The sequence below is a fragment of the Silene latifolia genome, chromosome 1 (genome assembly GCF_048544455.1).
Source record: "Silene latifolia isolate original U9 population chromosome 1, ASM4854445v1, whole genome shotgun sequence".
NCBI lineage: Eukaryota > Viridiplantae > Streptophyta > Magnoliopsida > Caryophyllales > Caryophyllaceae > Silene > Silene latifolia.
Window position 1 is genome coordinate 147,473,962 of NC_133526.1, and position 72,089 is coordinate 147,546,050.

At 35.8% G+C, this 72,089-nt stretch overlaps 2 protein-coding genes across 12 annotated transcripts; one reads left to right on the forward strand and one right to left on the reverse strand.

Moving 5' to 3' along the window:
* The first annotated feature begins 28,846 nt into the window (after window positions 1-28,846).
* On the forward strand, window positions 28,847-40,753 carry LOC141610330 (DNA ligase 6). Of its 11 annotated transcripts, none has more exons than XR_012528271.1 (20): window positions 28,847-31,163; window positions 31,270-31,399; window positions 31,517-31,598; window positions 32,820-32,922; window positions 33,000-33,096; window positions 33,602-33,704; window positions 34,564-34,689; window positions 34,799-34,846; window positions 35,126-35,223; window positions 35,343-35,408; window positions 36,076-36,235; window positions 36,332-36,439; window positions 37,250-37,299; window positions 37,988-38,007; window positions 38,224-38,258; window positions 38,366-38,427; window positions 38,510-38,671; window positions 38,888-38,976; window positions 39,408-39,507; window positions 40,162-40,753. XR_012528271.1 is itself a non-coding variant. In XM_074428610.1 (19 exons), the coding sequence occupies exons 1-19, from the start codon at window positions 28,940-28,942 to the stop codon at window positions 40,468-40,470; spliced, it is 4,152 nt and encodes a 1,383-aa protein (XP_074284711.1). In that variant the 5' UTR covers window positions 28,848-28,939; the 3' UTR covers window positions 40,471-40,753. The 11 variants fall into 11 exon arrangements, 2 of the variants coding, with proteins under 2 accessions (XP_074284711.1, XP_074284712.1); XR_012528283.1 differs by having other exon boundaries at window positions 31,270-31,387; XR_012528289.1 differs by having other exon boundaries at window positions 31,270-31,387; window positions 38,514-38,671.
* A 925-nt stretch (window positions 40,754-41,678) lies between these two features.
* LOC141610401 (uncharacterized) lies at window positions 41,679-44,716 on the reverse strand. Its single transcript, XM_074428612.1, has 6 exons — window positions 44,480-44,716; window positions 44,237-44,287; window positions 42,909-43,165; window positions 42,593-42,736; window positions 42,073-42,132; window positions 41,679-41,990 (listed from the first exon to the last, which is right to left on the reverse strand). Exons 1-6 carry the CDS (start codon window positions 44,637-44,639, stop codon window positions 41,910-41,912), a joined length of 753 nt encoding a protein of 250 aa, XP_074284713.1. The 5' UTR covers window positions 44,640-44,716; the 3' UTR covers window positions 41,679-41,909.
* Between the last annotated feature and the right edge of the window lie 27,373 nt (window positions 44,717-72,089).

A 72,089-nucleotide genomic window follows, 5' to 3' on the forward strand; every position in this document is an offset into this window, starting at 1 on the left:
GACCCGTTTTTTTTTTCATTTGCGTTTTTTTTTTTTTCAATTTTGATGTTTTGGTCTTTTTTTTTTATATTTGTTTGATTTTAGTACTAAATCTATTAATTATGAAATCTCATTGTTTACTTTTTTTTCACTAGATCTTTGATTTGTTTTACCATTTTTTAGATTTGATTTTTTAAATCTCATTTTTTTACTTTTTTCCTGTTGATATCACTTTTTACCGTTAAAATTACACTTTTTTCGGTTAAAATCACAGTTTTTTTCCTGTTAAAATTACACTTTTTAACGTTAAAATTACACTTTTTTCCGTTAAAATTACACTTTTTTTCCTGTTAAAATTACACTTTTTAACGTTAAAATTACACTTTTTTCCGTTAAAATTACACTTTCTTCATTGACCCATTTTTTTCATTGATCTACTAAAATAGATCAAAAATTATTTTCATTGGCCCCTTTTTTTTTTTCATTTGCGTTTTTTTTATTATTATTTTTTTTTTCAATTTTGATGTTTTGGTCTTTTTTTTATATTTGTTATTTTTCAAATTTTCATATAAAAATGACTTAAAATGATTATAGTTACATCGTCATGGACTAAAATTACAACCACAATAAACTAAAGTTACACTTTTATGGACTGAAATTACACTTTTGTGGACTAAAATTACACTTTTGTATACTAAAGTTACACATAAGAGGAATAAAGTTACGTATTTGTGGACTAACATTACACTTTTATGGACTAAAATTATACTTCTGTGGACTAAAATTACACTTTTATGGACAAAAATTACACATTTGTGGACTAACATTACACTTTTATAGACTAAAATTACACTTCAATGGACTAAAATTACACTTTTGTGGACTACAATTACTCTTTTGTGGACTAAAATTACACTTTTATGGACTAAAATTACACCCTCAATGAACTAAAGTTACACTTTTATGAACTAAAATTACACTTCCGTGGACTAAAATTACTCTTTTGTAGACTAAAATTACACATTTGTGAACTAAATTACACTCATAAAATGATAAAAGATATACACTATCAATTTACTAAAGTTACATTTTAGTGGACAATGATTGAAATTGCACAATATTAATGACTCAAAATAAATAAATTGTGTAACTAGTGTATTAGACCAAAATTCTATAAATAGTGTATAAATAGTGTAATTTCAGACCAAAATTGTATTTTTAGTCCAAATTTAGTCGTAAATAATGTATTTTTAGTCCAAATTTAGTCGTAAATAGTGTATTTATAGTCCAAATTTTAAATTTTCAGTCCAAAATTGTTTAATTTTAGTCCAAATTGTATAACTTTAGTCCAAATTTGTGTAACTTTAATCCAAATTGTGTAAATTATTAATAACTCTATTAGTCAGTCCAAATTGTCCAAATTGTGCAACTTTAGTCCAATAAAAATATAACTTTAGTCCATTGAGAATGTAATTTTAGTCCGTTGAGAGTGGAACTTTAGTAATTGAGAGGGTAACCTTAGTAGAGATAAGTGTAATTTTAGCTAACAAAAGTGTAATTGTAACAGACAAAAGTGTAATTTTAATAGACAAAAGTGTAATTTTAGCTAACAAAAGTGTAATTGTATTGTAACAGACAAAAGTGTAATTTTAACAGACAAAAGTGTAATTTTAAGCGACAAAAGTGTCATTTTAGCTAACAAAAGTGTAATTGTAACAGACAAAAGTGTAATTTTAGCTAAAAAAAGTATAATTTTAACAGACAAAAGTATAATTTTAACAGAAAAAACAATAACTTTAATAATCTAGAGAAGTGTAATTTTAACAGGAAAAAGTGTAATTTTAATAGGAAAAAGTGTAACTTTAATAGATCCTAAAATCACACAATACCAAGACAAAATTTTAAATACGAAAATTGAAAAATATATATAACAAGACGGATATTAACAAAGCGATTTTTGTAAAATATAAAACAAGACAATATAATAATAAGACGAGATTTAAAATACCAAATCTGAAAAAAACCGAAATAAGAAGTACAAGAAAATAAATGAAAAAACCAACTACCGAAATCTTAAATATAAAAAAATCTGAAAAAAATAAACAAAAAAATCAAGAACCCTCATTCCCAAATCTGAAAAAAAAAAAAAAGAAACAAAAACAACCAACAACTAAAAAAAATACTCAAAATTTGTAAATAAAAAAAAACCAAGAACCCCATCCCGAATCTGAAAAAAAAACAAAAAAAACCAACAACTAAAAAAAATACGAAATTTGTGAATAAAAAAAACCAAGAACAACATCCCCAAATCTGAAAAAGTAAATAAAAAAATACGAAATAAAAAAAAACTGAAAAAAATATGAATTTAAAAAAGAAATCGAGTTCAAAAAAATAAACTGAAAAAAAAATAACACCGCCGCACCCACCACCACGCACCATCATTTTCTCCTTTCTTCCTCCTTTTCTCCCTTCTTCTTACTAATCTCATTTTTTTTGTTTTTGTGATGAGTAAAAAAATACGAAATAAAAAACGAATTCAAAAACAAAAAACCGAGATCTAAACAATAAACTGAAAAAAAAAAAAAAAAAAAAAAAAAAAAAAAGAGCCGCACCCACCACCACGCATCATCATTTTCTCCTTTCTTCCTCCTTTTCTCCCTTCTTCTTACCAATCTCGTTTTTTTTGTTTTTTATGATGAGTGATGGTGGGGTTTTTTTATAGATCTAGGTTTTTTTGTGGTGGTGGAGGTCGTGGTTGGGTGGGTTGTGCGTGGTGGAGGTCGTGGTTGGGTCGAGTGGGTGGGGTTGTGCGTGGGGTGGTTGGGTCGGGTGGGTTGTGTGTCGGGTGGGGGGGTGGTGGGTGGTGTCGGTTGGGTGGGTTGTGGGTGGTGGGTGAGGATCTTTTTTATTTATTTATTTGATGTTTTGGATTTTGGATTTTTTGGTTTTGTTTTTTTTGTTTTGGTTTGATGAGAGAATGTGAGATAGCGAGAGAGATAATGATTGAATGAGGGAAATGAGAGAAAGGGGAGTGTTTAATTAGATAGGTTAGTGATTATTAGGTAAAGTCTGAGAGAAGGTGTAATTAATCACAATTTTGGCCTTTCAATCTCAACCCCTTATTTTCGAGATCTAATGGTACAAAATAGGACTTATGGACTCACATGTAAGAAGGGGACTCATATGATCCTACTATATATATATATATATATATATATATATATATATATATATATATATATATATATATATATATATATATATATATATATATATATATATATATATATATATAGAGAGAGAGAGAGAGAGAGAGAGAGATCAAGTAAGTCCCTTATATCTTATAAGTCCATAAGTCTTAATGTGGGCTGTTGGATGGAGGGGATGGAGGGATGAGATTTCATCTCAATGAATGGCCACAAATGAATCTCCTCTAAATTCCTCCTTAACTTAATCATCCCATTCACTAATCATTCATTCATCTTTCATTAATTCATTATCACAATCATCTCCTCCTCTCTCTACATCTCACTTTTCTCTCCTCTCTAAAAAAACCTCAAAAAAACCAAATCCCAAAAAACCAAAACCCAAATAAATCACCCAACTCCTCTCTTCCTCATTCACCACCACCCACCACCACCCAACCCGACACCACCCCCACGACCCACAACCACCGCCGCCGCCAACCTCATCGCCGCCGCCGATTTTTTTTTTTTCGTTTTGATGTTTATTTTTTATGTTTTGAGTTGTTTTTTTCATTCGTTATTTTTTTTGTGTTTTATTTTATTTATTTATTTTCTTTTAGTTGTCTTTTATTTTGTTTATTCTTGTCTTTTTATCTATTTTCTCAATTCTCGCTTTTTTTTACATTTTTTTTTCTTAAGATTTTGGGTTTTCAAATCTCGTTTTTATTTTGTAAAATTCTTTTATTTTGATCTTAGATCTACAAAAATAAATCTCATATAATAAGTTAATTTTAATCTTTTGAAAAAATAACTTTATTATCTCGTTTTATGGTGGTAGTTTGGTGGTGATTGTTAAAGTTATACAAAAATGGACTAAAGTTATACAAAAATGGACTAAAGTTATACAAAAATAGATTAAAGTTATACAAATATGGACTAAATTCATACAAACAGTACTTATATAAATTCCAATTAATTTATCGAAAATGATTAAAGTTATACAAAAATGGACTAAAGTTATACAAAAATGGACTAAAGTTATATAAAAATGGACTAAAGTTATACAAATATGGACTAAACGTATAACTCCACTCAGTAAATGTATAACTTCTACTCAGTAAATGTATAACTCTAGTAACGATATGAGTAACTTCTACTCAACGAATGTATAACTCTAGTAGGAATGTGTGTAACTTCAATGAAAGTATAACTTTTGTTTTCTCATTTCTCTTTGTTGACAAAAGAAAAAAATATAAGTATAACAACAACAAAATAACAAATAAAAATCAACACTACAAATTTGAATTTATATAAGTACTGTTTGTATGAATTTAGTCCATTTTTGTATAACTTTAGTCCATTTTTGTATATAACTTTAGTCCATTTTTGTATAACTTTAGTCCATTTTTGTATAACTCTAGTCCATTTTTGTATAACTTTAGTCCATAATGATATAACTTTTATCCTAAATATTGTAACTTTTAATATTATAAATTTATGACTTTAATCCATAATGATATAACTTTTATCCTAAATATTGTAACTTTAATATTTAAAGGGTACAACTTTAGTCCATAGTAGTATAATTTCAGTCATTTTTTGTATAACTTTAGTCCAAATTTGTGTAACTTTAGTCCAAAATTATATAACTTTAGTCCATAATAGTATAACTTCACTTTAGTACAAATTTGTATAACTTTAGTCCAAAATTGTATAAATTACACAAATTTGTCAGTTTAAAGAGTATAACTTTAATCGTAAATGGTATAACTTTAATGTGTAAAGAGTACAACTTTAGTCGGAAATAGTACAACTTTAATTCCAACAAAGTTCTAAAATAAAAAAAAATTAACAAATTAATATATAGGAAGACTAAAATCTAAAATAAAGTTACACTAATTCATATTTTTATATAAAAATATATAGCAAGACTAAAATCAAAAATCGACGACAATAACTATATTAAATCTACGACAACTACACATAATGAGAGAATATAAAATAAGACGATATTTAACATAAGAGAGATGAAAAAAATATACTAGATCTGAAAATACGATATTTTAAAAAAGAAAAAAAAATGTAAAAAACCGGTTCTGAAAATAATAACAATGAAAACAACAACCCCGGCAACAATAACAATAACAACACTAACACCATAAAATATGAAAAATGAACAAATAACAAAAACAAAACAATAACAAAACAAAACAAACAAAACAAAACAAAAAATAAACTGAAGAAAAACAAAGAAATTGAGGAGGTAACAAAATATCAGATCTGAGACGGAAGTGACGCGTGAATGGTGGCGGCGGAAATCTGGTGTGGTGGTGCGAGGCAGTGGTGGTGCGGTGTGGTGATGCGGTCAGTGGTGGTGCGGGTTATGGTGGGTTCGGTGTGGTGGTGCGGTGATGCGTGTGTGCGGGGTGGTTGAGGAAGGGTGGTCAGCCGAGGGTAGTGGTGGTTGCGGGTTATGGTGGGTTCGGTGTGGTAGTGTGGTGATGCTTGTGTGCGGGGTGGTTGAGGGGGGGTGGCACGGGCAGATCTGGTGTGGGGATCTGTGGTGATGAAGGCGGCGGTTTGGAGGTGATGAAGGCTACGGTTTGGAGGTCGGAAATGGTGGCTGTCGGTGGGGTGGTGGCTGTCGGGATTGGGAAATGGTGGCTGTCGGTGGGGTGGTGGTGTGGGGATCTGTTTTGTTTTGGGTTTGGTTTTTTTTTTTTAGTTTTTTTTGAATTGGTTTTTTTTTTAGAGAGGATGGGAGGAAAATGAGAGAGAATGAGTGAATGAGAGAGTGGATTATGAGGAAGTGAGAAGGGAGATTAGAATGGTGAAGGAGTTATACAGGATTAGAATAAGTTGTACAAGATTAGGGAGGGAGATTAGGTAGGGAGATTTATGGCCATCCATTGAGATGCAATCTCATCCATCCATTCCCTTCATCCAAAGGCTCTTATATGGATTTAGGGACTCATATGATATGAGGGACTCATGAGAACCCCTCTCTCTCTCTCTCTCTCTCTCTCTCTCTCTCTCTCTCTCTCTCTCTCTCTCTCTCTCTCTCTCTCTCTCTCTCTCTCTATATATATATATATATATATATATATAGAAATTGCATCAAGTGAGTCTAGGTATCTTAGGTGAGTCTAGCATTTTAATCTCAACCATTAGATCTAACATAAATCAGCGGCTGGGATTAATCCTCACAAATCATAACCTACCTATATAAACCTAATTATACGCTTCCCTCCTCATAATTCACAATCGCTTTCTCTCTAAACCAGATCTCTTCTATCTCGCCTTTTTCCTCTTTTTACGATTTCGCATAATTTAATCAAAAATCAACAATCGCAAATTCAATCTAACATTCACAATCGATTTTGCTAGAAACCTTCAATGATATTACACGAATTGCTCGCGAATTTAATGAACACGCTCAATTGAATCAATTGAATTCAATTAATTATATGTAATCGTGTATGTAATTCATTACTCCTTTACTTTTGAGATTTTTTTTTCGTTTGACGATTTTATGTTTATTAGTCCTGCGATGTTAATATCTTCAATTGATTTCAGATCTTGCAATTTGTAGTCGCATCTTCCAGTTTATTAGTCGTGTGATGTTAATTAATTGCATTATTATGCGATTCCTTTGCGATCTTTTTTTGCAATTTGTAATTTTGTCTCTTATTCGCATTAAGCGATCAGATCAGTTGACTTGTTTGTTATTATCTACTGTGTATTATATGTGTTCTTAGTGTTTGTCAAAAAAATTAGGGTTATGATATTGTGAAATTCATACCTGGACTTTATTCATGAAAATTGGGGTAATTAATTGTGACGATTGAATTAGCGTTTGCGAAATACTGACACATAGCGTTATCAGAACATGGTTATCGTAACACTCTTACAAGAATAACGCGTTATCAGAATGTGATGTTCTTGTAACACTATTACGATAATAGGAAACCGTATTCTAATATCTTTATAATTGTATTATGTTAATTTAGCACCTTCTTTTGATGAAATTGTTTCATTATAATGTTATCATTTATTATCGACAAACATTAGAGATGTATGTTTTGTCGGTTCAATCTTTGCATCTACGCCATCTGAAAAAGAGTTTAACTCCGTATGAATAATGAGTATTATTATATCATTGTAAAGTTTAAGCTTGTAGGAAGAGGATACCTTTATTGTTATTCATTTGATTTGAAAGTTTGAGTCGTTAGTTTAAAGGCTATTAGCTCAAATGGGAGAGCAATGTGCAAAGCTTGTACAAAGGTATGGGTTCGAATCCCATATAGCCTATTTAGTTATTTTAAGAATGTATTGTCAACTTTTCAAACAGACCATGCATATAGTCTAATGTTGTTTATTGTATGCGTTCCTCATATTTTTGATACAACTAATCCTTGTTCTTTCGCGTTATAGTAATAGTGTTCTTCTTGTAACATCATCATTCATCGAGTAATACAGATTATTCTTTGTAATATAAAGTTACTGTAACATCATCGTTTCATTAATTGATTTATCAAAGGCGGATCAATATTAATGTAACAATGTTACTATAACAAGTGATTCATTAAAATAACCTGGCAACAATGTTACAAAGATTAATTTAGTTTGTTTACAATATAAGACGGTGTATAAAGTAGTTCTAAAATGTAAATGTAGGGATTATTTCGTTTTTTAGTTTTAAAGTAACGGTATTATTTAGTAACGTCATTACTCAAAAAGTAACAATGATACTTTGTAATGATGTTATCAGAACAACATTGATTCATCAAAGTAGCACGAAAACAATGTTAAAAGTTCCAACTTTAATTATTTCAACAATAAAAAATCAAGTGAATGCGGACTACCATATGCTTAAATGATTTGTAATACCACACAAAGAGCAATGTGAAATATTTACAAGATGTATACATCATATTCACACATCAAAATCGACTACAATGTTATTAACGATCTCAAGTAGCATTTCAACTTCAATAATCTTTGCCTTCTTCATGCCTATCTTCATGACTGATTAGGGAGTGGCTCCCTTCTTTTTGTATGTACTATCTCCTTGCGCGCCTTTTTTATCTTACTTGATTTCCCAAACCTTCTTCTTCAAATATTCTAACATTCAAGACAAAACATTCACCATTACTAACTAAAACATATGCGAAAGGCGTGGTCAATCATTGGTTATAATTTACAAGAACAATTTTACAAAGATAATCATTTGTGAGTTTTTGAAAATGTTAAAACCATCAAATTTAATTGGAAAAACTACACAACATCAAATATACGATGTTGTAACAAAGATATCAACTTCGGTTCTATCATGTAGTAATAATGTACTTTTAACGACATTACGATGAATCGGTGTCGAGTATTTTACTTAAAGCTAATTTAATCCTCGAGTTACTCGGTTTTAACAAATCAAGAACCTAATTTTTTCAAACAGGCCATATAGTCTAATGTGGATCAATATTATCTTTAATGATGTAGCATAATAACAATACAATCTTAAGGTAACTAGATAACAAAACATTGTAGCATTAATAATTAAAATATATGTGAAAACTGATGGTCGATGATTAATGATCAACATCTCTTGTGAGTTAATAACAATGTTATACGAACAAATTTAATTAATTGGGTTAAATCACACAATATCAAATTTAAAATGTTGTAATAATATTTCAAGTTCAGTTCAACAGTAACTGACGATTCCTCAATAATAACTACATTATAGCATGCAATATTAATGTAACAAGAATAATGTTACAAAGAATAGTTTTACAAATGTTACAATAACAATGTTACGAATAGTTTTATCGTGTTACAAGAATAATGTTACGATAAAAGATGTCGAGTATTTTACGAAAGTTAATTTAATCGTCACAATTTTTCCCCAATTTTCATGAAAACAAATCCAATTATGAATTTCACACATCACGACTCTAACTTTTTAACAAACACTATGAATACATAGAATCAATACTATGCAAAACAAAAACGAACATTAATTACTCAGTTTCTACAAATTATTAACCCTAATTTTTAGGCGAAAAGTAGAATATATATGAAATAACACAAAATTTAATAGCTACGAAAACAAAAACGAGAATTAATTTCTCAATTTAAAATCGAAAAGGAAAACATACAATTAATTGACAATTTAGTTATATAATTCAAGATCAACAACTCCAGGATGCAAACTAAACCTAATATTTTGCCAAAAATCAATTAATCGATTCGAACAAAACATTAGCCCTAAATCAATTAATATAATCATCATCAACAACAACAACAACAACAACAACAACAACAACAACAACAACAACATGCAAAGAAACATATAAATCGCGACAATTTTTTATAAGAAATAACGAATTAGAGAGCGATCTATACCTCTTCATTAGATGAGAAACGGTTGTTTTCTGAATGTTTTTGAAGATCTTGATTAATTTTTTGTAGATATATGCTCGATTTTAGAGAAAATTAACTAGATTAGGGAAGATTTTTTTTTGAAAAGAATGGCGATTGAAGAAACTTTGAATCACTACTTTCAAAAATAATTGATGCGCGTTGTTTTTAGAGGGAGAGACAGGCGTTTTAGAGAGAGAAAAGGAAGTGAAAATTTATGAGGATTAATGAATGTGTCGTTCTTAATATATCGTCGCGCCTTTTTTTTTTTTTTTTTTTTTTTTTTTTTTTTAAATTAAGACACGTGTCATAATCGGGACGGTTGGATCAATAAGATCCAACTGTTCTTATTGATATCTTTAGACTATCTAAGATCTTTGAGACTAAGATCTTCACTTTATATATATATATATATATATATATATATATATATATATATATAGTCAAGATCCGGTGAGAACGATCACTCGGTGAGAACGCATATTGACCATAGGATTAAAAGAATTAACGGCCCACACTCTACCTCACACAAACCCAATCATTGATAACCTTAATCAAAACTTCCCAGTCATTCTTCTCCCCTAACAATCTAACATCAGCCACCGTCCTAAATTGTCGGCTTGATAACGACGAAGGTTGGACCACTAATATTTCTCCGGCGACATTGTCGGCGACGTCTTTTGCGTTGTATGTTTAACCTTTATACGAGTCTATTTCTCCCTCACTTTTATTTCCCTTTTCCATTTCTCTTCTCCGAACACCGTGTGCGACCTTCATGACGACTTTAGATGTGTTTGTTTCAATGGTGCGCTGTCGAATAGTGGTTCTTGGTGTGCGGCGTCGGGTGGGGCAAGGCCAGAGATGAAAGACGATGTGGAGAAGAGTTGTCGAATGTGAAATAAGGACTGACGATGGTGGCCTACTATTCGTCAACGTCGGCACCGGAGACGGTCTTCTCCTTCGATGGACACGCAAATCACGCCAGAGACAAACCTTTGTTGCTCTGTTTGCCAGCAAAAACTAAGTTGTACATCAATTTTCACGTCTGCGATTTGATTTTCATTTCATATATGATCTTCCGTTGGATTAAATTTCTGTCGTAGTGATTAATTTATACTCGTATGTTTGTAAGTATTGTATGTAATTCTGCATTTTTTTGTCATCATCACTTCAGGTATTGTTTTTATTTGTTCAATTTATATGGTACTGATGTTTGAATGATGTAGTTGATGATGTTGGACATATTATTGATTTCTTATTGGATGAAATTTGATGTATGCAGTATTTCTAAAGTGGGTTTAAGGGTGTCTACTAGATATTAGGGGGCGTTTGTTTCGTGCACGGGTATGGGGTTGGAATCAGGAATCATACCGGGTGGTATGGGTTTGGAACTTGATTCCTCATACCTTGTGTTTGGTTCATTTTTGAGTGGTATGGGTTTGAACATCAATTAAGGTTAAAATGCGTAAATTAAAGTATTATAAATAATAATTTTCAATATTATAAAATTATGAAAATGATTAGTTAATCAAATAAGTATATAAAAAATTGGATTTACAATATGCTATAATTTGTTTTTTCATATTTTTGATCAATTTAGTTTGATACCCATGGGTTTCAAACTCATACCCACCCCCTCCTTGGGTATGAGAAACCCATACCTCATGGGTTTGAGGTATGGGTATGAAACCCTTGTATTTGCCAAACAAACACTTGGTATGGGTTTGGCTCATTCCAAACCCATACCTCATACCTTTTTTGGGTGAACCAAACACCCCCTTAGTGATTAGTGATGGTTTACACAACATTTTTGTTCCAAATAATTGATTAGTGTGTTTTTGATTGTATCTACGATAAGATACAAAAATATTGCTAGATACATTAATTATACTATCAGATACACTAATCGTAATTAAGAAAAAAGTGTACCTGGGATATATTTTAATGTATCTAGTAGCGGTAAGTGTACAAAAAAGATGATAAAAAATGTATCTAGACAGTAAAAAAAATGTATCTAGGATTCTTGAAAAAGTGTGATGATCAAAAGTGTATCTGAAATTTGGTTAAAAAAAACGTGTATCTAACATATATTTTAATGTATCTACTTCGTTCTCACCGAATGATCGTTCTATATATAGAGGTAGGATCCGGCGAGAACGATCACTCAGTGAGAACGCTCTTTAATCATATGATTAAAATTCAATAATAACAAAATTAATATAAATCCTAACATATTCCCCTGCCTCCCTCACATTTCCCCACACAGTACGATCTAACCTAACACCTTCAACATCCATATCGACCACCCAACCCATCGCCGAACACCTTGCCGGAGCACGTCGCCACCTCGCCTTAACTCAGCACAGCCGTCGCGGCATCCTCGAGCACATTGTGTGTATTTACTTCGTCATCATCCAACATATCTCTTCTCCATCCTACACCTTCACCACCGCCAGCAGATTCCACCGCCCACCGCACCTTCCCCGACCACCCAGACGCCGGCGCACCACCATGACGCCACCAAAAAGCTGTACATTAACCGCTAGGAAGGGACGCATTTTGTGTTCTTCATAAGTGCTCGTTGGTGGACCCATTCATCCTCTTCGGAAAAGATAATAAAAACCGTAAAACTAAAGCTTTATAATTATACACCAATCAATACTTTCCTCGTAACAATTTTCAACTAATGTTCCCTCAAAAGCTTTCGTTACCAAATTAGCTAGCACAACATCATATGCATTAAGCACATCACAGTTTAAAATACCAAATCAATACATTCATCTTACACAATCTTTCTTCAAAAAATCCTTCATCAAGCACGTCACAGTATTAATCTTTCATCTGGTGGACTCAACCCCATTGTCGCCCTCCTGAAACACGAAATTAATGTATGGTTTCTATATTGATGTATCTCAAACCATGTTTAATGAACCTAGTAATTAATTTTGTGTATCTATGTTAGATACATTAAAATAGTCATAAAATATATTAAAAATTGGTTTAGATACATTGAAATAGACGGGAAACTACAAAGGGAACGAGGTGAGGTAGTTGTCGCTGGTAACTTACCGTCTGCCGTTCACCAGTTCGACCAAAGATTCGATAAAGCCGTGGTTTGGCGCCGTCATCTGGATTGACGGCAGAAATGGAGCACCATCGCCGGTATATGGCATGGAGGAGGGATAACCGTCGTCGTCTGGGCCGGAGGGAAGGGAATCGAGATCTGAGGTTCACGAATTAGGAAATGTCGGGGGTTGGTGGTACTCAATGGTGTCGTCGTAGTTGCGCCAGTTTTAGGGGATGCTCGCCGGTGGTTCGTCGTTTCTGTGGTGATTGCCGGAGGTGACGACGATGGCGATGGGTGGTGGTAGATGGAGATGATACATGGTGTGTTTGTGCTGAGTGGAAATGAGAGGAGAAAGACTGGTTGGGCTTTTTCTATTGAAATTTGTGCCTTCCATCTTGTATAATCCTATTGTTCTCACCGTTCTCACCGAATAATCGTTCTCACCGGATCCTATATATATATATATATATATATATATATATATATATATATATATATATATATATATATATATATATATATATAGAGGCCGGATCCGGTGAGGTTAAATTATGGCGAGGCAACCGGCCTCACCAAATTCCTTTAGTAAACTTGGGGTGGACTAATTCTTCCTAACTTAGGCGAACATATCAACAGCCCAATACTTACCCCCCTCTCTCTCTATCAAAATATAACAACAAACACAACATCACGGTATCTCGTTTTCCTAGAAAATTGTTCCTAGATTTCGTCGATTTCCTGGAAAATTTGAATCAACAACAACAATTGCAACGATTTCCTGGAAAATTATTCATTTACCCCCCACTCTCTCTATCAAAATATAACTTAGGCGATGGTGAATGTGTACGTCTTCTCTTTCGAAACGTTTTATTTCCTTCATTTCTTGTCTTGGAGTGTTTGTAATTGTTTTTTATTGATTATTGTCTAATTTGTTTTCGTGTTAATTTTGTTCTTAATTGTTCCTTTTTAGTTCATTTGCGAAGTAATTTGAATTTTGTAATTGAATGGTTAGAACTTCATTATTCCATTAACTATTTTGTGTGATTAAGTTTTATAATAATGTTACGATATTGAATCATTATGATATTGAATCTATTTTGATGTTGATTATGTCGATTGTGTTTGCATCTATTTTGATCTACTTATTTGTTTGCATCTATTTTGATGTTGATTATGTTGTTTAATTACCCCGTGCTTAATTTCATTGGTACAAACATGTTGATCCGTTGTTATATATATATAATGAGCTATCCAAATTGCATTATATGAAAGAATTTTGGCGTGGAGGGTTGAAGATTACTAATTCAATTTTGTTGTTGTTTGCTATAGTTTGTCATCTATTGTATAATTAATTACGTCCCATTTGTTTCAATATAGACCATTGTTCTTTCTTATATTGATGCAATTTTTAATTGTGTAGCTTTCTTGTTTCTTCTATTTGGATTAGTCTTATCCTGGTACACAAACAAAATTGGTCTTTCTCTCACAAGACCATAGAGTAGTTCAGATGGAATATAAGATAAGATTGAGTGAGTAGAAAGTCAGGTAATGATGATAATGATGCTTAGAAACCCAGGTTCAGGTACCATCCTTCCCCTTTCACCTTTAATTGTTTGGTCGTCACCCCAATATGCATTCCATTGGTATTCTCGCAAGTGTTACTCTATAGATTAAATAGTGTTACTCTAACGACTAATTAGTGTTACTCTAACGACTGACATGTAGAGTCCTTGTTGTTTTCTACTTGAACAACCTTGACAAAAATCTCACATTTCTAAGAGCCCGAATAAGGGCGGGTCTATTTAATAACAGATGTAACAAGGGACTTGAAAATTCGAACAACTTTTTTGACGAATACATAATAGTTAATGAAATCTGACCAACTTCAAAAGGAGACCATATAAATTAGACGAAGGTTGTGCTTCTTTTGTTACGTTCTCTAGTTTTCGTTGAGACTTTCGTAATCAAATGCATCCTCAACTTGCTTGTTATTATGGCAATCATGTTGCACTTTAAATAAGAAACTGCCCAAGTCAGCTTGTAGAACACCCCGTACTCTGTCTCTATCTACAACGGCAAATACGACCTGTGAGAATTTTACTTTCCCTTTACCATGTTTCTAATCATGAGTTTGTAAACCACTCGATGCGGTAATTTGGAATCCTGGGCAGCTTCAAGGGTCCTCTCGGAAGTCAAATTTAGGTGTTCTGTTTTGTTGCTTTGCTTGTACCTATTTTTCTCCTTTTCTTATTTTGTGAATCTTATGCCCTATTTTGTGAATCCTAAAGCTTGTTTTGTGAAATTAGAAGACAATATTTTGAAACTTGGTTATAAATGATCAAAATCACCTATTTTTCTCCTTGTCTTATTTTATGAATCTTATACCTTATTTTGTGAATCCTAGAGCTTGTTTTGTAAAATTAAAAGGTAATATTGTGAAATTGGGTCATAAAATGGTCGAAATCACCTATTTTGCTCTTTTTCTTATTTTGTGAATCCTAAACCTTATTTTGTGAATCTTAAAGCTTATATTGTGAAACTAGAAGGTAATATTGTGAAACTTGGTTATAAATGGTCGAAATCACCTATTTTCCTCCTTTTCTTATTTTGTGAATCTTATGCCCTATTTTGTGAATCCTAAACCTTGTTTTGTGAAACTAGAAGACAATATTTTGAAACTTGGTTATAAATGATCAAAATCACCTATTTTTCTCCTTGCCTTATTTTGTGAATCTTATATCTTATTTTGTGAATCCTAGAGCTTGTTTTGTGAAGCTAAAAGGTAATATTGTGAAATTGGGTCATAAAATGGTCGAAATCACCTATTTTGTTCTTTTTTTTTTATTTTGTGAATCCTAAACCTTATTTTGTGAATCTTAAAGCTTATATTGTGAAACTAGAAGGTAATATTGTGAAACTTGGTCATAAATGGTCGAAATCACCTATTTTCCCCCTTTTCTTATTTTGTGAATCTTATGCCCTATTTTGTGAATCCTAAAGCTTGTTTTGTCAAATTAGAAGACAATATTTTGAAACTTGGTTATAAATGATCAAAATCACCTATTTTTCTCCTTTTCTTATTTTGTGAATCTTATACCTTATTTTGTGAATTCCTAGAGCTTGTTTTGTGAAACTAAAAGGCAATATTGTGAAATTAGGTCATAAAATGGTCGAAATCACCTATTTTGCTCTTTTTCTTATTTTGTGAATCCTAAACCTTATTTTGTGAATCTTAGAACTTATATTGTGAATGTTAGAAGACAATGTTGTGAAACTTGGTCATAAATGATCAAAATCACCTATTTTTCTCCTTTTCTTATTTTGTGAATCTTATACCTTATTTTGTGAATCCTAGAGCTTGTTTTGTGAAACTAAAAGGCAATATTGTGAAATTGGGTCATAAAATGGTCGAAATCACCTATTTTGTTCTTTTTCTTATTTTGTGAATCCTAGAGCTTATTTTGTGAATGTTAGAGCTTATATTGTGAATGTTAGAAGACAATGTTGTGAAACTTGGTCATAAATGGTCGAAATCACCTATTTTCCTCCTTTTCTTATAACGGTTTATTGCGGCAGATTAACGTCTATTAGCTCAAAAGGTAGAGCATTGTGCCATTGCACAAGATGTAGGTTCAATTACTACATAGACGAGTAAAAGTGATCGAGTAGGTTAATCTCCCATTGTGATTAAGTTCATTTCACAATTAGGTATGGTTATTTAGTAGCATTACATACATCAATTGATTGATCATTAGCTAAGCTAGTAGCATTATTTAATACGTCAACTACATAATCGAGGTTTCCCAGTTCCCGAATTATTCATTTTTAGGAGTGTCATTATAATGACGCAAGTGTGTTGTTCTACTCATTTAACTATTTAAGTGTGTTATACTAATATATCGTTCAATCAACCATGTACACAACAAGCTCTTTGATTCACGAAAGCGCCTTGTTATAAACATGTGAGTGTGCAATTCTAATCATACAAGTGAAATAGTGAATTATATTATCAAATTTGAATATACGACACAATTATTCGTTAAAATATATATTGATGATAGTAAGCCCATGTAGGAATTGAACCTACATCCTTTGTGCAATTGCACAAATGCTCTACCAATTGAGCTAATGGGCTAATTTAGTAGAAATTTGTTAGTCTAGCAACACACTAGAATTGATATAGTCGCCATATTGTAAGTTTATAACTCACCAGCTGATACATTGACTTGTTTGTTACTATAATATCTATCAGAAGTAGTGGCATAGGAGAAGCATTTCCGACTGGCGTATCCAGAAATATAATGCTAGCGACCTAAAAATTGGGTGAAGACCATTAAACAGATAGCCTATGCGAATCCAGAAATTAATCCATAAATGAATTTTTCGTTGATTTTCAGCACATTGCTCAGAATTCCAGCGTAAACATCTACCAGGTCAAGGTTCGGTTTGAACAATCAAACTTCCAACAAAAGACAACCTCGCCACATATGTCAAACATATGAATGCAAATTAGAAAAAACAACATACAACCTACCTAATAACTGTAAATGCAGCACCAAACTTGAAATAAATAATCACAAATCATGAACCAACACTTACTATAAGTCTATAACCAAGCCAAATTCAGAGACATTACACATGAAAAAAAAAAGAACATTCTGTTAAATTAGACTACGTCGGATTCGAACCCACATCGTTGCACAAACTTGTACATCGCTCTACCCTTGAGGTAATAGCCTTTATGAAAGATCTTGGAAGACCATTATGCAGAGAGCATAAACATACTCAACAACAAATTATTAACATGAAGTATATATTACATTAAAAGTAAATACGTATTATTACAATAACAAACACGCCGGGAAGATGAATCTGCTTGAGGTTTCATTTGAAACTTTAAATTCTAAAGTTAAATTTGACTAAATAGCATGGAAAAAAATAGGGAAAATTATCGACTGGAAGAAAAATAAAATAAAATAGATAACCTAATTAATTCTCAAAAATCAAATTAATTCTGCAAATCTAAACTAAAAATTAACAATTAAGCACAAAATACAATAACAAGCTAAATAATTACAACTACCAAGACAAGTGTGTTTACCATCAATGAGATTGTGAAAGTTGATGACCAAACGGAAGATAAAAGTTGAATTTGAGCGAAAAATCAGAACGATTGCAATCATTTGAATCAGAATCAGAGTAAAAAGATGATGAAGAATCGCAATCGTAAATTTTCTCAACAATTTTGCTTGCTTATGATCAATGATGATTAAAAACTGCATTGAAACAAATTAATAAGTAATGAAAGTACATTGATAATGGCGAAAATGAGATGAATCGGAGAAGACGGAATAAAATTTACGAAAAAATTGAAATGAAAACTATTGAATCGAAAGTACCTAAGTTGAGGAGGATAATGGTGGATGAAAAACTCAGTAGTAATGGCGGTCGAAAGCTCGGTATTAATGGCGAGTGACGAGATGAAGATGATGGAGCTGAAGACGAGTTGAAGAGAGAGAAGGAGACGCAGTAAATGAGTTGAGTAAATGAGATGTTAGCTGTGCATATGGTGAATAATAAAGGGGAATACGTGTCATCATCTGGTGAGTCTATAGTTATTAGATCCGACGGTTTAGGATGGGTACAGCTGCCTCACCCTAAGAAGGGTGCCTCACATGATTCAATCTCTCTCTCTCTCTCTCTCTCTCTGATTGGCATTTTGGGTGTTTGGAGTGGTCATTGAGTATATGATAATCTTCCTGTTTTGTAAAATCTATCTGGCTGGATGAACAGTGTATGAACAGTACCGTCGTATCTTGTGTCACCGTCCCTTGTGGTATCAGAGCCATGGAAGTAAGATTAATTAAGGAATTTAGAGAGTTATAGTTCAACATAACTTTTATCCTTATGAGCTTGATAAAACACGTTCTTGGTAACAAGAAAACTGTTAAAAACAGTGCAACTTATGAAGTAGATTTACCTAAAAATTTAGATCTACTTAATAAATGGACTATTCCAGAAATTGAAGTAAATAAGATTTATGAACTAGGCTTTTTTGAGAGTCTAGGATTAAAACAAGTAGTAAAAACTACAGAAGAATCAGTTTCTTTAGATAATGAAGAAATGTTTTTACAATTGCTAAATGATAAAGATCTAGAACCTTATAGGAAAAAGGATTATAGATTCCTCCATATAGGGCTAGTTCAAATAGCTTTTAAGCCTTTGACATTAGAAGGATTACCAAAAGCTTTATAGCGACTTTAAGAGATGGAAGAAATTTAGATTTTAAATCATCTATAATGGGAATAATAAAATCTAGTCTGGCACATGGACCAGTATATTTTGATGTTTATCCAAACTTGACAGTTTCTTTAACAGATAGTAATATTTTAGATACTTTAACTTTAAATGTTAAAACCCATGGTTATCATTATGCTCCGGGTCGGAAGTTATTTGTATCTCATTACAGGGATATATTATAAGCCATTATATACAATGAATCCTCATTGCAAGTTAGGCGATAAGGATTTAAATGAGACTATAATTATTGAATCTAATTTTTCTAAATCAAATATAACTACGAGGAGAAAAATTAAATGGGAAGAAATAACTTTTCCGGAAAATTGGAAAATAGAAAGGGCTATGAAGCCAAGACCAATAATTGATACAAATTTGTTAAATGTCTCACAAACGGGTGATGCATCTGTTAATTTGATTTTTGAAAATCAAATACCTTTATTAAAGGATAGAGCTTCTAGAATTTCTAGATCCAGCTCTGTAAGATCATTTATTTCTCCTTTAGAATATGAAATAGAAAGACCTATACCTTCTAGAGCTTCTACTTCTCAAATAAGAGAAGAAGATAATGAAAGTCTTCAAGAAGTTCGAATAAATGAATTTAAGAAATATAATGATAATATTCTAAGAGGTCATACTAATGAACCTCAGTTCGAGACCTTGTCTCAAATGAGTTATAACGGTCTTAATGGATAAAAACGGAAAGGTAGATTTTAGCTTTGGGAGCAAAGCTAGATGTTTAATTAAAAAGGAATTTAGTTTGCCTAAATGGGAAAAATTTAGAACTTGGTTTTTTAAGAATTTTGATAAAGATCAACAAAGAAAACTCCAAGATGAGTTTTATGAATACTGTTCTTCTCATAATCAAATTATGTACTTTGGAACTTGGTTCTATTCTATGTTCATAGAACCTCATATTTCTGTTCTGAAAAGAGCATATGAATTACCTAATAAAGAAGTGGTAAAAAGAGTCTATCCCCCATTGGAACAATTTCGTTATAGTACATGCGGTTTTACTGCTATATCAAAGCTGTTTACAGCCAAAGATGATGAATCTCCATTTAAAGCAACAAACTTAAATACAGTAATAGAACAAAATAATTACGCTAATCTAGTGCTATATATCGTTGGAGAACATTTAAGCTCCTTGCATAAAAAGATTGATGAATTAACTCAGTTACAGAATAATAAACAAGATAATATTAACAAAGATAGGATAATTTCAAAACCAAAATTTTCAGGGGTGAATATTCAAAGTCCTCCTGAAATTTCCAATTTTATTACAAAGGCTCCACTTAACTGGGAGAAAGCTTTTAAAGAGCAAGAAGAAATAAGTAAACAGATTGAGTTACAGCTTAGGAAAAAGCTTGAAAAGTTATCTTTAACAACTCTTAGTAATGGTTTTGTACAAAGTCTGTCAGATAATGAAAGTAACCGAAGGCAGGTTATGAAAGATGAATTAAATAGAATGGATAAAAGATGGGCAGAAAAACCGGCTCAAAGGTTATTCTATTACAATAGGCCTTCGCCTATAGATGTTCTTCATGAGGAACAAGAATACCAATTGAATAATAGTTATAGTGGAAAATGCATCTATGAATGGAACATAGATGGTTTTACAGATAAACAAATTTATAATCAGATCCATAGGATGATGATGTATGGTACTGTTTGTAAGAGTGTTGGTAATAGTGATGTCAACGTTGCTAGAATGATTACTGCAGGATTTACTGGCCAATTAAAAGGTTGGTGGGACAATTTTTTGAATCAAGAAGCTAGGACTACGGTTCTTGACACTAAAATAGATATGCCTGATGGTACACAAAAAGAGAATGCGGTGTATACTCTGGTAGTTAACATCGTTGAACATTTTACAGGAAGATATTCTGATAACAGTGAGAATATTAGAACCCTTTTACAGAACTTAAGGTGTAAAACTCTTACAGATTTTAGGTGGTATAAAGACACTTTTCTTAGTAGAGTTATGGAACTACCGGAAGCCTCCAGTGACCACTGGAAGTCTAAATTTGTGGATGGTTTACCCCATCTTTTTGCTGAGAGGGTTAGAAATAATCTTAGAAATGGATATACCTCTATTCCTTACAATAAATATACATATGGTAGTATTATAGGAACTTGTATTCAAGAAGGTTTAAATCTATGTAATGAGCTTAAACTAAATCAGCAGTTAAAAAGGCAAAATCTTCTTGAGAAGGATCAATTAGGAGAATTTTGCAATCAGTTTGGTATGGATGTATCCTATCCTAAAAAGAAAAAATATAATAAAAAGAATTTTAATGAACATCCTTTTTATAGAAAAAGAAGGAAAAAACATCATTATTCACAGGCAAAATTAGATAAAAAAGCTGAGAGAAAGACCTTAAGAAAATCATATAAGAAAGCTAAAAAATGGGAAACCCCAATTGTATGTTATAAATGCAATAAGGTGGGTCACATAGCAAAAAATTGTTGGGTTAAGAAAAAGATTTCTACCCTTAATATTGATGATAAAACCAAAGATGAGCTATATAAAATACTTCTTACAGATAATAAATCAGATAGCTCTAGTTCATCTTCTGAGGATGAAGTAAAAATAATGGATGAAGATTCATATTTATCTGAGTCTTCTGATACTTCTAGTTCAGAATGTGAACCATGTTCCCAGAATAAACCATGTTTAAAAGAAGAAAATGATCTTTACAATTTAATATCCCAATTTGAAGATCATAAGATTAATATGTTAGAATCTCATCACTGGGTTGAAATTTTACAAAAAATTAAAGATCCAGAAGTTAGGTCAAAAATTCTTGATCTTATGGGTGAAGCACCTAGTAGTTCTAATAGTTCATTTAAACCCCAAAATGATGACAAGGAACCTTATACTATGAATGAACTTTTTAAAGCAATAAAACAAAAGAAATTAGGTTCTAAACCTACATCTTTGCAAGATGTTCTTAAAGAAATAGAAAACCTTAAATCAGAAATAAAAAATATTCGTGGAGAAACGAAAAGCCAGGATATAAGAATATCTAATCTTGAAATGTTACAAGTCCTTAATCAAGATAAAGATTTAAGAAATGATTTAGAAAATATTGTGGAAAATAATGAAGTTATAGAAAAAGGAGAAGAATCTCCAAAAAATTACCAACTAATCTCTACAAAAACTAATTCAGAGTTTTTACAGACAATTGAATCTGTTATTCACCAAAAATGGTATATAAAGATTAATTTAAAAATTAACAATCATTTTGAAAATAATTTAATTGCTCTTGTAGACAGCGGAGCTGATTTAAATGTTATTCAAGAAGGATTAATACCTACCAAATATTTTGAAAAAACCTCTCATACTCTATCTCATGCGGGAGGGGAAAAGTTAAATATTGAATTTAAAATCCCTAAGGCATACATTTGTGTGGATAAAAAATGCATTGCTTCATCTTTTCTATTAGTAAAAGATAAATTAACCACTCCAGTTATATTAGGAACTCCTTTTATTAATCAACTTTATCCCATAACTCATGTGGATAATGAAAAAATTATTGCTACTTACAAAGGAGATTCTATTACTTTTAAATTTATTACCAAACCTATTACTAAGGTTTTACATCAAATTTATGACCATTTAATAAATAAGGAAAAGCAATTAAACTTTCTAAAACAAGAAGTTACAATGTTAACTCTTGATGAAAAATTACAAAATCCTAAATTACAAAGTAAAATTACTTTAATAAATAATACTTTTGCTAATACAATATGTGGGGATCATCCCTCTGTATTTTGGGACAGGAAGAAGTATGTAGTAACTCTTCCCTATGAAACAGACTTTGATGAGAAAAACATTCCAACTAAGGCAAGGCCCTGTCAAATGAATTCGGAATATTTGGCCTTATGCCAAAAAGAAATAGCTTCTTTATTAGATAAAAAATTAATTACAGCATCTAAGTCACCATGGTCGTGTACGGCTTTTTATGTTAATAAACATACAGAGCAAGAAAGGGGTGTCCCTAGACTTGTAATTAATTATAAACCTTTAAACAAGGTGTTAAAATGGATTAGGTATCCAATACCTAATAAAAAAGATTTATTGGACAGACTATATGATTCTGTGGTATTTTCCAAATTTGATTTAAAATCTGGGTATTGGCAAATACAAATACATCCAGATGATAGGTATAAAACAGCTTTTAATGTCCCATTTGGACAATACGAATGGAATGTCATGCCATTTGGCCTGAAAAATGCTCCTTCTGAATTTCAGAAGATTATGAATGAAATCTTTAATGATTATGTAGACTTTATTATTGTTTACATTGATGATATACTAGTTTTTTCCAAAACTATTGAAATGCATTTTAAGCATTTAGATACTTTCCAAAAAATTATTATTAGAAATGGATTAGTAATTTCTAAACCAAAAATGTCACTTTTCCAAACTAAGATAAGATTTCTTGGTCATAACATAGAAAAAGGAAGTATAATTCCTATTAACAGAAGTATTGAATTCGGATCAAAATTTCCAGATGAAATATTAGATAAGACTCAGTTACAAAGATTTCTAGGGAGTCTTAATTATATATCTCCTTATTATAAAAATATTGCTGAAGACACAGCTATTTTATATGATAGATTAAAAAAGAATGCAACTCCTTGGACAGAGGACCATACAAATAACTGTTAGAAAAATCAAAGCTAAAGTTATATCTTTACCTTGTTTATCTTTAGCCAATCCTCATTGGGAAAAAATCGTGGAAACAGATGCCTCAGATAAGGGGTATGGTGGTATATTAAAACAAATAGAACCAGTTACGAAAAAAAGAACTCCTTGTGCGATTTTATTCAGGTAAATGGAATAAAGCTCAAGGTAATTATGCTACCATAGCTAAGGAGGTATTAGCTATTGTTAAATGTATCTTAAAATTTCAAGATGATCTATATAATAAATCTTTTATAGTAAAGACTGACTGCAAAGCAGCTAAATATATGTTTACAAAAGATTTTAAACATGATGTGTCAAAACAAATGTTTGCAAGATGGCAATCTCATTTGGCACCTTTTGATTTTCAAATTATTTATAAAAAAGGTGAAGATAATCACCTTCCTGATTTTTTAACAAGAGAATATTTATGATCAAGATATATCAACATTATTTACAAAAAGTAAGACCTATGATCAACATTACATATCAGCATTATTTACAAAGAATAAAACGACATAGGGAGATAAAATACCAATATGACTATTTAAGGCCAAGATCTAGCTTTAAGCAACCCTTAAGAAAAAGGCTTTCAGCCTATTATATAGACTGTAAATATAGAACTTTAGAATTATATCGTTTACAAACTCATGAATGTATTGAAGGATTTATATACAATTAAAAATTGTCATATGCTTTTAATTAGGGTTGTTCCTTATGCAGATATATTTCAAATGGAACTATCCTCTTATAGAGGACGAGGAACCTCTTCTAGAGGAAGGGGCAGAGGAACCTCTGTTAGAGGTAGAGGACGGGGACAAGGACCTAACATCCTTGTTCAATATGGTAATCAAAGGTTGGTTGCAATGGAAACCAACAGATCAGAAGTAATAAGGAGACCGGATATACCCTAAGTTCTTCCTCGTACTCATCGTGATACAAACTATTATTAAAAAAGAGGATGATATGATCCTCAATGATAAAGAAGAAAGAGTTATACTCCTTCTGAATGAATCTGATAAAGAATGGGAAACAAATCCCTGGTATCTGCGAAAGAGATATCTTGGTAAACTGGGTTATACCTAGGAAACATACAAGTACAGACTCTTCTATGAAGAGATTCTTAAGAATAATGACTGTACTTTTAAACATTTTTATGCAGGAGAATCGATTAAGTTCTCAAAAATTATTATTGGGAAAATACATCCCATAAATGAATGGGGAATATCCCCCATGGAAGAAAAATCGATTATGATTAATAATACTCAAATGAAATATAATTACTGGGATTATATCCAGGCCTTTGATAAGGCATTATTATATGAAAATGAGTTTCAAACTCATACATGGTTTATTAAAATCAATGTGGACAATATGAATGTCCCTTCATGGTTTATTAAATGGTGGAATTTTTATGGCACCACCCCTGCAATTCTTCCAGAACTCTTTAAAGAGTATTTTGAACAATGGCAAGGGCTTAAGCCCTCTGGTCAGGACTATATTCCTGAGGATTTAAAGTTTTTTATGGAGTTTTCCATTCCATGGATATGGGGAGCAGTTCCTATAACTGGTTATACCCAGGATCTATTCTGTCTTAAAAATAGGTCTTATTCCAAATTTTGGAAGACAATGATGGAGGTTGATGCAAAAGGTGAACTTAACTCTATCATTACAATTAATTTGTTAAAAAGTAAGTTAACCTCTTACTTAGAAGATAAAGAAAAGGCTGATAAAAGCCGAAGAGGAAAGGAAATTGATGCTGTCATCAATTTATGGGCGGAAGAAGATTCCTTAGATATTGAGGATATGAGTGAAGAAGAAATTGAGGCGGCTTACCAAAAAGCCTACCAGAAAGCTCTGGCAAAAACTCTTAAAAAGAAAAGAGATGGTGAAGTCTCTACTTCTGATCTATCAATGGCTTCACTACACAGCCAAACATCATACAGCAATCTGATGCAGGATGCTCAGGATCCGGATGATGACATCCCACTCAGCAATGAGGATAAGAAAGCAGCAGAGTGGTTGAAAAATAGGATAAACTAAGGATAAATCTAGAAGAAGGACAGATGTCCAATACTATTTAAATCATTCAGTCTTATCTTTTATAAAGATAAAGTTGCTTTTATAAAAGCAGCAATTATGCTGTCGGTCATGACGTAAGTGCTTACGCACTCTTAGTTGTCTTTTGTTTTTCCCTCTGCTTATATAAAGAGGATTTGTATCATAGTTGAAGGCATCAGGTTTACTACTGCCTTCTCTCTCTCTCTCTCTCTCCCTTGTAAAAATTCTCTCAAGTAATTAAATAAACTTTCTTCTACTGAGCACAACCTTAAGTTTGTAAGTATTTCCTTTTATCTTTTTATTTTTCTATTTTTAATTAAAATTTTGAATTTAAGGATGAGCCTTATAGGCTAAATCCTTTATGTTGAACTATGACTAGCTAAAAGAATTAATTAATGTTCTTCCTGGTAATTATACTTTTGGTGATGATAATACTTGAAACAATATTACTCTTCATACCCTTTTAAGATCTGGCTGATAGTTTAAACTCTTTTTGGTTATTGTAAGCTCATAGGACCGTCCTGTTTACCCGTGTAGCCTGGGATTGGCGTTTTGGGTGTTTGGAGTGGTCATTGAGTATATGATAATCTTCCTGTTTTGTAAAATCTATCTGGCTGGATGAACAGTGTATGAACAGTACCGTCGTATCTTGTGTCACCGTCCCTTGTATATATATATATATATATGATAAGATTTGTATACATCAAGTTGTTTTAGAGTTTATTCGTAGTATTGTTCATCTTAGCTGGTTTTAATAATTTTGTATCAATATACAATATGCAATTTATATCTTTTCATAATAATATAGTTTATTAATCTTATAATATTGGTTGTTTGAAGACATGATTTTATTGCGGGAGTTAATTCAAGTTCACTAATGATCATATATTTCTTTAATGTAATAGTCAATCTTGCTGACATGCCATCTCACATTTTAATCTTAATATGATGTGTCAGCATATTAGAATAACTACAAAATAATTTTCTAAATTTGATTTAATAGAAAAGAAAAAAAGGCAAAATATGCTATATGAATATATAGAATATTCCATTTTCATTTCTCATATTATTCTCTAATACTAAAAGGGCTTTTCTAGAATGTGCCCAATAGGCACATGATAATAAATAATTTAGGCATAGGTTAATCTAAATTGTTTCATTAAATTTTTCAAATTTTCTAAATTGTCCTAATTACAATCACCCCTTCCTTATTTTTCTCCACACATGATTGGGTGAGAAGTATTCTAGGAGAGAGAATAGATTAATTAGGTTAATTATTTTAGATTTAGATAAGTCTTATCATGTGTCCTTTGGGCACATTTTAGAAAAACTCATACTAAAATTATGGAGGTTCTTTCCAAAATACAAAACGAATCCTAGATTCCACTGTTTTTTTTCCAGGAAAATGCTAAAATCATGGAGATATAAAAGAGTTTTTCATTTTCATATTATAAATTAGTAAATTTACTAACACAAATTCTTAAAAGAGACGGTCTCTCATTAATATAGTGAGAGACCATTCTCATAATAGGTAGCTATAAATTTTGTTTTTTATCTTTTTAATTAATTTCTAAGGGATATGGCAATACAATTTCCTTTTTTCATTTCCATATCATATAATAATTTACCCCGTAATAATAAGCGAAATTTCCGCTCGAAAATACAGCTCAATTAGTTCTCAATAAATCGCCTACAAAAAGAACAATAAATTTCTTATATCACATACAACTTCAATCATGTCTGTCGTTCATAATTAACAAAAAAAAAAAAAAAAAAAAACAAACTAAACTTATAGTATGGAGTCTCTGATATAATATTCATTGATTAAGTCCGGATCATGCTAGTTGGCAAAATATTTAATAGCTCATATTATGGTTAATAATTCAAACTTAATTAAAAATTATTATATTTTAATTATAATTAGCTACATTGATTTAAATTTTAAAAACAGACCCGTGAATTTCACGGGTTTAAAACTAGTGATGATTATAAAGACAATTACAGGCTAATGTTTGATACCTATATAAATCTGCTCCATAATTATTTGAGGTACATGCATTTTTGCAAATATATTCATGTTTTTTTTTCGGGATTACTTTTTCACATACGAACTTTACTCTTTCACATACGTTTTTTCATTAATTTTTCATATAATACCCTTTTACTAAACCTAAACAAATTAAGTCTTATACATATTTTTTTCCCTAAAATCGAATCTAATTGATCTAAAAACTTGAATAATGGATGAAAATTCTTCAATTAGTGAAATAATTTGTTGTTTCACAATATTAAAATGTTTGTTGAAATTATTAGGGTTTATTAATTAGTGAAATTAATTGTTTACTTGATTATCAATTTTTATCAATGAAGGCATGGTAGTTGGTGGACGGTCGTTCTGGGTGGTGCGCGACGATTAGGGTGGTTCATGAGGATTGTTCCTGGGATATTAATGATGGTGAACAACTGAATATACTACAAAAAAACTAAAATCTGTAAAACTAGCCGACTTAAAAATCCAATTCAATATTTCATTGATGGAAATTTTTCATAACCCAGAGGCAGCACCACAGTCCACAACATTTTCTTCTGAATAATTTGCTTAGGATTGCTGACTCCTTGGTATCGTTGTACGTGCTTTGAATGCGTCTTCAGATAAACCGATGCTGATTCCGAGGTCGGCCGGAATGAGGTCGCCGGTGTTGGTGATGGAGGGAGGTAAGGGAAGGGGGAAAAAATCAATTGGGCAAGGGAATGGAAAAAATTACAAGGATAAAATTGTAAAAGACGTATGTGAAAGAGTAAAATCCGTATGTTAAAAAGTAGTTTTTTTTTTTTTTTTTTTTGAATAGGAGTATCCCAAAGTTGAGACAATCTCCTAAAAACAATTTAATTGACCCCTATAAATTTGTCTTTTTTTATTCGCAAGAGATGAAAATCCTTAGCACTTACAGAGACCAACTGGTTGTATATACAACTTATTTAATGTAGTTGAACTTTGTTATAAAGTTATCGAGCTCTACTAACAAAATTATCGAGTTATGATACAAAGTTATTGAGCTTAACAGAATAATTATTAAGCTCAATAACAACAACTTTGAGGTGTTGTACAATGCTACTATACAACTGGTTATATGATACTATTTGTGCTTCCGTACGTTGGCAAATGTGAAACTGAAGTATAAACCCAACCGCCATTCTCCACCAAACATGATCAGATGACCCACCGTGTAAACCACCATGTCTCCCCAAACCCTAACTCTTAACACCGCCGACCTCTATCTCCGATCTCAAAAATCCCCAATTCAATTTCAATCTCCTCTTCCCCAAATTCCTTCTGATTTCCCCATTTCCAAGCTAATACCCAAAACTCGCTTCATAATTGATGGCTTCCGAAACGCCGGCGACTTTTCTCTCTCTTATTTCCTCTCTCACTTTCACTCCGATCACTACACCGGTCTCACCTCTACGTGGCACCACGGCATCGTGTTTTGCTCCGAGATTACAGGAAACCTTGTATCCGACGTCCTCGGCGTTTCATCGGACTTTATCGTGAAATTGCCGGTTAATGTTACGGTAATTATCGATGATTGCGAGGTAACTTTAATTGATGCTAATCATTGTCCTGGTGCTGTACAGTTCTTGTTTAAGGTTCCTGTTAATGGCGGGAAATTTGAAAAGTTTGTTCATACTGGTGATTTTAGGTTTTGTGATGATATGAAGTTACTGCCTGTTTTGAATGATTTTATTGGTTGTGATTCCGTTTTCCTTGATACAACCTATTGTAATCCGAAATTTGTCTTTCCGTTGCAAAACGAGTCGATTGATTACGCTGTTAGTGTGATAGAGAGGATTAATGGTGAGGATAGGGATTGTAGGATGAGTGTGTTGTTTTTAGTTGCTACTTATGTTATTGGAAAAGAAAAGATTTTGGTGGAGATTTCGCGGAGATGTGGCTGTAAGGTGTATGTAGATAGTAGGAAGATGAAGGTTTTGAGGGCGTTAGGGTATGGAGATGAGAGTGTGTTTACGGAAGATGAGTCCGCTACTAATGTTCATGTTGTTGGGTGGAATGTGTTGGGTGAGACTTGGCCATATTTTCGTCCTAATTTTGTGAAAATGAAGGAGATTATGATTGAGAAGGGGTATAGGAGGGTTGTGGGATTCGTTCCTACTGGATGGACTTACGAAGTAAAGAAAAACAAGTTTGCTGTTAGGACTAAGGATTCATTTGAGATTCATCTCGTACCTTATAGTGAGCATTCAAACTATAATGAGCTTAGAGAATATGTGAAGTTTTTAAAGCCGAAGCGTGTGATTCCTACAGTTGACTCGGATGTTGAAAGCATGGACAGTAAACATGCGTCAAAGATGCAGAAGCATTTTGCAGGGTTAGTTGATGAAATGGCCAATAAACAAGAGTTTTTAATGGGGTTCCTTCGCATGTCTAAGGGGAAAGAAGGGTGTGAGGGAGGTGATTCCGCTATTGGGGCAGGCAAGTTTGTGGAATCTGATCGTGAAATTGGCATTAAGCCAGTTTTATGTACCTCGGGTGCTGTGCATTTACAAAATTTAGCCATGTTGAATGAGAATGACAAAAAGGAGATTATACAGGAGCTTCGTGATTTTTTACCGGTCTGGGTCTCTGATGATCAGAGGTCAGAGCTTCTTAATATCTATGGTCGAAACATTGTTGATGCCGTGTCTCATTTTTATGAACATGAAACTGAATTTCATCAGCAAAGTGGGACGTCTTTTTTTGAATTTCATGAGAAAAGTGGGATGTCTTTTTCTTCATGCCAACCAAATTCTGTTGTTGACTCTCCAGCAGTTGAAAGTCCTAGCTTTGATAAGTGCAGCCATACTGAAGTGAAGTTACCTTTGAAAAATCTCAAATTTCCCCACTCTAAACATCCAGTTGTCGGCAGCGTTTCACCTGGGAAAAGGAAAATAAATGCTGAGAAAAATACTAAAAAGAAACGCAAAGTTACTTCAAATGTTGAAACAAGTGGCATAAAGCAATCAACAATAACAAAGTTCTTCAGCAAAAGCAACCCTGCCTCTTTATCTGAAAAATTCTCCTCAGACAATAATTCATCTGATATCAATTCTGGTAAGCCTTATACAGAGGAAGTAGACCAGTTTATCCAGATAATCAATGGCAAGAGCTCAGAGAGAGGGTATGCTGCCAAGCTCATCAAAGCGTCAAAAGGAAATATGGACTTGGCACTTGATATGTATTATAGCAACTCTAAAGTGGACCTTCCAAGTCATGAGGTGGGAAAAGATGCCATTATCGGGTCACTAGCAGCGGAAGATTTGGACCCCAGCCACTCTAGTCAAGGGAAAGATGGGCTTGAAGCATCTGACAGAGTTCATGAATCAGCAAAGGAATCATCGGAGAAGAACTTTATGGTCAACTATATTACGCTACCACCAGAGCAGTATTCTCCTGTTGAACATGGTATATGTCTGTTTTTCTCAAAGTTTAAGTCTTTGTTATGTTTCATTTCTCTCTGTCGCTGCTTTTAATGTGATAATTCATTTATGTTGCTGATGCCCATGTGCAGCTTGCTGGAAGCAGGGTCGACCTGCTCCATATTTACACCTCTCAAGGACTTTTGAACTCGTTGAAGGCGAAAAAGGCAAAATAAAAGCTACGGCTATGCTTTGCAATATGTTTAGAAGGTTTTCCGCTATGTACCAATTCCATCATTCCTTTTATTGGTGGCTCCATCTAGTGTGTATATACTTTTACTAGCGTTGGATTTATAAACAGACCCATTCTTCTCAACCTTTTAAATATATCGCTGGCAGTTTGTTGGCTTTGTCTCCTGAGGATGTTCTACCTGCTGTCTATCTCTGCACAAACAAGATCGCTGCTGACCATGAAAACGTGGTTGGTGAATTATATTGCTTTTTACTCCTGTAATTGTTTTTATTTTCGATGATTTCACATTTCTCGGGAAATCTTTTGTTTCTGTATGTGTGAGTGTGAGATACTTGTTGGCTGTTCAAGAAAGGATATATCAGTCTATAAGTGAAGTTTGCTTGTGCGACAAGCTAGGTGTGTTTTTTATTGCTTTGTAGTCACGGTGGATGGCATTTGCTGCTTCTTCTGATTTAAACTGCTGTACTACTTTGCAGTCGCCTGTCTAGTATCTTATACCAGGCAATTTTCTTCCTTATATGTTTAAAACCTTACTTTGAGCTTGATATTGAGTAACTTTCATGAGTGAGTAGTAGTAGTACTAGGGATGGCAATGGGTAGGGTTTGGGTAGGGTCCTATAGAATCCTTATCCATATCCATATTATATATGTTGGATCCATATCCGACAGGATCCAAAATTTTCAGACCAAGATCCAGATCCTGCTGAATTTGGGGCTTAAATGGGTCCGATCTTTTTCAAATTTTTTCGTTAATTTCTTCATCTTCTAAATGTACTTTCCTATTAAAATTACATAAAATACATTAGAATGTTTAATAGAAATAGAAATATAGATACAAAATATGTCGATATTTATCATGATAAAGTAACAAATTACCTCGTAAGTTATTATTTGTGTGATGAAAAAGTTATATGTTGTTTCTTGAATATTTAAATTAGGTTGTAAATTCGTTAATGACTACTGTATGAAATAAGAAAACTGACATAAGAGAGAAAAAGTTATTTGTTTTTTCTCGAATATTTAAATTAGGTTGTAAATTCGTTAATGACTATGAAATAAGAAAACTGACATAAGAGAGTTGAATTAAAGATAAGAAAACACGACTTTTATAAACGTTTGTTATTCTTATATATCTAAAAAACTAAAATAAAATAAAAAATATGGATCTGGGTAGGGTCTGGATCTTAGCGACAAGATCCATATCCATATCCATGTAAATTTTTCTAGATCCATATCCGATTCATATCCATTGGATCCATAAAAACGAGATCCATATCCGCCCCATAAGGGTCCGATCCAGCGGATATGGGTAGGGTCATGGATCCACTGCCAAGTTTCATCTCAATTTATTCTTGAAAGCAATTGGCTCAATATAATAATGATTTTATGAGAGGGGAATTGGTAAAGGTTATTTCAAGTGATTTGATGTGATTTTTAATGTTCTTCTAGGAACTTAACATTGGTGGGAGTCTAATTTCATCAGCTATTGAAGAAGCATGTGGAACAAATAGAGTTAAGATAAGAGAGATGTACAACACTTATGGTGATCTTGGTAGGGGCTTCCTCTAATTTTTCTCACTGTTACATCCATTGTGAACATTAATTTGTTCCATATGCTGATTATACTAGGCGATGTTGCACAAGAGTGCCGTCAAACACAGTCACTACTTCTTCCTCCTCCTCCACTTTTGATCCGGGATGTGTACTTGGTGCTTCGAAAAATTAGGTGAGTTTTTATATTCTCGTTCATTCCATATTTGAACTAGTCGATTGTTTTGTCTTCTGACCGTAACTGATAATATTTAGTACTATATGGTAATTGGTAATTGAATTTTACGTTTTATGAATATAAGGAAAGAGCATGCAGTTGGTGACATAGATTTGGTGAATTCATTCTGTTAAGGTGAACTTCCACATATTATTATGGTAACCTAAGTACCTAACAGTGTAACAGAAACCTATGCTTTTGATCAATATAATTGTCGCTGCGTCTTCATGGACAACGTAGATTTCCTTCTATATGGTTATCTGGAAATCTTATAGAAATGAGTAGGAAGAATTCCATACTCCCATCACAACGCGACTTTTTTTTGGTTGTTAGACTCAGAGTCTTCCCTTACTATGTGAATGCTTATAGAAATGAGTAGGAAGAATTCCATACTCCCATCACAATGTGACTTTTTTTTTGGGTTGTTAGACGCAGTATCTTCCCTTACTACGTGAATGCTCAGTGTACAGACAGGAAGTGGTAGCACTAATCGGAGGAAAAGCCTAATTCTGGGACTCATGCGATCTTGCAGAGAGAAGGAGATGAAATTTCTCGTCAGGACCTTGGTGAGTTAATCCTGGAATGTGTTGTAAGATCAAATCATACGAGAAATGGTTGTTTCTACTTTCTATGGTGTCTAGATTCTGGAATCTGAGTTAATCCTGGAATGTGTTGTAACATGAAATCATGCGAGAAATGGTTGTTTCTATGGTGTCTAGATTCTGGGATCTAGGCATGCTCCTAATAAATTGTATTTGCTGTGTGAGTGATACTTGAAAGAGATGCTTTTGTTCTCACTTATGGCTCCCTTCATATTTCAAATTTGATAGTCTTTTGATACATAGAAACTAGTCAACTAGGCACATGTAGAATTTAATTTCATGGGAATTACAATGAGCGATTATGTGTCATAGCTATAGAGTAAATGATTTGTCTTGGGACTTAATCCTCACTTATGCTTCTCTTATGGAACCTTCTCTGCTCCATTATCAAGGCATTAGGTTGTTATTTTATTTCTATAGGTGTGGAAAGTGGTGCAATCACAGAGGTTCTAGACACTTACGCGTCATCCGACATATTAAACTGATCATTTACGAACTCCCAGAAAATTAAAATCCGCATATGCATTGGTGAGGTGTAGACAGTACGCCTGCTAGAATATCGAGAAAACCCTAGTAGGCTTCTCACTCGTTTTCAATCAGATTATGTATCCCTTCCCGGGCTCTAGTGATTGAGGAACTTCTAGATGAGAACCTATTTAATAATGTTGTTTCTTGATGTAATGAGATTGGGATAAGGTAGTTCATGTGCACCAATGGTTTATGCCAGCATAAATATGCAGCTGAGTCAATTGAGTGTGTCTGAGATGTTGCTATTGTGCAGTCTAGAGAGTCTCTTTGACTTCTCAAAAATATTTGTTTGTAGGCAAGGAACTTGAGAATTGGTGCCACAATGAGGACCATTCTTCCGGCTTTGGCTCAAGCAGTTGCTTTGAACTCCCTTTCAAGTTTTGCTAAAGGACCTGTCAAAAACTCCAAGGAATTACTCCAGGTTTGACGCTCGCGTTTGCTGATGTACCCCTTTTCTAAAATTTAACTCTTGTCGTTTAATAATGCTGCTGCTTCCGTTTCTTTATATTTGCTATTACTTTTGCTTGAAGGGTCTCTCTGCCGTTGTTGTTGACGCTTATAATGTTCTTCCTGATTTGGTAAGTTGTGCACTTTCTGTTCTCCTTCTCTCTCTCTCTCTCTGTGTGTTAAATGTCTATGCTGTGGTGAACCATTTTGATGGTAGTTAGGCAACTTGAATTGGTACATGCAATGAGAGACTACAAAGACCAAGATATAGTTGGTGCTACGCATAGAAATAGGCATAGATTTGTCAACCAACTTCCTTTTCATATTAGCATAGTTAATTTTTTTTTAAACTATTCAAAATTTTTGGCTTCGGTATCTTACATATATACCATGCTTGTTTTGTTATGAAGGGTATTTTGGTGCCTTCTCTTATGACTAGAGGCATAGAATTTTCAGCGACTACATTGACGATGCTACCTGGTATTCCAATCAAGCCTATGCTTGCTAAGTAAGTTCTTCTCTTGGTTAATTACTTTCTGTTTTCCGAAAGTTCTATTGACTTCACATTTGTTTTATGTTATTGTGTCTTTCCGCTCTAGAATAATTAATTGTTTCTTTCTGTGGTAGAATAACTAATGGGGTTGCAAAAGTGTTGAAGCTGTTTCAGAATAGAGCGTTTACCTGTGAGTATAAGTAAGTCCCATCTTTAATGTGTTGCATGTATATTTCAGATCTTCTGATCTAACTTCTGCCTGGCAGGAATATTCTTAACTTTTAAGTGGCACAAATAGTTTTTTTTTTTTTTTTTTTTTTTGCTTTTTCTCAAACCAGCTGTTAGATGGTAACAATATGTTAATGTCAAGGTGAACAAGAAATTATGTTTGACTTTCTTGATTGCATCACAATGATCCCCCTTTGCACCTGTCTTCTGGCTGAAATTTACTGCGGATTTGAGTTGAAGGGTGAAGTAAGTTTTGTTAGATGTGAGAAAGGGTTAATAGCTGGGGCGGGGGAGAATATTTGTGACTTCTTAATTCTATGAATGGGTGCACCTCCTCCAATTCATAAATTGGTCGTTCAAACATAATATAACGTTCGGTTTGGTTTGTGGGTTTCCTGTATGGTATGGATGTTAGTTGATGAGTCCATGTATTTTTTAGCGTTTTGAAAAGTCACAAGTGATCGCTTTTCTTGAGTTACTTTCCCTTCATGATTGTTGATGCCCAATAAATAATCAATAAAGTCAGTTTGTAGTCTTTTAAATTAATTCTCGACTTAATTATCCATAAAAAATGCCTTCGCTGAGGAATTTCCCTGGATAAACTTTTTTAATACTTGGTGGATTTTCCCACATCTGTAGATATGATGGCCAACGTGCCCAAATTCACAAACTTGATGATGGTTCTGTGCGCATCTTTTCAAGAAATGGGGACGAAACATCTAAAAGGTTCCCAGATGTGGTACATATTATCCAGGAATTATGTAAACTGTCTGCAGTATCTTTTATCTTAGATACGGAGGTAGCTTCTGTGTTCTGATTTGTTTACTTTATTTTTCCTGTATGTGGTCAATTTTCTTCTGTCTTTTTAGTGGATGAGGTAAATTTCTGGTTTTAGGTTGTTGGAATTGATCGCATGAACGGGCACAAATTCTTATCTTTCCAAGAATTATCTACTCGAGAGAGAGGCAGTAAAGTATCGTTGGCGACAGTGGATAAAATAAAGGTTGCATCCATCATGTTAATGCATGCCATCAATTTAAGACATTTCTATTATTTGGCTGTATCTCAGAATCTGCTCCTTCCTTGTCTTTTTACTGCCAGTCTGCTGCTTAAACAATTAATAGAAAGTGATTCACGTAGCATTTTAACAATCTGATGTACCAACAAACATCGCTTTACTTGTCTTCCTTTAGAATCGAGACTCTGAAAGATTTTTGTTTTGCTCTTTCACAATGATGTATCTGAAAGTTCGCATGATGCCTTGTTTCATTAGCAGGCATAAGACGTAGGTTTTGGTGCAAAAGACAATTGGTTCACTATTTTTAAAATCTTATCATAGTGTGGTTCAATTCTTGTGAAAAAAGATATCTTATTATTAGACAGGTAGGACTTGCTTGCCAGTGGTAAAATGTACTTTTCATGATGATGTCTTTAGAATGTACAGCATAAGCAGTTGCTTGAAAAACATGACCTTTGTATATGAATGAGATATCAACTTTTCATCACTTAGTTATTTCTGCTTCCGAAGAATATATTTCTGTTGAAAATATTTACGTTGGGCCTGTGAGTATACTTGTGTGTGTCTGATGTATTAGAGAAGAATCCCTTGTTTATTTTATGATTGTACCTCTACCCCACATTCTGAAGCATAAGCTGTTAACTTGTAATTCTCTGTGTCTTGACTTACGCCAGTCTCACACCTAAAATCTATTTTAGCGCACGACTCCTTTTCGACGTGTTCTTACTTCTGCTAGTTATTTTACGCTTTTCTCCGTTTTATTGATTCTTGTCCGCATTGAATTCTGGTTTGCAGGTTGATATTTGTGTCATTGTGTTTGATGTCATGTTTGTCAACGGAGAAAAGTAATCATCTGGACTTATCTTCCTAAATTATTGCTTCGTGAAGTCTTTCATTTTGTAATGTTTTTTATGTTGGTGTGTTTTCTGTGGTATATTTTTTTTTTCTGTCTGTATAGTAGATTAGTAGTCTCTTTCAATCTGTGAAAGCATGTGCACGTCAAACACTGATGCTTATGTCAGAGACCATAAAGAGTGTATTTTTGGTGCCATTACAAGTACAGAAGGTGAATAATAGGAAACTGCGGTTGCTCATTACAACAGAGAGTATCTCCTACATTCATCAATTGAACCAGAGGATCCTCGATCAAAAGCATTGTGCTATTTGTTTCTTTTATCGATTGGACTACATTACCTGGCCTCTATAGTTTCCACGTGACAGCTTTTGTTGGATATAGCACCCACCTGAAGTCTTGGTCACTTGTGTGTGTCGTAATGTGTGAATATATCCCCAGCCCCTAAAAACCATAATTACTTTCTAAGTTTGGTTGAGGTTCCATTACGGTAAGACATGTTCTTGGCTTCATTCACAAACTTTCTAGTTCGGTAGTTTGATGTGTGATAACTACCGAGTAATGAACCTCCACTTTCAAATTCACACCTAGACTAGATTATTTAGTTCTAAATGGATTTTTCTCCATGGTCTTGCCATGAACCAAATAAATGACTTGATGTATCTCTTCAATGATTGCAGGTCTTGCCATGAATTTTGGGGTCTCACTTTATTCGAATCCATTTATGGCTTTTCCTAATTTTATGTGGGCTTCTGCATGCATCTGAGCTCCTCCTTAAATGGCTGCGATGATGCACAGAATCTTTCTGTTTCTTAACTTCGTTTGCATGATATATCTATGAATAGTTAATTTAACTCGTGCTGACTTAAATTTTCCATTATCCTTATGCTCAATCAAACATATTATGTTGATCCAGGCTGCTGGCTTGCCCTCTCCGGAAACGACGGCAATGTATGAATGACACCTCACTTTTTTTTGCCATTGGAATAAATTTACTGGTGCTGAACTTAGTTTCTATTTTCTAAGATAAATTCTTTTTATTCTTGGTGTACTCATAGGTATGAGAGAGCTCTTTCAAGGTGAAAAACCAGGTTTCTTTGAGTACGCACAGGAAATGACGGTAAGTCTTATCTATGTTTGATAAGTTCATCGAATTTGGCCTTTTAACTGCTATTATTATGACAATTGCCCTTGTCATGAAGGTAGAAGCAGAAGATGCTCGTCCAGATTGTGAAGCGACTGTAACAAAGATTAATACTTTTCTTGAAGATTCATTTCAATCCTCCTGTGAAGGAATTATGGTTAAATCATTGGATGTTGATGCTGCCTATATTGCTTCAAAACGTGCTGACACGTGGCTAAAGGTGCAGCATTACATTGTATATCTAATTTCTGTCTACCTTTTGAACAACATTACCCCAGTGGCCCAGTGCCTCAACTGTTTCTGCCTTATAGTGAGGGGGAAGATTACCTGTGTAAATATTGTGTCGTAAAATTTGTGAATACTCTGCTCGCTATTCTCTTATTACCATTTTTCTTTAATAAAAATTGTATTTCTTAGTGGAAATCTCCCTGTTCAGGTGAAGCGAGATTATCTTGATGGCCTAGGCGACTCCTTTGATTTAGTTCCTATTGGTGCTTGGCATGGCAATGGGAGAAAAGCCGGATGGTAATTTTCAGTAAATCCAAATTTTCATTTTGCTCCTTCCACAGCATAAATAAATTTCTATGTTGTGCTCTTGTAGTCTTATGATAGTGTATTGAGAGGTTTCCTGTAACCTTGATCCCAAAATGAAAATATACTCCCTTCATCCTATTTATATTGTCATCAGTTGACTTTGATAATCAATTGTTATCAACTTTGGTCATTACTTTCATTAAGCATATGAAAAGAAAACAGGTAAATTTGCTACATTTGGTTTACAAAACAAATATTTTCATAATTTTCATTTTCAAAAAGTTGTAGCTATTGTAGATTGTTAAAATACTTGGCCAAAGTAGACTCCGGTAATCATCATAGTCAAATAGGGACCACATAAATGGGATAGAGAGATTACTTACAGAGATGTGATTAATTTACCTTGTTTGCTACCATTTTAGGTATAGCCCTTTCCTTGTGGCATGTTATAATCCTGATACAGAGGAGTTTGAAAGTGTGTGCCGTGTTATGTCAGGGTTCTCCGATTCTTTTTACACAGAGGTAACTTTCAACTGTATAATGCATCAGTATCATCATTGGCAATTACTTTTACATCCTTTTTTTGTAATTTTTAATTTTTAGGGTTTGTTTGGATGGGGGGATTTGAAGAGAACGGGAAGGAAAGGACATGATTTATAGTAAATCCTTTATTCGGTTAGCCAACTGGGTTGGAGCGGTGGAGGGAGGGGGAAATTGAAGGATCCAATTTCCTAACCTCCAACGGGCTACAAGCCTAATTAATATTTTTTCAACCCAGGAAAGATTTGGAGCAAGAACTCCCTTTCAGCCTTACTCCATTCTCCCTCCCTCCCCATTCCCACTTTTCCTATTTGAACAAAGGCTTATTTAAGTTATGTATCAGAAAATTTAATTAGGCGAAGAACTATGTTCCTGTCTCTTTGTAATTTTGTAATACCTCGAGTACCCATGTCCATCATCTGGCTCCTGACTCTCGAATAGTTGTGCGACATTTGGACACTCCATTTCTTCGTAAAACAAGTTCAATCATCGGACAGACACCCATGGGCCATTTCAAACACTTCTAAGAGTCCTAACAGTGTCTGACGAACATTGGTGAAGGAGTTGTCATGACCTATCAGGTTTTTTGCATCATGTGAATCTTTACTTTTCTCTAATTTTGATTAAATCAAGCAGATGAAAGACTTCTTCTCTGAAGACAAGATCTTATACAAGAGGCCTGTGTATTATAGAACAGATGAAACTCCTGATATGTGGTTTCCAGCTGAAATAGTGTGGGAGATAAGAGGTGCAGACCTGACGGTGTCACCTGTTCACAAAGCTGCTGTTGGAATTGTTCATCCTTCCCGAGGCATATCTATGCGGTTCCCGAGATTTGTCCGTTCTCTCTCAGACAGACGACCGGAAGACTGCAGTACATCTACAGATATTGCTGATATGTTTAATTCTCAAACTCGGAAAATGGATCTAACTAGCAGTCATTAACCTTGCACACTATCAAATTGTACAGTACTTGATTAGATTCATGAACCATAATGTATAGTGCTCCGTGGGTTTTGTTTGTAAAGCTTAAGCCCTAAAGTGTTCCTGTAAATGAAAAAGCTTAAGCCCTAGGCAGGAGATGACCCCAATATGAAAACTAGGTAGCCCCATTTTGTTCAATCAAGGTGTTTATGTTAAATGAAGGCACTATCTGGTTTCAGCCTGCAACGTGTAATTTGTATATTATGTATAAGAAAATTTTAGTTGTCTTCATTCATGTTCAAAATGGAGTTAAGATATTGGCTTAGAGTTTTTGGGGAAAACAAAACATTTTCCACACATATTTGGTGATTGTATACTTAAAACAAAAGTCGCGCATTTCTGAAGACTAAATATAGGTGATATTTCTTTTGAATTTAGCAACATTTGTTTGCAAATGCTGTACAGAGATCTTTTTAATTAGAGGTGGCAAATGGGACGATGGTTCTTTCGGATCGGGTTATTTCGGTTTATCTTTTTTTTCGATTTCAGTTCGGTTCAACTCAAGTTGGATTCAGTTTTCACTTTTAATCGGTTGCAGATATTTCGGGTCGATTTAGGTTCGAGTTGGGTTAATATCGGAGCAAATAAGGTTCGAGTCGGGTCAATATCAGAGCAAATGAGATTCGAGTCAAGTTATAATCGGATCGGATGTCAAGGATTAGATTTTTATTCAAAACATTGGATATAATACAAATAATTATTTTTAAAAAAGTTATATAATGTTTTTTTGTTTAACTATGATATAATATTAATTCATTTACGTCAAATGGGTGACACTCATGTACAAAAAGACAACCTAAGATGTGACGCCTAGGTAAATTCGGGTTATTTCGGGTTTCAATGTGGGTTTCAGTCATCAATGTATGAGTTGAAATCAGTCCAGGTATATATCGGTTCGTTTTAAAACAATTCAGGTTCATTCGATCTTAGGTCTATTTCGGATATTACAATACAAATTCGGTTCGATTTCGAATCAATTCAGCTCGATTCAGGTTTTGGGGTGAAGCTCAGTTATACCTTTCAAATGTACGGTCAAGTGTCGATTCAAGTATTTTCGATCTGTTTTTTTGGGTTCGGTATACTTTTGCCATGTCTACTTTTTATTAACTAATTCTCATTTAACTGATCGATCCGTATATCACAACTTTTGTGCAAAGCGGCCTTTAGTCTTTGTTTGAGTGCAACGATCACACTTCATATAATTAAGGGAAATTAATCTGCCATTCAGGTTACATGCGGCACCAGCTGGATGCACAAAAACAATGTGCTTTCTTACATATAAGCCCGAGGCTTACAAAAGATACTCATAATAATTAAACTGACAATACAAATAATAGAAATAACAAGAAAACGTTCTTTGTTTGGATGAGTTTGCTAAGTGTGGCCTTGCAACAAAAGGTTCAGTTCACATTTTTCTTCCTCCTCTTGGCGCGGTTATCTCTCAGCTTTGCAGAGCTCGATACCTCAGAGGTATCCTTTTTCTGCAATATGGACCAAGATTGCTTAAAATACAACAAAATGCACATCACAAGACCATTTTGGAAAACATATTGACGTTTTTACCTTTTTCTTCAACCGTTGCCTTTGTCGTTGCCTTCCTCGGCTTTTCTTTGTGGAAGAGTCCTGAGATAGCACAAACGAAAGAAAGAAAAAACATCAGGGTGAATTACTGAAACCACATTGTCTTCCCGAAAGAAAGATCCACGTATCCAACTGAATATGTTTCAATAAACCTATTTAGTACAGAACTGAGGGGGCGTTTGGTTGGCATTATTGAAATGGATTTTGATCCATTCCAATGTTTGGTTGGAGCATTTTGGAATGGAGTTAGATACCTAATGGATTCTAACTCCATTCCAACCCCTTGAAATCCCATACCCACCTCCTTCCCGTGGATTCAAAATCCATTTCTTTATGTTTATTTTTCCAATGAACCAAACAAGTTTTGAAAGGTATGGAATTGAACCCCATACTTCTGTGGTTTCTCATTCCATTCCATTCCTAAGCAGTGAACCAAAAACAATACCTGAATGTAATCTTCAACTAAACAAAAAAAAAAGCATTTTACATTGATTTGACAAACCTGAGCCAAGGCAAGAATTCTTGCATGTCTTTCTGCATGAGTCTCACCATCTTCATCATCAGTGACTTCTTCTTCCTCACCATCACTATTTAGAAAACGCTTCAGTCTTCCATCATTTAGTAACTTCTCAGACCTAACATGTCTCTAGTAAATAAGCAACAACATAAGGTCAAGATAAGCATTTTGAAATACATGACTACGGAGTATTAATTAATTCATGCAGAATGTAAATTTATGGGAAATTCTACTTCCTATTCATTTGAAATTCATAAAGTGAACTAGACAACCACTGGTGGAGAGGCAAGACATGGCAAACCTTTGACTTCAGATGAGTTGTCAAACTCTCTTCATTCAGGCAAACAATTTTTGGACAAAGCCTGCACTTAAAAACTGATTTGGATTTGAGAACACAGTTTGGAATATTGCCATCAACTGGAAGAACTTCCTGCTTTGTCATCTGTTCTTCCTGCTTTGTCTTCACAGTTAAATTATTCTTTTTCCTTGTGGAAGAAATCATATTAAGTTGGTCTTTGTCACTCTCAGATTCACTGTCATCATCTTTTGTAATTAAACCTGCCAATCACGTTGCCAGACATCGACAATTATTTCACAATATAAAACTATACATATAGTTATACGATTACATCAAGCAAAGATGACCAAGGATTACAGAAAGACTAGTTACTAGACATAAGATCCATTAAAACATATTGAAAAGTTGGACAAACGGCACTACCACCTGTTTGCCTATTTTTCCAGCTTCAAAGAGAACATAGCTATAAGCCTACAAGAAATGCCCTCCCATTAAAAAAAAAAAAGCTCCTAAATAAACCAGCCGTGGGGCATATAAAAAAAAATTGTATTGCATACCAAACTGCCAGGATAAAAATAAAGTCCATGACTCCCATCACAACCCAAATAATATAGCTTCCAAGATGCCTCCCTCACATGCTTACCATGTTTCCAATCTGATTGCCATCTAAGAGGTGAATGGGGGTGGAAGCTGGATTGAAGTTGATAGCTTGTTATTAGGGGCGTGGTATTAATCTTTTAGTGTAAAGTCTTGATCTCATAATCGGTCAGATTGAATCATTGTGCCTTAATGTGGTTGAAATGTCACGCATCATGGTAACACTAAAACGCAATGTAGTATCAAGACACAGGTTTAAAACCATGAATGGCCAAATGGGGTAAGAATACAAATATTTATAAAGAGCAATGAGAAAGTATAACACAATTTTCAATCCTAAGCCTTAAAGGAGAATGTGTAAATCATAATCATGCTCAGCTGTTATTTCAACAATAATAAACCAAATACGAAGCAATTTTCTTCACAGTCGATGGAAATGAGGATCCGCCAATCAAAAGCGACCCTCATGATTAATTGGCCATATATAGGGAAGGTGAGGTACTACAAGATGACAATAAAGAGTCAATACTCCATGAAATCACAAAACACTATCTCTGATCAGAGAAAGTATCAAGATCCTTAATCTAACAAACAGATTTCTTACAATCTGCAATCCCATGCAATAAACACAGCCATCAATTAAATAGGAATATAAGTTAAGACTGAATATTCAAATCGCGACTTAAATACTACTACAAAATCAATTAAAACACAATAAAATCAAAATAAAATACCTGATGTATCAGCATCAATTTCATTTCCAGAGCTATCTTCACTCTCATATCCTATCAAAATCAAACCAAAACAAAAAAGAAATTAAAACCAGAGTAAATTCATACTCATATAAATAAGCTTTCTAAACATTTTTTTAAAACGAAACAAAAACAGCAAAGATATACAGTAGAAATGAAAGAAACAAAAGAATTAAAAGGCAAAAAAAAATAAAGAATGAAAATATTGTAGAATAGAAAAAAAACCAGAAGAAGAGATTGAAGGGTGTAGAGGTGGATGATGAACGTCATGATGGTCAGATAACTGAGCTTCAACATCAGAGTCATCGTCTGAGGAAGAAGAAGAAGATGAAGATGCGCCGTCTCTTTCGGCATGTTCAGCTCTGTAATATCTTCTCTTTATCATTTTTGTTGTGCGAAATCCAACAAATTATCGGAAATTAGATAGCAGTACTAGATTAGGGTTTATGTGAGATTTTAGGGGGAAATTATTAAAGGGAGATTTCAGATAGTAAGCTTGGGGGGATTTTGGGCCGGGTTAATCCGGGTTTCGTTTCGAATTAAAATGATCAAACTAAGGCCCAACAACATGTAAACTATGAGGGTCTCTATAAACCGTCCTATAGCATCTTCTCCACTATCAGCAAAATTCTCCACAGTATAACCGTAACTAAATCCTCATCACGGCCACCCCCTCTACAGTAAATGTCCTCATCCTCGCCAACTCGCGATTGTCGTTCTCATTTGCATTCTTCCGTCCTTTATCTTATTCCACCAATAAGTATATATACAGATGAAGAATGATGATAATCCAATTATCTAGGTTTGGATAAGATCTTGAAAGTTTCAGATTTCATAATTGAATTTCCAAACTTTTGATTAATTGTTATAACTTGAATTGAAATTCCATACTTCTCTTTGATTAATTGTTTTAACTTAAATACTCGTGTTTTTATATTGAAAACGTACCTCTAAGCCTTGATTAATTGTTTTAACTTAAATACCCATGTTTTTATATTGAAAACATTGAGTTTTAAGTTGATAATTATGGTGTTCAAATTAACTAAAAGTTGTAACTTCCAAACTCAAGTTTTAGTTTTGGAAACTCAAGGTTTGTTATAAGTTCCTTTCAATACACCAGGAGTATTACATGCTTAATTTGTTTTTTGTCAAATAGTATGGTTTTAGATGACTACCAAATTTATTTTGATATTGAATGTTTCAAACAACAAATAAATGGCCTCAAGTTGAATATTTGTGTGGAGGAGTTGCGTGAGGTGTGTAGTCGACGTCTAGGGCTGCAGTTGAGGTCTTCTTTTGTAGGCGACGGGCTTATGGGCGAGTCTAAGTCTACTTAGAGAGGGCGTATATAGATGTAACACCCCCATTTATTCGGGAGCCTTTAGCTAGACATTCCCAAATAAATAGGACTGTTACCATCTCGGTTTCCCGAGGTAGTAGATAACAAAGTCCAACTCACCAAAGTACTTTAAACAAAAACTTTAATGATTACATATGTTTTACAATTTTAATCAACTACAACTTAATATAAAAATAAATACAACTCGCATCGGAAAGTAAATAAGTGATATAACTATATATGTGATCTAGACTTCATCTAAGGTTCCAAGTTTGGCTCTCATCCCAATGCTCCCAAGTCAGCTAATCTTTAGTACCTGTCAAATCTGCTCCCCATTATGGTTCATCACAAGTGTTCACGAATACACTGTCAACCACGAGGTTGAGTAGAAATAACCAACAACAAGTCAATGTGAAATGATATGATACATAATACGAATATAACTGAGCTCATCACCCGAAACACCCATTCATCCCGCCAATCCCTGGCCCGGGGTATTCATCATTCCAACCGAAGTTGAGGTATTCACCATCCCAACCGAAGTTGAGGTATTCACCATCCCAACCGAAGTTGAGGTATTCAATTATACGCCATGCCAATTATAAAAATCATCTCAGACACGAGCTGAGGTATCCAATCCACACGAAATTCCAATATAAATAGTTAAACGATAAACAATCCAACAACCTATAACCCACATCCATTAATTCACCTGAATTTCACAATACTTTTATAATTTCCACAAACCAACAAAGATAAGACGAGTTGAGTAGTTATCCTACCTGACAAGCGATTCCAATCAAGCAGATCAAGTAATCCAAATTAATTAAAGCAATCAGACCCGATTATAATTTCTTCACAAATCGTCACCTAACAAGATATTATAATATTTATAATTACTTAATTATTTAATTTATTCAAATAATACCATCAATTATTTACTACTTTATAAATTATACTCATTAATCAAACTAATTACTCATTATTATAATTAAAGGTCTAAGATGTTAAAACCCGATTCAAGTACACCCGAGTCATCCAACTTAATCAATTAAAACCCGTCTTATAATTATTTAAAGGGTGAATTGATAAAAACACCCCTTTAAGTATCAAAACTTCAAAATTACACCCCTTTATGTTTTTTTTTTACAAAATTACACCCATAAACTTCCATTTCCATAAAATTTGATACCCGTCTAATTATCCGGTCAAACAAAATTATAAACTGACTATTTTGCCCCTGGCTTATATACTACTTATCATTTACCCCCTTCATTTTTACCCAGTCATTTCTCCATCCCCAAATTAAAATTTAAAATTAGGTTTAATCCTAAATTTTCCCCAAAATTAATCCAATGTCTTCCATCTCAACCTTTTCTCATCCAAAATCAAATTAAATCTACCAAAATCAACAACGAGCTCTGATTGTGCATAATCTCAGTTTTCGACGGAAGAAATTGAGGTATTTTTCTTTATCTTCTTAATTGTATCATGCTCTTGATACGTGCCTAATGTATAGTCTTTTTAGCCTATTTCAGCACGTATTTACTGTTTTTATGGTATTTTGCCCCAAATTGGCTACTTTGGTTCGTTTTGTCCATTTTGTAGAAATGAACGCGAAAGTAGTGGAATCGTACCCTTTTTCGTCCTTTTTGCATGCATTTAGAGGAGACGGGATTGTTCCAGAGTGAGATACTGCATTTGGAAGCGTCGTGGCACGCATTATGAGGCATTTAGGCGCGGACTTGAGCTGAAATGAAGTTAAAGTATTCGATCGAGCTGTTTTACCAGTCGATCGAATGGTTTCTACGTCCCAGAAGTGGTCGATCGAGCACTTTATACTCGATCCTTAACTTGCAGAAAGACCAACTACTCGATCGAGTAGTTTTGGCTGAGGATTTGCTCGATCGAGCGGTTTTAATCCACTCGATCGAGTGGTTTTGGTGGTTATGGGCTTTTATCAGCCCGCGTGAGTGTTTATTTCGCTAAACTTAATTATTTTGCTATTTAAGCAGGCTTTACTAGGTTAATTGGGATATCTTTTGATCTTATCAAACTCTCTACTGTTAAACTTTGCTACGTACATTATTCCTCTTCACTGTAACCTTGCTTGGGGATTATTTCCGCTCGGATTTTGTGTTCTTTACGCCGGATTCGCTTGGATTGTAATTCCTTTCTCCTTCTTAATAATAATTAATCATTTGTTTGCTTTTAATTGCTTGTTTACTTCGATTATCCTTCTGCCCTAATTTTCTTTTATGCAATTTATTGTTTATTTCATAATGTCTACTGTTGGGAATTTAACTGCTGTTAGTTTAATTAACGACATGAGTAGCTAAACCCCTTTCATGTTGGGATTAGGGGATCTGCGGTAGAAATGTGACGATGTAGTAAATGAATTAGATGAGTTAATTGTGAGATCCTGTCACCATAGCAATTTAATTGTATTTATTCGACTTAGTTGAGTGCACGCTTCTATGTCACCCTTTAATCTGGCTAAAATTAATCCTGGATCGAAAGATTGGACTAAATAGGCCTGCTATGAACAGTAGACTACCCTAATGAGGATCAAAGTTAAGTTTGTGGTAATTTAGGATAGAAAGTGGACCGAAAGGACCTTTCAACATCCGTCTCACAATAGTTCGTCTGAATCATTTACAGCTGAGTTACTGGACTACCGTAGTGAACCGAATTCCCGACATGTCTTTCTCTTATGATAGTTTAAACCTTTATCTTGTCTTACTGCTCTTGCCTTTATTTCTCTTTCCCTTAAATCTCGTAGTTTAGAAACCAATTCAACCAAAACTCCTCATTGTTACTTTAGGACTAGGATTAGGCAACCGATAATTACATTACCTCCCTGTGGATTCGATACTCGACTGCCTCTACTACATTTTAGTTGGGACCGTTTGGTTTTATCTTTGATAGGGTTGCGATAGCCGTGTCAAATTTTGGCGCCGTTGTCGGGGAGGCAATTGTTTAAATTATTAGTTGTTTTATTTTTAGTCTTTCTTTTAGTTTAAGGGGCATCCGTTCCTTAAACTATTCTTATATTCTATTTGTAGTTTCTTCTTATGCGCAGGTCACAGGGTGGTGAACTACCACCGATCAATCCTGAGATTGAGAAGACTTTGCGTGAGTTGAGGCGATCATCTAGGATATTGCCGACAGAGGAAGAGCTGGGTACTCTGTCTAGTTATTACGAGAACGCTCTGTTTGAGGAGGATCCACCTTCATCTTCTATTTCTAATTCATCAGCTGAGACCGTCACTTCTCCGGACTTTCTAGAAATGGCCGAAGAAGCAACTATTGCCAGTCACTCTGAGCCGACAGCTGCGAATCTCTATAAGGGATTTGTATTACCAGGGGAGGCAAGAAAATTCGAACCAAAGCCGTCCTATATCAATTTGGTTGAGAGAAACCAATTTGGGGGAGCTGCAAATGAAGATGCAGCCAAGCATATGGAGACTTTCATTGATTATTGTTGTTCCATACCCCCACCAACTGGCGTGACCCCGGATCAGATAAAAGAAACCATGTTTATTTTCTCACTCCGCGATCTTTGCAAGGGAGTGGTATAGGGATCTGGACCGGCCGCTCATGGGATAACTGACTGGAATTTGCTGGCTTTAGCATTTTACAAGAAGTACTTCTCTGCCTCGAAGACTAATGCCATTAGAGCTCAGATCACGAGCTTTAAATAGGGGCCTGACGAGAACTTTCATGAGGCATGGGTCCGTTTCAAGAAGTTGGTGCGAACCATTCTGCACCATGGTTTCGAAAAGTGGAGTCTGTGCAATCAGTTTTATAACGGGCTGTATGACGATCGAGGGCTATCTTGGATCTTTGCAGCTAGTGGCCGATTTGCTTTGAGAATATGGGAGAGACTAAGGGGTGGAAGATCATTGATGACTTAGCCACCCATAAAGTCGAGTATGGGAATTCCGGAGGGAATCAAAGGAGGAGTCTGAATCTCTTTCTGTAGCTGCACTTGAAGCTCTCACTGCGAGATTTGATAAATATGAGTTGGGAGGAGCTTCAAAAGGAGGGATGTATCAGGTAAATGCTGTTTCAGACGGTCCTTTCGTCTGTAGAAGATGTGGAGCTGAGGGACATGTTTCGAGAGAATTGTCCTAGTCCTTTTGAGTCTTGTCTTTGCCTTTCAACATTATAGGCAGACAAACACTTATTATGAGCCGAATGTCCATCCCAATTTGAGGTGGACAAGCCAAAATGTGCTCAATCCTACTCCTCCTCCGAACCAAAGAGTAATGTATATTCCTCCACACAAGAATCAACAAGGCTTTCAGAAGCCTCCTTCTTTCACTCCTTCTAATCAAGGTGCATCATCTTCCGGTGGGGTGAGTGAAATTGGTGAGCTTAAGTCTATGTTGCAAGCCCTTACAAAGCAGTTTCAGCTGAGTGATCAACAAAGAAACTCAAGTGATCAACAGAAGGACGCGTCCATTAAGGCACTTGAAACTCAAGTTGCCCAACTAGCTGCGAATCAATCCTCGAGAAAGCAGGGTCATTTACCGACTCAAAATGAGAAGAATCCACATGAGACGGTAAATCTGATAGAATTGAGAAGCGGTCTTTCTTATGAGGGACCAGAAGTGTTGAAATCAGACCCGAAGATGGCTAAAACTGATGATGAACAGTGTTCAGGCGAAAATAACGAGCTGACAGCTAAGAAAGTGCTCGATCGACTGATTTCAGGTGGTCGATCGAGTAGAAATGATGAAGAAACTGGTCGATCGAGTGGTTTTGCTGCTCGATCGAGTGAAGCAGAAAAGGGAGTTGCTCGATCGAGTGGGAATTTTACTCGATCGACTAATTCTGGAGGAGAAACTGCTCGATCGAATGAAGAAATTGGTCGATCGAGTAGTATTGATGACGGGAAGCTTATTCGAGAGCCTGCTAGTGCTCGTTTAAGCGAGGAATCACCGGAAAGACCTCGTTCGAGAGGTAAGAAGCGTCCAAAGGATACAGAACTTGCACCGGAAGATACATTGGAAGCGAGAAACAAGGAACTCGAGATACCTATCACGGTTCCTTTCCCGAGGAGGCTGCAGAATACAAAAGCTAATCAACAATTCGGCAAATTTGTCGAACTTCTGAAGAGCTTGGAAGTCACTGTGCCGTTCACTGAATTGCTGACAAAGGTACCCTCTTATTTAAAGTTTATGAAAGAAATTTTATCGCGTAAGAGGACTAGTAATGATAGTGAGACAGTAGCTTTGACTGAGGTGGGGTCAGCCCTATTTCAAATCAAGTTACCCCCTAAGCAATCAGACCCGGGTAGTTTTTCAATTCCGTGTAATATCGGTATGCATTTGATTGATAACGCGTTATGTGATTTAGGCGCTAGCGTGAGTGTCTTACCGTTGTCTCTGGCTAAGAGATTTGGTTTGACAAAGCTGAGTTGCACCAACATGACTGTCCAGATGGCCGACCGTAGCTTATCACGGCCATTAGGTGTAGTAGAAGACGTACCTGTTCAGATCGGGAAGTTCTTTATTCCCGTTGATTTTGTTGTCTTAGACATCCCCGAAGATGCACACACCCCTATCATTTTAGGGAGACAATTTTTGTCTACTGCCCGTGCAGTAATAGACGTCGGGGGCAAGACTTTGACTTTTCAGGTAGGGGACGAGGAGCTGATTTTTCATCAGTCTAAGTTCCGGAGAGCTCCCATGCAAGCCCAGCCTTGCAATGCTCTCTCTTATATTGATCCTATTATTGACACTCCAGATGAAAATTTGGAGAATTGTGCTGCTATTGTTAACCCTCCGCCTCGAGATGAGAGCAAAAAGGAGGAAAGTTCGTTTGTTTTCCTTGCTGCAGGTACAGATGAAAGCAATAAAGGAGCTGTCAAAGGACATGGTGTAATTATTATCAATCAAATTGAGGATGATGACGCTAAAGCTGGTGATAAAGGAGCAAGGACGAGGAAAGTTCGCGCTTACGTGGATGTGAACTACTCCCCTCCTACCGTTTCAAGTGATAATTCATGCTCATGGAAGTTGAGGAGGACAGTCAATGTTGCTGAGGTGACGTCCTCCAGTCAGGAGCCCTCCGAGGGGCTACTGAAACTTGTTGGGAATTAAGCGGGGAAATGCCCCGTGTAACACTTTGTAATAGATAATTTCTGAATTTCTTTTGAATTTGTTTTATTGCGTTTTAATTAGGACAATTAGTTTTAGACAGTTTTTAGTGTAGACGTAAGACTATAGATTGTTCTTATGCGTATTTGGTATTTTGGGAAATTTTTGCACGTGTTTTTATGCAGGTTTGGGGAAGTTTTACGCATTACAGAGGAAAAAATGACGAAATTAAAGAGCTTACGCGAGAAAAGTCCTCGATCGAGTACTTTTTGTACTCGATCGAGTGAAAATTTGGTCGACCGAGTGCTTTTTCCAGTCGATCGAGCAAAGCATAAAGTGGGACTGGTCGATCGAGTAAATTCTATTTGATCGAGCATCTGGATCATCAAAAGCGCTCGATCGAGTGGTTTAAAATCACTCGATCGAGTGAAAGTGAATAGGACGCAGGGAGTTTTCAACCTTAAACTCTTTTATTTTGTTTCTATTTCATTTTGTCCCTAAATTTCCGTCTACTCTACCCCTACTTGCGATTAAACTCATCCCCAAATCCCCATATTTTCTTGCCCAATCTCCAAATCCGCCACCTACAATCCTTTGCTTGCTAATTAATCTTCAAAAGCTCCTTATTTTCCCCTTAATTTGTGTTGACTTTCACGGTTTTTTAGAAGGGTTAGGGTTTGCGGGTTTTTCGACTGAAAAATCGCTATTGTTGCTTGTTTATTTGAAGATTAATTGCATTTGTAGGATCATTCTCATCAAGTAAGCAATTCTTTTACCTTCTTTGTATTTTGATTTCGATTATTTGGAATTTTATGAGGTAAAAATCGAATTTAGGGTTTAAATATCCATTGTTGGTCGATTTTTCGACTTTAATTGAGTTTATTGCCCTTGTTTCCCTTGCTTGATGATCAATCCCCTTCCTCGCTGTTTTACATGCTTAATTCGAATTCTACATGAAATTTTTGCGATATGGGTGCAGGACTGTCGAATTTTCGACTGTCACTTGGTTATTACTGCTGTAATCTGTCTAAATTAGCTTCTTTGTCGCTTAATTGCTGCTGTTTTAGACTGTTATCACACCCTGTCGATGCCTAACATGCTTCCATTCGAATTTTGTGCAAAAATCTCGCGATTAGGGCTACCTCAGTTGAATTTTTCGACTGTCAGACGGTTTATATGCTACATTGCTTTAATTAACATCAGTATTACTTATGTGCTGCTGTTGTTAACTGCTTTTCCCGTCCCCTATCGCCATTATATGCTGTAATTCAAACTTGTTTGAGGAATTGTTGGAATTCTATGCTGTAAAGTCGAATTTTTCGACTTGTAGGGGATTCACATGCTGCCACATGATGGTTTTACATGCTGTTTTAGCCACGGTTAGCAGTTGTTTTCTTATCATACTCCTTGCTATGATTACAGGATGGAGTCTAGTACTTTACCTTCTACTAGTACCACTTCTAGCCCGTCCTTGAGTGAGACAGTGGCCCCTGCTGTTGCCACTGTCTCCACTTTAGTCACCACTGCAGCCCCTGTGTTCCTAGTTTCACCGGTGCGGGGACGTTTTTGCCCACTAGCTCACCGCTCGATTCAGTGCCGCCACTTCTTCTACGGTCACCACCACCGCTAGCACTACTGCTAGTCCCTCTTCAGTGGTGACCACTGCATCCACTACGTGTACACCAGCCTCTACTTTTACTCCTGTGGCGGACTCGCCACGATCCGCAGCCGCCTTCGAGCGACCCAGTTCCTCACACCGTCGCTTCACGAGCTTCGCCTTGAGTTCCGAGGCCGGGTCGTGAGACGATCTCGAGCTACGCCGCTCTCCCGTTACCTCTACTTCCGCTCCTAGCACTTCTACAACTGCCGCTTCGCTTCGCTTCTACTTCGCATCATTACAGTCCGAGGGGACACCTCCCTCGACTCTCACCCAGATTATCCGCAGGTATTATTCGTCAACGCTTTACACCGTACGAAATTTTATAACCTGCTTAAGTGTGTACATGTACCTTCCCGATTTTTGGATAAATCGGCACTAGAGAGACTCGGCATTTACGAGTCGGTTTGTGAGTTACTACGGGTCACGGGGATGCCTGGCCTCATCACTATGAGAGGCCGTACCTTCTTAGAGCTGAGCCTCGAGTTTCTCAGCTCTTTCACCTTCTCCCCCGGGGCACACGAGGCTGACCCCGAGAGTTCTTCAGTGTCCTTCCGGTTGTTTAACCGGACCTTTCCGATGACACTAGGGGAGTTTGGTAGGTTACTTGACCTTTCCTCCACGGGCTTGACTGCTGCCCCGAGGAAGGTCTACCGTCAGCTTTGGCGGTGTCTGGCCCAGACCACTTTCAGAGAGCGGAAGCTCCATCAGGTCCACCTACCCCATGTCCGTGTTTTCCTTAGACTGATAGGGAGCACTATCTTCGGTCGAAAGGAGCCGAACAACATTACCAACAATGAGCTCTCCATCCTGGGCGATTACCTGAACGTCGACTGCGAGGGTCCTTTTACCCTCAACATAGCTTACTTGACCGCCCAGTACCTTCTGAGCCAGGGGAAGAAGGAGGCGGGAACCATTGCCTGCGGTGGCATAGCCACCATTCTTGCCCGTCGCCTTTTCCCCGTTTGGCCTCGTGACTTGCAGTACCTCGGCCGGAGAGAGGCTACGAGTCCGGACGCCATGCTCTCTCGCATTGGCTTACCCCGCACTACCGGACTTGGAAGATAGACGGCTCCTTGTCTGCTGACTTACCCTGTGAGACTCTCCCCCGTCTTGAGCCCTTGCCTACTGTCACAAAGGGCCACCGTCTGCCACCACTACCTCTCCTTCACCTTCCACCCAGACCCACTCCTGCTGCACCCGCCGCCAAGAAGCGGCGACTTGAGAGGGGTCCACACCTTTAGGGAGTACCCAGCCTTCCACGGCTACTCCCGATCCGACCCACTACTACTACCACTCCTACTCCACCTCCCACTGACCAGACACAGTCTGAGCCGATCTTATCGGCTACTTACGTACCACCTCCTTCTTTTGTGGCACCCGCGGTCCTGGACCAAGGGGGCGCCGTTTACGGTTTGTTGCGTGAGATTGCAGAGCGTCAGGCTCGTATGGAGAGGGACATGGCTCTTGCCTTACACCCTCTGTACGGGTACCACTTGCGGCGACACAGACCGATCCCGGAGGGTTGGCCACACCCTTCCTTCTTCCGGTACCCACCTGAGGGGTACCCGGTTTCTGACGAGGAGGAGGACGAGGACCCAGAGGTGGCAGTGGAGAGAGCTCGCGCTGAGGAGCGGAGGAGGAGAGAGGAGGAGAGAGGAGGAGAGAGATCCGGAGTACCGACTGGATGGAGATGGAGACAGCAGCGGCGACGACGCTGACGAGTAGCTACTGGTCTACTCACTTCCCCAGTTTTCTGGCTGGTTTGGGGAAGTTCGTATTTTGTATGTATCTCTTACTCTTTTATTTTGTCTCCTTTATTTTATTGTTTTTTATTTTGTTGGTTGTATATTCCCGTTCCCCTGTATATATCTGCTGGTGTATGCTGGAGGACAACGAGGGCGTTGTCCGTTTTGGTTTAAGGAGGGTATTGCATCCTTTTGAGTCTGCATTTGCATTTGTTTTTGCATTCACGTTTATTTTTCAGCTTGCATTGTTGTTTACTTTCATAAAAAATCAAAAATTCAAAAAAATCAAAAATTTCAAAAATTCAAAAAATATTCACGTTTATTTTTGCATATAGGTTGAGTCGGAACGGTAGATTTCCATGATGATAATGCACTATAACTTGTCAATTTACTTGAGCCTTGCACTTCTTTTGATAGTTATTAGCTTAGTCATACGCATAATCTACGAGTTTCTGTTCAAATATAGCTGACTGTTTAGACTTGACCTATAAATTGGCAAACTACTTAAAAATTCTGAGATATTAGAGCCCATAACTGGTGACATTCATGACCAGTTCATTAGGAATTTTGAGTAGTACTCCTTGCATAGCATGTTCGTCTATTTTGCACATTTATGACATTCAATTTCTCGTCAAATGCACATATTCGGGTTTGTGGTTGGTGTCACATGCAGGGAGGTGCTTGCAAATTTCCCTTTCCTTTTATTTTTCACCCATTTAGCTCCACATTAGCCAAATTTGCCTTTTGACCCATTAGCTACATCCCAAACTAAGCCTGCCTAGTCAAGCTAGTTAGTATGTTCTTTTGCGGTATGCTTTTCCGTTGCTTTTTGGCCCATGTTTCTTGTTATGGAGTTGTTGGAAAATTGAGGAAGGAGGAAAAGAAAGAAAAAAAGTAATGAAAAAAAAAAGAGAAAAACGTGAAAGTGAAAAGAAAAAAAAAAGAAAAAAAAAATTGAAAAAGAAAGAGGCTGGAAACGTGAATCAGGAAGAAAAGAAAAAAAAAGAGAAAAGTTTAAAAAAAATGATTTGTTACAGTTAGTTCATTCAGACGGTTTAAAAAAAGGGAAGTTTGTGACCGTCTGACTCCTCCGTTTTATCCCATATTTTTGAGGAGATTGTGTTTGAGTTTAGTGAGTTGTGTGCCAAATGAAGGGCACTTGTTCTTAGTTCTTCAGTCGGTTGAGATTCGGATGGTTTACTATGGTCTTGTTAGGAACTAGCTTGACGCTTTTACCTCCACATTTCCATAACATGTTTTGCCTTTTCTCACTTGAACCTCACTATTCCCAAATTATTTGTAAGCCCTCGGTTGTGACGGACATTATTGGTTGGAGTGTGTGCATTAGTATTTGAATTGTCTTTCATTTTTGTTGCATGCATGCTATGTAGGTCGCAGTTAGGTGAGTGACTGTCTTTTCTTCTCTCTTTCACATATAACATTCACCCTTTGCTTCATGAGAGAAGAGTGACCACGAGAGAGTCCGATTTTGTTGGTCTTGCAAGGTCGATAAGTTGGCTATATTTCTGAACAGCTTATAATTCGTTTGCGTATTGACTGCTTAGCTTTAACTGTTAGTTTTTGTTGCATTAAATTGGTTCAAGTAGACAAGTTAAGCTAGCTCTGAGTTATCATTTCCGTTCCATTAGTTTAGTTTTGAGTTTACTCGAGGGCGAGTAAAGGTTTGGTTTGGGGAGATTTGATACGTGCCTAATGTATAGTCTTTTTAGCCTATTTCAGCACGTATTTCTATGCATTTTCATACTGTTTTTATGGTATTTTGTCCCGAATTAGCTACTTTGGTTCGTTTTGTCCATTTTGTAGAAATGAACGCGAAAGTAGTGGAATCGTACCCTTTTTCGTCCTTTTTGCATGCATTTAGAGGAGACGGGATTGTTCCAGAGTGAGATACTGCATTTGGAAGCGTCGTGGCACGCATTACGAGGCATTTAGGCGCGGACTTGAGCTGAAATGAAGTTAAAGTACTCGATCGAGCTATTTTACCAGTCGATCGAGTGGTTTCTACGTCCCAGAAGTGGTCGATCGAGCACTTTGTACTCGATCCTTAACTTGCAGAAAGACCAACTACTCGATCGAGTAGTTTTGGCTGAGGATTTGCTCGATCGAGTGGTTTTAATCCACTCGATCGAGTGGTTTTGGTGGTTATGGGCTTTAATCAGCCCGCGTGAGTGTTTATTTCGCTAAACTTAATTATTTTGCTATTTAAGCAGGCTTTACTAGGTTAATTGGGATATCTTTTGATCTTATCAAACTCTCTACTGTTAAACTTTGCTACGTACATTATTCCTCTTCACTGTAACCTTGCTTGGGGATTATTTTCGCTTGGATTTTGTGTTTTTTTACGCCGGATTCGCTTGGATTGTAATTCCTTTCTCCTTCTTAATAATAATTAATCATTTGTTTGATTTTAATTGCTTGTTTACTTCGATTATCCTTCTGCCCTAATTTTATTTTATGCAATTTATTGTTTATTTCATAATGTTTACTGCTGGGAATTTAATTGCTGTTAGTTTAATTAACGACATGAGTAGCTAAACCCCTTTCATGTTGGGATTAGGGGATCTGCGGTAGAAATGTGACGATGTAGTAAATGAATTAGATGAGTTAATTGTGAGATCCTGTCACCATAGCAATTTAATTGTATTTATTCGACTTAGTTGAGTGCACGCTTCTATGTCACCCTTTAATCTGGCTAAAATTAATCCTGGATCGAAAGATTGGACTAAATAGGCCTGCTATGAACAGTAGACTACCCTAATGAGGATCAAAGTTAAGTTAGTGGTAATTTAGGATAGAAAGTGGACCGAAAGGACCTTTCAACATCCGTCTCACAATAGTTCGTCTGAATCATTTACAGCTGAGTTACTGGACTACCGTAGTGAACCGAATTCCCGACATGTCTTTCTCTCTTGATAGTTTAAACCTTTATCTTGTCTTAATGCTCTTGCCTTTATTTCTCTTTCCCTTAAATCTCGTAGTTTAGAAACCAATTCAACCAAAACCCCCCATTGTTACTTTAGGACTAGGATTAGGCAACCGATAATTACATTACCTCCCTGTGGATTCGATACTCGACTGCCTCTACTACATTTTAGTTGGGACCGTTTGGTTTTATCTTTGATAGGGTTGCGATAGCCGTGCCAGCTCTCAATCTCCCTCTGAAAATTTGAATAGTAACTTTACCAATTGATGGGTTTCATGCTTATAGTTCGAAAATTAAAGGGTATTGATCTCCAAATCAGTGTAATTAGTGTGTGGTTGGTCTTAATCCACTAAAATTGTAAACCTGCCTTACTTGCGTAGTTCATCGATTGAATAAGATTTCGGTTTTGTTGTATTGATAATATGTTATTGTTTTGATTAAAAACTTGTACATGTAGTTGTTTATTACATCAAAAACTTTAACCCCAATTTAATTTCAGGAATGGCTTCTTGTAGTGAAAATAGGGATTACTTGGTTGATATGCGTGTTTGGTATGGGGGTTGTTTTCAACAAGCTAAGCGAGGTTCGGTACAATATTTGAAGCAAAGCTCAGAATATGTAGGTGGAGGACTTCATATTCATTGTGGGGTTTGGTCTAGCAGAATAAATGTGAAGTTCTTAAGGGACATGAGGAAATGACTGTGTAAAAATGAATGGAGAAATCCAAATGTAGGTGGAGGACTTCATATTAATTTGGGGATGGAGAAATGACTGTAAAAATGAATGGGGTAAATGATAAGTAGTATAAGTCAGGGGCAAAACAGTCAGTTTATGATTTTGTTTGACCGGATAATTAGACGGGTATCAAATTTTAAGGAAATGAAAGTTTATGGGTGTAATTTTGTAAAAAAACCATAAAGGGGTATAATTTTGAAGTTTTGGTACTTAAAGGGGTGTTTTTATCAATTCACCCTTATTTAAACAAGCCGACCCAATACCCCCAACACCCAAGAACACGTGAAAACAACCAATCAACCAATGGCAAAACGTGTGAAAACAAACCCTCATACACACGCCAAAACCGTGTCAACCACTCTCCTTACCCGACTTTTCCGACACCACCAACCACCAGTGACACCACCACAGCCAACCGCCACTAGCCTGCACTATAACGTATCCCTCCAACCTCTAGCTAAATCGTCCCCATGACCCCCGACAATCACGCCCTAAACATCCCCGAAAAGCCGACACACAACAACTCAACTAATTCACTACCCTACCGCCACTGTGACCACCCGTGGCCACCACCGTACCCAAGAACCACCCATGAAACCTCCCTCACGGCCCACAACACCGCTACTTGACTCAACAATAACAACTAACCACAACAACCACCCCGACAACAACACTCCCCTGGTTTACCGTTTTTCGACCATCATTGCCATTAAACTCTATCACCGGCCACCACGACACACCCTAGGAGCAACCTAGGTACGACCCAACCACCAGAAATCACCACAACCCTACTGCCAGCAACTCACGACATCATCAACAACAACCACCACTAAAACATCCCCTATTTTCGTGAAGCACAGCCAACCACCACGCAAACCACCACCCTAGACCAGCCTATCTCCACCACTAGAGCCGACTAACCGTCCCCAATCCAACCACCCAAGTCCGGTCTCAATATAGTCACGGTATAGGGTATAAACCCGTGTAACCCATATTACAACCCCCTTTAAACCACCCTCAAAAACACCCTTCAAACACCCTTTTTCCTTCGGTCAACAGTGGTCAAATCAAGTCAACGGTGATCCTTGGTCATCCACGGTCACAATGGTACTTACGGCCTGATCTATGGTGGTCTAGTTTACAAGTTATAGTAAAGCAAAGCAAAGTATATACATGAGACGGCTTACCTCGAGTTAATTAGCGATATAAATTCCGTCTTAATTCCTTCTACGCCACCTCCTCTTCTCTCAAATTTTCAGCTTTCAAATCATAAATTAGGGCAATGTATTTATCTCTATTTATAGGGTAGGTTTAGATCTATAAGAGAGCAATTAGGAAACTATATAATCAACTTATTACTATTATTATTATTATTATGAATATTATTATTATTATTATTATCATTATAACATAACTATCGTTTATTATCATTATATGAATTACCGTATATTATTAATTATCCAATTGCCATCCCGACTCGTAATTCTATTATTTATTACTTTATTATATCATTTCGTCTTTTTCACAATTATTAAATACTAACCTTTTAACCTTTTAATTAATTATTCAAATTACATAAATCATTCCTTTAAACGCTTACGAAATTACGGGGTATTACAGTCTTCCCCCCCTAAAATGAACTTCGTCCCGAAGTTCACCCAGGAATGCTACGAAGTTCTCAACAACAATCAACATAACTGATTACCATGAATACCATTTCAACTTATTACCATTTAAACACGATTAACTATTCTGTTATTATCAAACTATATCAAACTTATCAAAATGTATCACAAAATAAACTCACACACGGAAATGTATCTCAAAATAAACTCAAAACATGAGGTGTCACATTCTACCCTCCTAAAAATAAACTTCGTCCCGAAGTTTCGGAACTACTGTTACTTTATTAAAACTACTAACAACTTAATACCTATATAAATAACAAGAGTCTAATCCTCTCAAATAAATACTAGTTACCTTTCTCCTCATTCCCTTGCACCGTACTAGCTGTTCCAAATATTTTTCCACCATTACTCTGGTCACCTCCATTGCCTTGCCTATTGTTAAAACTTTTCTGGTTACTCCATTGTCCCGGATTCCTATTACTTCCAATACTTGACATGGGGGTTTGATAAAGCCTTTGGTTTCCCACTCCATAACCTCTATTTCCATTTCCATAACTGTTATTTTGATTTTTCCTAAATACCCTGCAAGACACGGCCTTATGACCCATCTTTCCACACCTGAAACATTCACCTCCACTTAGCCCATTGAAATAAGATTGGTCTCCTCTCCTACCAAAGTTTCCCCCAAACGACGCTCCTCCTGACGCATAGGACTGAAACTGGTTTATATTTTGTTTCTTGCTGCCTCCTGCACTCTGAGTTGTAATTTCTACCTTCCTCTTCTCGCCCTTCCCCTTCTTTTCCTCCTTCTCCCTCTTCTCTTCTTTTAACATATCTACAATCCTTTCCGCGTGCCCAGCTCGCTGATAAACATCATCCATGGTACTCGGCTGACCAGCTGCAAGCCTCTTCTTAATAGTGGTTGTTAATCCCTTTTCAAATATGAGTGCCAACATCTCATCACTAAAATTCAAATCAGCTACATATTCTGACAATTCCATAAACCTGTTATAATAAGTCTCTACTGTCATCTCCTCAGTCATCTTGAAGGAATCAAATTCAGCTCTCATCTTACTTCTAATATGTTCTGGTACAAATACATCTCTCATAGTCTCCTTAAAACCCTTCCAAGAGATAAAAGGTTCATCACTCTCCCTCCAAGCTTCCCTTAAGACCTCCTTACTACGATTCCACCACAAACCCGCTTTTCCCCTCAAATAATAAGCAGCTTGATCTACCTGCAACTCCGCAGGACATCCTAGCAACTCAAAAAGGTTATCAAACTCCCTATGCCAATCCCCAAGTAAAGATGATTCTCCTAATCCGTCATATTTTGTCGGGTTGTGTCTTGCAATGCTAGCACTCATTTTTGCTGGATCCTGAAATGACCCCTTAGCCTTTAGTGGCGCAGTCAAAGCCTCATTCATAGATATCAAACGGTCAATCTCCTCTTGGGACATGGTAGAGGGTGTAGGTGTAGATCTCTTTGGAGGCATGGTTCTATAAAAGTAAAACAAGACAACATAAGTTTCTACCCGCGTAAAGATGGCTGAACATACTAAATATTCTATACTTACAAAGATGAGGTGTGGTCAATTATATCCTTTCTATTACCCCTTATTAGGTCCTCTTATGATCACTCCTACCCCTCAACTATCACAGGTAAAGGACTTATAAGACATTTATATTAATCTTTTGGAAAGCCTCGCGTTTTCGGGAATCAAAGTCAAGCGGTAACTTTCAAAATTAAAGAATTAAGTCCAAATATCGAATAATTAATTTATAAAGATTTTTATAATTCATTGGGTCGAAACAAAAACTGATCAGCAAAAGTCAAAGTTTTAGGTCAACTTGTAAAAATCACTATTAATTGTCAACAATTTACCTTGCAACGTGGCCTATCAATTTGAAAACATATTTTAGTCTTTTAAACAATGGAGTTGGAATTAGGTAAAAATATTAAGTACAAATTAAATGAGAAATTTTACAAAATCGTTTGTCGAAAACGTTACTGTACAGGAACATTCCGACCACTGCTCACTAAAATATTTATTTCTCCCAAACACTAAAAGTTTTTAAGATGAGACCAACGACACTTGAAAAATAACTCACTGGGTTATCATTCATAAAAATTTCAACCTTAGCCGATTAATAGAGGTCAAATTGCAACTAAATCAAGTAGGGGTAAAATCTGATAAATAAGGTCAAGTTTCCATATCACATTTTACTAACTCATAAATTCTTATTATCACTCTCCTAAACTTGTATTAATACATCTTGGTCATCAAACCTTCATACACCACTAGGTATCTATTCTAAAGTATCCCTATCACAAATTCAATTATCCAATAATATTGTAAATAACATGGTTTCGGGATTCACATAATCGCATATCGCTAGACATGATACTACTATAATCAAACAATGAATAATCAATACCAATTCAACCACTGCTTTCATACTCATGATCAAAATAATTCAACATCAAATCCTTATTTCATCCGCTCCACTCTCCTTAAAATCAAGGTTACGTCTCGTAACCTCGGTCATCAACGAAATAGATATACATCCAAAGCAACAATTACTCCTAAAAAAATAAACAAATTCATTTTAATTTACCCCACTGTTCAATATCTCTCAAGGTAACCGGTTCAAAACTGGAAGGGCCGGGGTTCGGAGTGAGGGTACCTTCTCATCCTAAGCCAAAATGAGCTCCTAACAGTTTCTACCCGGATTCATTTTATTTAGACACATCCTAAGTTCATTATTATTCATTAGTTAGGCCTGAGGATCGTTTTGCTCTGATACCACTTTGTAACACCCCCATTTATTCGGGAGCCTTTAGCTAGACATTCCCAAATAAATAGGACTGTTACCATCTCGGTTTCCCGAGGTAGTAGATAACAAAGTCCAACTCACCAAAGTACTTTAAATAAAAACTTTAATGATTACATATGTTTTACAATTTTAATCAACTACAACTTAATATAAAAATAAATACAACTCGCAGCGGAAAGAAAATAAGTGATATAACTATATATGTGATCTAGACTTCATCTAAGGTTCCAAGTTTGGCTCTCATCCCAATGCTCTCAAGTCAGCTAATCTTTAGTACCTGTCAAATCTGCTCCCCATTATGGTTCATCACAGGTGTTCACGAATACACTGTCAACCACGAGGTTGAGTAGGAATAACCAACAACAAGTCAAGGTGAAATGATATGATACATAATACGAATATAACTGCGCTCATCACCCAAAACACCCGTTCATCCCGCCAATCCCTGGCCCGGAGTATTCAACATTCCAACCGAAGTTGAAGTATTCACCATCCCAACCGAAGTTGAGGTATTCACCATCCCAACCGAAGTTGAGGTATTCAATTATACGGCATGCCAATTATAAAAATCATCTCAGACACGAGCTGAGGTATCCAATCCACACGAAATTCCAATATAAATAGTTAAACGATAAACAATCCAACAACCAATAACCCACATCCATTAATTCACCTGAATTTCACAATACTTTTATAATTTCCACAAACCAACAAAGATAAGACGAGTTGAGTAGTTACCCTACCTGACAAGCGATTCCAATCAAGCAGCTCAAGTAATCCAAATTAATTAAAGCAATCCGACCCGATTATAATTTCTTCACAAATCGTCACCTAATAAGATATTATAATATTTATAATTACTTAATTATTTAATTTATTCAAATAATACCATCAATTATTTACTACTTTATAAATTATACTCATTAATCAAACTAATTACTCATTATTATAATTAAAGGTCTAAGATGTTAAAACCCGATTCAAGTACACCCGAGTCATCCAACTTAATCAATTAAAACCCGTCTTATAATTATTTAAACAAGCCGACCCAATACCCCCAACACCCAAGAACACGTGAAAACAACCAATCAACCAATGGCAAAACGTGTGAAAACAAACCCTCATACACACGCCAAAACCGTGTCAACCACTCTCCTTACCCGACTTTCCCGACACCACCAACCACCAGTGACACCACCACAGCCAACCGCCACTAGCCTGCACTATAACGTATCCCTACAACCTTCAACCTCTAGCCAAATCGTCCCCACGACCCCTGACAATCACGCCCTAAACAATCCCCGAAAACCCGACACACAACAACTCAACTCAACCAATTCACCACCCTACCGCCACTGTGACCACCCGTGGCCACCACCGTACCCAAGAACCACCCATGAAACCTCCCTCTCGGCCCACAACACCGCTACTTGACTTAACAATAACAACAACCACCCCGACAACAACACTCCCCTGGTTTACCATTTTTCGACCATCATTGCCATAAAACTCCATCACCGGCCACCACGACACACCCTAGGAGCAACCTAGGTATGGCCCTACCACCAGAAATAACCACAACCCTACTGCCAGCAACTCACGACATCATCAACAACAACCACAACTAAAACATCCCCTATTTTCGTGAAACACCGCCAACCACCACGCAAACCACCACCCTACACCAGCCTACCTCCACCACTAGAGCCGACTAACCGCCCCCAATCCAACCACCCAAGTCCGGTCTCAATATAGTCACGGTATAGGGTATAAACCCGTGTAATCCATATTACAACCCCCTTTAAACCACCCTCGAAAACACCCTTCAAACACCCTTTTCCCGTCGGTCAGCAGTGGTCAAATCAAGTCAACGGTGATCCTTGGTCATCCACGGTCACAATGGTACTTACGGCCTGATCTATGGTGGTCTAGTTTACAAGTTATAGCAAAGCAAAGTATATACATGAGACGGCTTACCTCGAGTTAATTAGCGATATAAATTCCGTCTTAATTCCTTCTACGCCACCTCCTCTTCTCTCAAATTTTCAGCTTTCAAATCATAAATTAGGGCAAGGTATTTATCTCTATTTATAGGGTAGGTTTAGATCTATAAGAGAGTAATTAGGAAACTATATAATCAACTTATTACTATTATTATTATTATGAATATTATTATTATTAGAATTACTATTATTATCATTAAAACATAATTATCGTTTATTATCATTATATGAATTACCGTATATTATTAATTATCCAATTGCCATCCCGACTCGTAATTCTATTATTTATTACTTTATTATATCATTCCGTCTTTTTCACAATTATTAAATACTAACCTTTTAACCTTTTAATTAATTATTCAAATTACATAAATCATTCCTTTAAACGCTTACGAAATTACGGGGTATTACAATAGAGGAGGTATCAGAGGGTTTAAGTGCGGTGAAAATAAATGTGGAATGCATATTGTAGTATAACTGTTACCAATTACTTTCTCTTATGTTTTGGGCTTTTACATAATAGGCCGGTTTTATGGTATGAGACCGTCTCATTAAACAATTTATATTTCATATTACTCACCTTCATTTTAACTCAAAGTATTATTACCCTCTTTTCTCATATTGTAGTATAACCGTTACCAATTACTTTCTCTTATGTTCTGGGCTTTTACATAATAGGCCGGTCTTATGGTATGAGACAGTCTCATTAAACAATTTGTGTTTCATATTAATCTCACCTTTATTTTAACTCACAGTATTATTACCCTCTTTTCTCATACTACACCCACCGACAACTTGTTTATCAGATCACTCCCTTTTTTCTCCTATAATAATGATGAATAAAACATATTAGAACATGTAAACGGGTCGGGTCACACCTAAACGGAGGAGAGAGGCACCACTTGTCAAACACAAAGGAGGTTCCATACTGAAACCACTTGGCAGTAGGAGGAGTAGCCCAGTAGTACTCCCTCCATTCAACTCCACATTATACCTATTCTTATTTGGGTTATTCAACTCCACTTTGCACCTTTTTAAAAATGGCAAAATAAAGGTCCATGTTGTCCTAATTGGACAAGCATATCTATAATTAAATAATATAAAAAGTCAAGCTTGAACATGTGACATGACATCTTCTTAAGCCGTCTAAATTGCATAAACATCTCAAATGTGGTGGTTTTAAACACAATTTTAGTTAGAGCTTTTCATATCTTTATTTGATTTTAACTATTAAGACAACCAATTCAACAACTTAATTTTAAAAAAAATGGTCAGCATTCTATCTATGAGTTTATTAGTTCTATCTTTTAAAATTCTACCATTTAGTCATTTACTCCACTCATTATAAGGCTTATTCATTTTGTCATTTATAATATTGAAATCAATAGATGAATACCTTTACATTTCATAATTCATATCTACCATTTACTCTGCACATCTATTGAGTTTATTAATTTTATCTTTTAAAATTCTGCCATTTACTCCATCATTTATAAGTCTTATTCATTTTGCCATTTATATTATTAAAATGTAAATTAAAACTAAACAATTTGTTTTGCAGATAGAATTTCGGTAAATTGTAGATGACATCTTCCACATTACCCGCCAAATGCATTCTATCGCGCAAATTTGCTACCAAGTGTTTATTGGAATTTGTTTACTCCAATTAGAACTATCTTAACTTTTATTCCATTATTTACCTTGTAGGATTTCTTTGACGGGAATTTAAATACATCAATATATTGTCTTCTAACGGAGGAGATTTGAGAGGTAAGCTTTATTTCTATTTTGATTGATTTTTTTGTTGCGTTTTTTAACAAGTAAAGATTAATTTTTTGACTTTAGATTATTGTGTATGTCATGCTATGCCCTTATATCCCTTTTGTAACACCCCCAAAAGCCATATGCTAGGCATCTCAGATAAAAGACGATGTCGCCATCTCAGTTGCCTGAGATAATAGTATGAGAAACAAACGATTCAAGGTAGCGAACTGTCCAAAATGGACTACAAATCACACGACCAACACGGCTAACAAAACGGTCTTGCTAAATAATCCTCAACTTATAATTCGATAATTAAGGTGATAACTAAATAGTACAGTCTGGCTACTAAAAGAAACAAAAGCGATGACTCGGGTCCCAGTTAGCTCTCACGTCCCAACCATGCCACAATCATCAACTATACCTGCTTATTATCTGCTCCCATGACGGAAATAATAATTTAAAAGAAACACATAAACATACAAGTCAACCTCATGATTCTATAATAAATAATAGGACAACATGTGATTGCCATATAAAACAAACGATGCAATATATGTATTCAATGTCACAATGTCACTGTCTCAGTAATAAATCACAAGTAGTCTGTTGCCGAGGCTTTCAGCCCAAGCTCAACCACACCATGTGGACTAGCCACGCCAGGTCCAGGGCCAACTCCGAACACCATAGCATGCCTGTCCTATCCATACCAAGGTCCACGGCTCTTCCACATCCCGTGCCTGGCCTATCCATTTCAGGTCCACAGCCGCAGCCTTGCCTGACCTATCCCATTCAGAATCATCTCGCAATAGCGTTGCCAATACAGAATAACCAAGCTTACACAATTCAGTCACTAATATAAATAATTGTCAAGTATTTTAACAACCACAATGCTAAGCTCCTGTTTCGTGAATTATATTAACAAGCCAAAGCCAATGCCATACGGTAATATGCCAATAAGTTACAAACAGTCAGCAAACCGTCAACAATCCAAAACCAAGTTACGACCATAAGGCCACACGTCATCCTTATTCGGCCAAAAGCCAATCACACAAATACATTATCAATTTCCGACATAAAAGGATTAATATCATGCCAATAACAAATAATTAAGTCACATAATTGCACATAAGAAAACCCCGCAGTTAATTGTTGAGTAGCTAGCCTACCTTTTAGCAACTTGCGCTTAAATAATCCAAGCAAGCAAATCAAAAAGCTTCCTCAACGAAACCGCCACCTAATACAAACAATAATATGAAACAACTACTAATTAATTTATGTTTGAGATGGTATTACAATTATTTACTTAACCGACACCAACAACCCATGCCACGGCTTACACCGCCACCAGGGACATCTCTTTCCACGACCGACAGCCACCATCACACCGTACACCAGCCTCACCAACACCACCATGCTCACAGCTAACCCTATCCCTAATCAAACCTCATCACCAATGCCCTAATATGACACACAAACCGAAACCCTAACCACCACTCCCTCGGCCTTCACCTTCCCTACAACACCACCGACAACCACCACCGCATACACCCTACCACGAGTAAAACCAACCCCAAACACGCCTCACAATTCTCCCAACAATAACCTATACTCGGTGTTTAAATAAATCCCACACATACACGGTCAAGCACCACGAGTCAAAACCCCATCCCCCGGTCAAACCACCACGGTCAAGTCCTTGATCTTAGCCATGGCAAGCCATAGTGGGTCACGGGTCAAGCAAGGTCTCGGTGGTCAAAGGCGGGTCAACTGTAATACGTAAACAATTGATTATTTTAGGGCATAAGGAATAACTTACCACAATAATATTAATGCGAAGTGAAAACGTCTTACAAATCTGCCTCAAAAGTTATCTCAAAATTCTCCCTTAAAATCTCTCTTTCTCCTCTCTTATAAGATGAATTATGTTTGTGAAATAAGGGTTTAGGCGGTACATGGGGTAGGTATATATACAAGTATGGGGAAGCTTCTAGGTAGTTTCCATATAACATACAATTAATAAAATATGTAAGACCAACCCAACAACCAATTGTCCAACTCCAACCCGTGTTACCCCACCATATACACGACCCAACTCTTTTTTTTCCTTCTTATTCTTATTACGATAATAAAATATGCAGAATGTGATATGCTTAATATTTATAAAATACTTTAAAATGTCTTATAAAAATACCGGGTATTACAGTCCTCCCTCCATAAAAGAAACTTCGTCCCGAAGTTTAACCCAAAACCAACGCCCTTCACGGCTCAAGTGTCTTCATAGAGTCAATCAATTACTCTAATTTATCACATAAATTGTTAAGCTAAGACGATGTTTTACGGTGTTTTACATTCCACCCACCTAAAAAGAAGGTTACGTCCCCGTAACCACATACATACCTAATGAAAAAGATGAGGATACTTCTCGCGCATTGCCACTTCTGTCTCCCAAGTAGCTTCCTGATATGTGCAATTTATATAGTCTTTTTAGCCTCTTATTGCACGCATTTTCGTGTCATTTTCATTGCTTTGTATTCCAAAATGCCCCGAATTGGCTACTTTGGTTCGTTTTGTCTCATTTGCAGGAATGGGCCTAAAAGTAGTGGAATCGTACCTTTTTCGTTCCTCTTAGCATGCATATTGAGGAGATGGAAATTTGGAGCAGAATGTCGTACCCCGGGAAGCGTGAAAGAGGTTCTTAGAAGCTAACCAGACAAGTCCAAGCTATTTTTCAGTGGAAGACACTCGATCGAGAGGTTTTGTGGTCGATTGAGTGGAGTTGACAGCTTAAGTTGTTCAATCGAGTCCCTGCTGTACTCGATCGAAGGGAGCTATTCTGGAGGTGTTCGATCGAGAGCCCTAGTTGCCCGATCGAAGGGTTTTTCTGGAGAATCACTCGATCGAGAGGAATTAATTGCTCGATCGAGTGATTAGCTTATATACACAGGATTCTGATTTCGTGTTAGGTTTATTTTATGTTAATAAACGCTTTCCTATATAAAGGAAGTCGTCATTAGGTCTTAATTACGCTTGAATACTCTACTTTACTCTTAATCACTGTATTTCTCTTATTTACTGCTGTTACTTTGCTCTTGCTTGCCTCTTTTACGGATTCAAACTTTGTAATCTTTCCTTTCCCTTAATCTAATTCTTTGCTTATTCTTAATTATTGCTCTCTTGCTTATTATCTTTGTTATCATTATTGTTTATGCTTCATCTTTATCATAATCTATTTATCATGTCTCTCTTTAGCATTATTGTTATTAATTCCGATAGCATAAGTAGCTAAACCCCCTTATGTTAGGATAAGGGGAGCCATGGTAGGGAATTGATGAAGTTGTGAATAGGCTAGACGATGAATTGTGAGAACTGTCCCATAACAATATAACTGTAATAAGTTTAGTTGAGTGCACGCTTCTAAACCCCTTAATTTGGTTAAATTCGCTCCTAGATCGGAATATTGGAATGAACAGACCTGTTATGAACAGTAGACTACTCTAATGAGGACGGAAGTTAAGTTAGTTGTAATCTAGGGTGGATAGCGGACCGGAAGGACCTTTCCCTTGCCCTTCTCACAGTAGATCGTCTGGACTATTTATGACTGAGTTAGTGAACTGCCATGGTGAACCGAACTTCTGACATATCCCTCTCTATTTGACTACATTCGTTGCTTTTTCTTGCCTTTACTGCTCTCGTATTTATTTCTCTTGCCTTAGACCTTCAGTAGTTTAGAAAACAACTTTAAAACCCCCAATTGTTACTAGACAGACGTAATTAATAGATAGATACTTTAGCCTCCTTGTGGAGATCGACCCTACTTACCGCTGATTTCTGTTAGTAGTATTTAGGTATTTATTTTTTATACTAAAACGACGGTATCAAATTTTAGCGCCGTTGCCGGGGAGGCAATTAGCCTATTTGTCTGTTTTTATTTCGTTTGTCTTTCAGTCTCAGGGAATTTTTAATTCCTTGAGACAGTTCTTATTTATTTTCTCCAGTGCTGTTTATGCCCAGGTCTAACAGGTCAGAGTTAGTGCCAGCTGATCCTGAACCAGAACGGACCTTTCGTTATAGACAAAGACTGCAGAGAAAGATTCAAAAGGAAGCCTTGAGTACTTTTGAACCTGTAATACTACGGTTTTATGAGTCTCTGGGTACTCTATCGAGTGGGCCTTACTCTGTCGAGTAATGGTGGTTTGCAGTTTAAAATAGTTTCTGACCTGTTGGGTACTCGATCGAGTACCCTTGATACTCGATCGAGTACCTCAACTACTCGATCGAGTAGTCGGTTTACGGGGTGATGATTTGTCGGGTTTTGTTAATAATGCGATTGAATATATAAACAACTCCGTCACTTCCTTAATACATTTTATCAAACCTAATTACGTTCAAAGAGAAAACAAACTACGTTCTTCGCATCAATCACATTATTGACAAATCCCGGAGCTTGAGAAGTCGGACTTCATCGTTCTTTACATCTTTGTGATCCTTGCGTCGAAGGTAAGATCTACGTATCGAATTTGTTATATTTAATTAAGTTTCGTTAAACCCTAATTTTGGGAATTGGGGATTTGTGTTAGTTTTGTGTTTGTTAGTAATTATGTGATTAAATGTTAGGAGGAGGATTCGTAGAAGAGGAATTTTGATACAGCTGTTGAGACCGTCTGATTGTGTTGCTGTTCCAGGTAGGGTTTCCCTACTCAGTATTAGTCCCATGATGCATTGTTGGTGTTTGTGATTGTTGAATGTTATCGTATTCGTATTGTGACGGTTGTTGGTTGTGATTGCTGTTTAATGGTTGTGATTGTTTGTCTCTGGTTCTCGAGATGCAATCTCGGCTGAGTGGAGTCACTTGCGGTCACGCCCTAGTTTCGCCCTCCGTGGAACCCGCCACGGAGGGGATGTGCACATTAATGGGACAGGGTTATCGCTCGGTATGATGAGCGGGGCTTAGGTGGGAACGGCTGCGGTCCCCCACTAGCAGGGCTGGTCCAGTGGACAGTCGGTGACGGAGATTGATTGGAGTGGGTGTGATTGTGTGCGTGACCGGTTGAGCTGTGTTGTTTGTTGTGTTG

What these genes read in the sequence shown, in the direction of transcription:
- LOC141610401 (XM_074428612.1), bottom strand. Translation starts at nt 44,639, where the DNA reads ATGATAAAGAGAAGATATTACAGAGCTGAACATGCCGAAAGAGACGGC. An exon ending in AATTGATGCTGATACATCAG is followed by an intron (nt 43,166 to 44,236) that starts GTATTTTATTTT and finishes CGTGATTGGCAG; the next exon opens with GTTTAATTACAAAAGATGAT. An exon ending in CAACTCATCTGAAGTCAAAG is followed by an intron (nt 42,737 to 42,908) that starts GTTTGCCATGTC and finishes CTTATTTACTAG; the next exon opens with AGACATGTTAGGTCTGAGAA.
- LOC141610330 (XM_074428610.1), top strand. Translation starts at nt 28,940, where the DNA reads ATGTCTCCCCAAACCCTAACTCTTAACACCGCCGACCTCTATCTCCGA. An exon ending in GCGTTTACCTGTGAGTATAA is followed by an intron (nt 35,409 to 36,075) that starts GTAAGTCCCATC and finishes CCACATCTGTAG; the next exon opens with ATATGATGGCCAACGTGCCC. An exon ending in AATGGGAGAAAAGCCGGATG is followed by an intron (nt 38,977 to 39,407) that starts GTAATTTTCAGT and finishes CTACCATTTTAG; the next exon opens with GTATAGCCCTTTCCTTGTGG.